The following is a 72,089-nucleotide window of genomic DNA, read 5'->3' on the forward strand; positions in this document are numbered from 1 at the left end:
ATCCCTCAAAGCCCACAGTTCCATGATGATACTTGAGCTAACACTGATGGATTTTGCAAAACCCACAACCCACTGTCCCGCGCTATCTCTAAGCAAACCGCTACACCTTGACAGCCCACTAGCGCTGACAACCGAGCCATCGATATTTAGTTTATGCCAACCTTCAGCTAGTTTCAACCATTGGAACTGCCTCAATTGCCTATTCTTCTCCACGTTAGGCTCCAAAACACAGTACATAAGCTCATATGTTTGCATTTCCACCACCTGAATCAGATTTGGGTTAAAGGGTTGCTTTTTGAAGGCCCTTCTATTTCGTTGTAGCCACAGGTTCCACAAACCAAGCAGGAAGAAATTGCACCAGTCATAATCCTTGCCAAGTGCCTTTAAGGATCCTAAGGCATTTTTTTTTTTATCCATGACACAAGGTCATCCGAGAAAGATTGCTTGAGACTATCAGGGCAGCTAGATAGCTCCCAAAAGTTTTTTGCAGTCGGGCAGTCCCTCAGAACATGATTAATACTCTCCTCCAATTCTATGCAATTGTCACAACCACCCAAACTGCCAATACCACGATGTGTCAAAATGGCTTTCATTGGTAAGCTCATGTGCAAGCATTTTCAAATAAACATTTTAATCTTGGGCAAAGTTTGGAGCTTCCAAATCCATTTGCCATGAAAATCTGGTGCCTCTAGGTTCTCATCAATTGCCAATAAGTACGCATTTCTTGGGTCAAACTCCCCATTTAAGCTGGAAATCCAGCTCCTTTGATCCTCCCTTAAAGCATATCTTCTAAGAGGGGTGGCTCTCACTGCCTTCAGAATGTAATTAGGGAAGACAAAGGAGAGGTTAGCTAAATCCCAGCCATTATTCATTGTCACATCCTTATTGCACAACTCACTCTCTCCTTGGTTCAAAGGACCTTCAATGAGGGCCTGATTGTGCCAATGTTCAACCACTTATCATTCCAGAAGCTTAGTGGGCTATTGCAACCCACTGTCCACTTAGAGCCCTTCCTACAAATGTTTCTTCCAGTCTAGTATGAGCCTTGGGCTTTCTAGTGGGCCCAGCCATGTACTTTTTCCTCAACACATCAGCCCAGCCTCCATTTTTAGAGTTCTCCATTCACCAACACAGTTTAGCAGCTAGAGTTAAATTTCTTCCTCTAGCTTCCTGAATGCCCAATCCCCCTCAGCACTTCGGTTTAGTATCTTTTTTCTAGCTAACCAAATGCAGTTTTTTATGCTCTTCTGTCGATCCCCACACAAAATTCCTGCTAACCTTATCCAGATTATTTAGAATTCGGGTAGGGAGCATGCACCACTGCATCACATAGGCAGGGATTACCAAGAGGACTGGTTGGGCAATCACTACCCTACCTACCATCAACAGTAAGTTTGTTTTCCAGCCTTGCGGCTTATTTTCACCCTTTCTGTTAGGATATATGTGATTCACTTGTTAGGAACATATGTCACTATTTTATGTAATTGGCTTATCCTTTGACAAAACGCACTTTACTTGTATTTGGATAGATCTAGGATGTGTTTAATACTTCAAGAAACTGTGTTTCAAGATCAAGTGTTGAAGACATGCAAGTCTGTCCAAGATTCAAGCTGAAGAAATGCTATTCATTAAAACTCGACAGCTAGTTATCAATCAAGTTTAAGAAGCTGATCCAACCCTGTGGCTCAACAACTGCTCGATAGCATCTCGACAGACAGGTATCTGTTGAGCTTTATGAAAAACAGAATCCCAGTTTTGTTTTGACTCCAATCTGGTTTTATGTGTTTGGGTTTTCTTTTTTCATAATCCTAGACATATAAAAGGATTATTTTAAGGGCCGTCAAAGTGTTCACAAGTTGCATAAGTGTTGAGCAAAGTTTGTTCAAGCAATTTGTAACCGGAGACAAAGTTTTACCATAATTCATCATTCTTGTGAAGAAGTTATTGTGTATGTGCACCATAGGATTTTGTGACCAAGCATCTTCTTGATCTTCATCGTGTGGATGAATTAAAGAACTTTGCAGCCAACAACCTTCTCTAGTTGGTGATTGAAGTCGCATACTGGGATCCGCGTAATTAGTTAGTCACGTACTTGGGAGCCGTTCATCAAAAGGGGAAATTGTCACTACAAAACAAGTCTAATTGGGTACTGGAGTAAGGGTTCAATTGTAGGTTGGTATAAGGAACTAGGATTCCTTTACTTGTAACCGCTTGCTGTGATAATAGTGGAATTTCGAGAGTGGTGACCTGAAAATCACCCGGTGGGGTTTTTGCCGTTAGGTTTTCCCCATTCGTAAACAAATCACCGTGTCAAATTTATTTTTTACTGCATACTTAGTTTATTGGTGATTTGTTTCTGCTACCACGCGTTTGCATGTTAATTAACTTAATTAATTCACTTGGCTAAATTAATTGGTTAATTTATCACAAGGGATCAATTTGTTTTTGGCCTATCAAGTGGTATCAGAGCAGGCACAATCTGATTAGGTTTTAATCTTTGTTGTGTTAATCCATTGACCCCTGTTTGTCATGGATAGAGGACAGTCTTTAATCATACATCCTTTATTTGATAGCACTAACTATGCATACTGGAAAATATGCATGAGAGCTTTCTTGAAGTCATTAGATGAAAAAGTGTGGCAAGCTGTGGAAATAGGCTGGACTAAGCCTACAAAAGCGCCGGCCGATTTTTTACAATACAACACAATAAAATAATATTTTGACACAATAAAATAATATATCCCAAAACCCAAATAAAAACCCAAAAACCCGGTGAGAGAGAGAAAGGATTGAGCTACAGTGCAATTCTACATTTAGAATTGCACTGTAACACTATTGCAAATTTTTTTGCAATAGTTAGTTTTTACAATTCCAGATGTGTGGGGGGTTTTGGACTTTTATGCTAAATATTCCCTAGTATATGTCATTCCCAATGTGAATGCTATAAGGCAATCGCCCTCAAATAGATATTCTCACTTTCACCTCCAACTTTATAACCCAATTTTTCTTCTTTTTTAATGGTAAAAAAACCCAAATATCCAATGGTAAGAATCTTTTAGTTAGATCATATTACCAATTTACCATAAAAAGTAATTCGAATAATGGAAAGTAAAGAACAAACTCTCTCTCTCTCTCTCTCTCTCTCTCTCTCTCCATGTTTTCTCCCAAGATAAAACCTCAACTCAACCATAGACCACTTCAAAACTTGATTTTATATCATATTAATCCGGAAATTCTCCACTTTACTGCAGTATTTGTGCCTCTCTCTCTCTCCATGTTTTCTCCCAAGATAAAACCTCAACTCAACCATAGACCACTTCAAAACTTGATTTTATATCATATTAATCCGGAAATTCTCCACTTTACTGCAGTATTTGTGCAAATATAAGTAAGCAATATTGGTGTCTATTTCAACTTTTTTATTTTTTCATAGCAATTTTGGATAATGAAAAAAGAAATTAGATGGTGAAAAAAGAAAATAATTTTTCTCTCTTCACATATGACAATATTGGTGTCTATTTCAACTTTTTTATTTTTTCATAGCAATTTTGGATAATGAAAAAAGAAATTAGATGGTGAAAAAAGAAAATAATTTTTCTCTATTCACATATGACAATCATGATTGTCATATGTGAAGAGAGAAAAACTATTTTAATAAATTAAAAATAATAATATTTTATTAAAATATAATTTGGAATAAATCTGAGCTTTTTTTTTTTTTTTTTTGAGAATTAACCCAATTGGGTTTATTTATTGAACTGGAATAAATAATTTGAGCTGAGTGTTTTTGAGAAGTAATTCAGTAAAATTATAAAATAAAAAATAATAATGAGTTGTTATGTAAGTAAATAGTAAATTATGCACGAGCTAACATGAATAACGTGCTTTTTAGGATAACTCATGCCTCAAATCAACTGTGTGATATTTTCCATATTTTTTCCCCTAAGGCTGTGTTTGGTTCGCGTAAAACCATTTCCGGAAAATATTCTATTTTTCGGAAAGGAAACGTTTTCATGTGTTTGGCTGTCACAAAATTCATTTTACGGAAAATTAATTTTAGTGTTTGGTTCATTTATCATTTTACTAGAAAATGCATCAAATCTGGCAAAACGCTCGTCCAACGAGCGGTGCGATCGACGAATCCGACAAAACGCTTGTCCGACGAGCGGCGCGATCGACGATCGCGATCGCGCGGCTCGTCGGACGATTGCGCCGCTCGTCGGCGCGGTGCGATCGTCTGAAGAGTGGCGCGATCGTCGATCGCGCCGCTCGTCGGCGCGGCGAGGCACGATCATCGATCGCGCCGCTCGTCGGCGCGGTGAGGCGCGATCGTCCCTCTCTCTCTCTCTCTCTCTCTCTCTCTCTCTTTCCGGAAGTAATTTGAAGTGAAAATGAGGGGAGTAAATGATTTCCGGGTCAAATGTGAAATTCGTGGTCAACTGGAAATCATTTTCCAGAAAATAGTGTTTTCCGTGACAGCCAAACACATGGATTTTCCGGAAAACGATTTCTGAAATTGGTTTTCACCCAATTCAAACGCAGCCTAAAACTCACTTTTTATATAATAAAAAAATTATTTGGTAAGAACACTATTTGTTGGGAAAAACTAAAATTAATACCAGTTTTTAATTTTTCTACAAAACATTGGGCATGATAAACGTTGGGCATGCCCACGTTTTCTACCAGCTTAAACTTTTAACCCTCCGCGTTTTTCACAGTCACCAAACACTTGAGTAACGTTCAAGCAATTCATGAATTTGTCACATGGTACAAGAGGACAGTTCTTGCTTCTTACTACCAAAAGTAAAGACAAATTCCTTATTCGAAAGCATACCTACGCAATAGGGGATAAGACCAACTTCAAAAATCTACTGTGTTCCAAATAGATGTTAATCACTGTGTGTTAATTTTTTGTTTTCCTCTATAGAAACACACGTGCTTCTGGTATTGTGCACCTCTCAATTCTCAGCTTCTGGTATTCTGATATCTGGTTTCTCTCAAGGCTTTGATTCCTCATCTGGGTTCTCTTTCTTGTTTCTAGATTTTGTGTTGAAACAATGAACAAAATGCAAGATACTGCGCATTCGGTCTTCGGAATCTTTGGTGGGTTATATTGAATTTCTCTGCGTTTCTTTCCTTCTTTCTTGGCTTTTTGGACTTATGGTTTCTCTGTTTTGTTATCTTTCGCTGCAGGAAATGTTACTGCTTTGTTTCTCTTCTTGTCTCCAGTGTACGTATCATTTAAGAACCCCTTTTGGCTCTTACAAATTTGCCAACTTTTGGTCCTTTTTAACTCTTTTCTCCAAAAGGGTGTTGTTCTTTTTGATTCTTGGACATGTTTTTACAATCTTTTCTACCCTCTTTTAGTCTTTATATTATATATATCTGATTAATCTGACATATTCTATTACTGAGAAGTTGTTAATCTGTGTAATTCATGTGAGGAATTGTGAATAATTTTGGTGCGTATTGTAGGATAACGTTCTGGAGGATTATAAAGACCAAGTCCACAGAACAGTTTTCCGGCATTCCATACGTGATGACCTTGCTCAACTGCCTTCTTTCTGCTTGGTATATAATATATGCTTCTTGTTTCATCAACCGGGTTCTTTTTAATTTTTATTGTTTCTTTTCTTCATTTGTTACCTTTTTTTTACCCCTATGCTTCTCTGTTTTTGTCATGGATTATGAGTGTCTTTAATTACTACTATTATGGTGATGATAATGATGGGGATTTTATAGTTAATTCATGTTAATTTCATGGCCATCCGGGCATTCAGGGGCCTGTGTGTTGGTTGGTTGGACTTGGGAGTCTAGGCTAGCAATTAAACAGGATGACAATTTTGGTTCCACATTTCTTGCTTTAGGAAAATGAAATTTAATGCTTGGTTGATTAATGTTAATTTCTTCTGTACTGTGCATGGTACTATTTAATATTTGTTTCTTTAGTAACTAAAATTTCAATTGGTGTCATTCATAAGAAATTTTAGACCTTTCCCAAAATTATCTCTTTTTTTTTTCAAAGAAACATTCTCTCGATCTGCTAGTTCCTTCAATTTTAAATTGTAAAGAAATAAAATAACAATAAAAAATATATAAAATCTTTTGAAACTCTCCTAATTTTTTTTTTTTTTTGAATTAATTGTGCTGCCAATAGTCCAAAATGATTTTCTTGTTTCATATTTTCAGAGTTGTCTAGTTCAATTGTCTTATAATTACTGATTTTATACATGAAATAAATGTTGAATAGGTATGGCCTACCCTTTGTGTCAAAAAACAATCTTTTAGTTTCAACCATCAATGGCACTGGTGCAGGAATAGAGGTCATATATGTGTTGATCTTCATCGTCTATGCCCCAAAGAAAGAAAAAACCAAGATTTTGGGGCTCTTCGCGTTTGTGCTCACCTTTTTCGCAGCCGTGGCCTTGATCTCCCTCCTAGCCTTGCATGGCAATACCAGAAAGCTCTTCTGTGGCTTTGCTACTGCCGTTTTCTCCATAATCATGTATGGCTCACCTCTATCAGTCATGGTGAGTTTCAACTCTAAAGCTATTTCTTGATTTTTTTTTTTTTTCTTGCTAAATATTTAATGAAGGAATTGACTGGACCCAAATTGATTTGGTTTCAAAGATTATGCCTCAGCCACTGGATCCAGGTTCAGTTATTTTCGGATTCTCAAAAAAAAAAAAAAAAGGTTCAGTTATTTTCAGTATGCAATTTACACTTCTTTTTGTGAATTATCAATTATGATAGATTGGTCACGGGGAAGTGTGACAGTTTTGGCCCATTTCTTTATGTTAGGCCATTTTCTGAGCAAGTTATCCAATACAGAAATTGGTTATCCCGCTCAGGAATCAGAATATAACGCTATAAGACAAAATTTTGGTACAGTGTCCTAATTCCTAAGTACTGTATCCTAGCCGCTTAGGTTGTCAAATTGATTTCAACAAAATGATTATGTTGACCAACTCGACAAAAATAGTTTTACATTTTTTAATAATGATTAAATTTAATCATATTCAAATCTTAAATACAGCACCTAAAAAATTGTATGTAAAATTTTACCAGTATATTAGTATATGTTTTAAAGTTAAACGTACAATTATGCTTCCTAAAAAGTTTGGTTAAACATACTTTTCGGTGCATGAACTTATATGGGTTTTATATGTATATGCAGAGGACTGTGATTAGAACAAAGAGTGTTGAATTCATGCCATTTTTCCTATCTCTGTTTTGTTTTTTGTGCGGCACTTCCTGGTTTATCTTTGGTCTGCTCGGCATGGACCCTTTTGTATATGTAAGCATCTTCTCTCAATTCCTTAATTATTATGTTATAAATGCTTCGTTGTATGGCTGAGAATTCTTGGGAAAAGGAAATATTGGAATGTTGTGGATATATTATCATACTCCCCAAAAGTTTTAGACCAGTTAAATTTTTTCAACAAACTAATCACATGTATTCGTTTCGGTTATTCTATTCTATTTAAAGTAGCTCCCTTTTTTCCTCAAAAAGTCACAGTTTTTTTTATTTCCATAATGAATATGTTAGTATCTCTTACAAATTTTAATGTTATTTTAGATCCTCTCAATGCCCATATATAAAACTCCTTAGCATTATCTGTTTGCATATCCCTAGTAAGAAAATTTGTGTTCCACAAAGAGCAGCAGGCATGGCCAATTTACGGCCTGAGTTCCCAAATTTTGAAGCTGCTATCTCAAAAATGAATAAAAATGAAATTGCATTGCTAAAGTTCCCTCAGTTTCAAAATAAGTACCACACACCAAAAAAAAAAATAAGTACCAATATGATGCCTTAAAAAAAATATATATCAATATAGAGTCCGTTTGGATAGAACTTATTTTGCTGAAACTAAAAACTGAAAACACTATAGCAAAATAATTTTTAAATGTGTGAATAGTACCATAGAACACATTTTTAGAGAAAAAATTGTTGAAAAGTGAATTTTGTGGGTTCCGTGAATAGTGTAAGGACTCACAAACTGATCAAAAAGTGACTAAAAAGTCAAAAATATACTGTTACTGTTCATAAACAGTAGTGATTTGTCCCTTGAAATGCACGCTGAAAAAAAAAAAAAAAAAAGCCAAACACAGTAAACGCAACACGGATCCAAACGGATACATAGTGTATTAATTTTTATAGAAAGGAAAAAACCTATTACACGCAAGCGAAATAACAATTGACTTAAAAGTTGTGTTTTTTAATTTGGAAACTGTGACCCCAAGTTACGATTTCAGTTGATTTTCGCATGGGTGTAAATATATTTATAGCCGAGTGTGTATAATAAACACTACTTGCACTTATGGTAATGTGTAATGTTGTTGCAGGTGAACAATGGGTTCGGTTCTTTTCTTGGGGCCCTGCAGCTGATTCTGTACTTTATCTACCGTAAAAACAAGGGCAAGGGCAAAAACGAGAACAAAAGCACCTGTGTAGTATCTGTGGAGCTGGGACTTCCTGATGAACCCAACGAAGATAAGGAGCTATCCAACGCAAACGGTGCTCAGAATGGCCACGTATAGACTTGCACGTAGCTTCTTCCCTTTTGGAGGCTTGGGACTGTACCCACAATCATTTTCTTCCTTCGTGCTCTGCCTTCAGTATCAAATATTCAGTTCGATTATGTGCTGAATATTTACTTTGTTCCTAATAATCTAGTAATGAGACAAACAAACAAATTGTAGAATGTTGACTGAATCTGGGGATATGTCTTTTGAATTGGTTTAGATTTCCTTTTTCTTTTTCTTTTTTTCTTTTTTTTTTTCTTTTCATTCTATAGTGGATTAAGATTTTACATATGATAATATGTTTGTTCTGCAAGAGGGTATTATCTTATCGTGTTCATCACATGATGAGATGTACTGTTTTCGTGAAGCTACCCTGTGCTAATGCCATGACTAGTTCATTGCGTACATTTGTATTTTGCTTTATTATAATGAAATGGATCTGCATTTTGATAGGCTCTATCCTCCTAAAGAAGAAGACGACGAAAGGGAAAGTGTTCAGATAAAGAAGGGAAGAGAAGAAAGAAAAAGACCGAAAAAAGAAAGAAGAAGAATGAGAAAAAGAAAGGAAAGTCTTCAAGAAAATGCAGTTGCCGTGTGTGTTAAAGATAGTGGGCTATGGGTAGGTGTGAAATATTTTTTTTTTTTTTTTTTTTAAAGTGAAATAATTTTTTTTTTTTAAAGTGAAAAAAATATTATTTAAATAAAAGAGGGTGTAAAAATGATGTAATAAAAGAGGGTGTAGAATAAATAAATTGATGTGAATATTTTGTAAAAATGAGTGTATAAAATAAAAAAAATATATATGTTTTTTTTTGTAAAATAGACAAAAATTTTACAATCCAGTGACACAGATGCTCTAACTATTCACTAACTAGGGGGAAAAAATATATATATATATATGTGTGTGTATGTATATCTGTTGGCGGTGGATGATTGCCGCTGCACCATGGAATTGTCAGGTTTCAATTAAAGGCACTAGAAAGAGACAATTAATTTAGGGCAAGAGTTAGGTATAGTACTTAGGTACTGTTCCTTAGGTTCCTTTCTTAAAATTTTTTTATATGGATTTTTCCTCATGGGATGGAAGTATATTTTTTAATTAAGTAGCCACATAGCTCAATCTTAAGTGGGGAACCTAAGGAATAGCACCTAAGGTATTGTATTTAAGTTTTGTCCATTAATTTAATATGCAGCATTGTACGTGGGATTTTATCTGCTAGCATATGTAACCTTTGAAGGGTTTGGTTAGGGGTTGGCTCAACATAAACACAACGACGATGCCATTAGTATTTTCTGGAATTGCTGATTTTTAGTGATGAGCAATCATTTACAAATCTTTAAAAACACAATCATAATAAATACCCATTAATAAATATCCTAATCCTAATAAATATCCTTGTAGGGACACGATTATTTAGCGACCCAAGAATGACATTGGGCTTGTAAGTAAAGAGCCCTAACAATATGATTTGTAGAGAGTGGGCTTGAAAGGCAGGACCTTAGTCACAGGTTAGCGGTTTAATCGGGGTTTCTATGGAAGCTTATCTATGGGTGGACTTGGCTTGACTAGCTAAGCCTTCCATTAGTGCGGGTTGTAGGATTTAAGTCCTCGGACAGCGTCCAAGTAGCATTGTATCCTTCATTTTCTCCCTTTTGCAGGATTTTTCCTCCTCCTGGGATCCCTTTCTCATTCGCTTTCTTTCCCTTTTATACTAGTGTTCATTTCCCCTTTTAGTGTCCACGTGTAAGTTTTAATTTCTGGGGTGCAGACCTGTCCTGTCAATCCATACCTAGAGTGGTTGGGGGTCGTTGGAAAAGTTAAATGGCATGGTTTGGAGCATGGGTTTGTCAGATGCAGGATTCTGTATTACGATGTTGGCAGCTTTCTCCCTTGTCCTGCCCCTGTACTGAGTTTGCCCTTTTCCTCAAGTGTTTTGTGAGGTGCTGAGCATAAGATCGTCCTCGGCCATATCCTCGTGCCTTCTTGGGCTTTCATTATGCGTCCTCGGCAATAGCTTTCCTCGGCTTAAGCCTTGGGCCCTAATGTAGAATGGGATTGGGCCACGAATTCTCTAACCCCACAATAGCCCCTCAAAATCCTGCTGCCCAACTCTTAGTTGGGGAGGAGGGTTTTGGTGATGTTAGGCCCACATCATGACTCACTCAAATTCTGTACTTTACTGATGTTTGTGTTTTTCCATTTGCGTGGGAGATGTGCTGAATTAAGAGGCATCCCTTTAGTTTTTACTCACGCGGTGTCCTTTGACGTTCCAGTGCTCGAGGCGCCCCTTCACGAGGATCTTCAAATCTTATGGTCGCGGATGGTGTTGAAAATCGAGTCAAAACCATCTGGTTCGTAGAATTTCTTGGAAACCTGCATAAATTAAATGCCACCACCTTACCCTTTATATAAATAGGATAGGAGGTTATTCCCCTTACATATAAACCTTTCGGGTCTCTTCAAAATTATAATCCTTCAGCCATAATCACAGTCTCCATACCCAATTCTATCCACCCTTAGTGCAAATATGTTTGAGGCACGGGTGGGGGTGAAGGATCTACACCCGCCACAGAGGCACCAGGTCCTTCCGAGACTCAAGGTGGTGCGGTCTAGACAGGGGAGACATAGATTCAAGATAATCCTCCGTTTTGACAAGGGGGGAAATGGTATTTCTGCCTCTTTCAGTCAAAATCCGAAGCAGGTACTAGTCGCACCAGATTCTTGGTGTGTCAGAAGTAAGGTTTTCCGCCATCAGCGCCGTCTGCTCTATCGCAGGCGTGGCTAACATGGAGGCTCATCAACTTCCGGCTCCCTGCACCTTTTCTTCCAAGGTGCTAGCCCCATGTTGCCGAGTTATGGGCATGTAAAAGTATTGAGGAATGGTTTCCGTAGACAACATGCTGGAACTGCTACATCTCTCCTTTCTGCGCCTCTTCCTCTGTTTTTTCCTCATTTCCTTGTATTTTTTCTTTTTGCTTATGTAGTTAGTTTCAGTATGAGATTATTTAAGCTCTTTCATTGTACGCTGTACTGTTTCTTTGTCTTAATAAAAAATGGATTTGTTTCCTTTTAAATACTTTTCTTTTCTGCAACAATTACTTTGTGAATGGGGTACTACATGTGTATTTTCCTTTAATGATACTTAGAGCAGGAAACCTTGAAACAGAATCCTGCTAATTTGAACTTATCGACATTATCAAGTATAATAATGATAATTCCCAGTAGATTAAGCTCATGAAACTAACCGAGATAACAGCTGAGTGCTCCGTAATGCATGTGAGGCGACCATCCGAGAATGATAAACTCTAAATAAACCATCTGAGAGGGTCGCCGAGCAGTGAGGGACTTTCGCCGTGTTTTTGATAACACCTGACCCTATAACAGTCGCATCAATTCCCTTGGTATTGAGGATCCAAGGGTAGACTGGGGATTCCATTCAGTCTAGGGATTAACCCAACTATCAATGGGTAACTCTTCTCCGGGGAAGATTCTAAGGGCCATATAACGTCCAGGTTGTGCCCAAACCCTGTATTTTTCCTCTTAAGTAGGTGATTTCCCCATAGGCTTGAGTCCGAGGACCATACAAGGCCTTGGTTCTGTCCAAAACTTGTAGTTTCTCTTCTAAGTAGTTGGTTTCCCCAGAGGCTTGAGTCCGAGGACCATACAAGGCCTTGGTTCTGTCCAAAACTTGTAGTTTCTCTTCTAAGTAGTTGGTTTCCCCAGAGGCTTGAGTCCGAGGACCATACAAGGCCTTGGTTCTGTCCAAAACTTGTAGTTTTTCTTCTAAGTAGTTGGTTTCCCCAAAGGCTTGAGTCCGAGGACCATACAAAGCCTTGGTTTTGTCCAAAACTTGTATTGTCTCTTCTAAGTAATTGGTTTCTCCAGAGGCTTGAGTCCGAGGACCATACAAGGCCTTGGTTCTGTCCAAAACTTGTAGTTTCTCTTCTAAGTAGTTGGTTTCCCCAGAGGCTTGAGTCCAAGGACCATACAAGGCCTTGGTTCTATCCAAAACTTGTTGTTTTTCTTCTAAGTAGTTGGTTTCCCCAGAGGCTTGAGTCCGAGGACCATACAAGGCCTTGGTTCTATCCAAAACTTGTAGTTTTTCTTCTAAGTAGTTGGTTTCCCCAGAGGCTTGAGTCCGAAGACCATACAAGGCCTTAGTTCTGTCCAAAACTTGTAGTTTTTCTTCTAAGTAGTTGGTTTCCCCAGAGGCTTGAGTCCGAGGACCATACAAGGCCTTTTTTCTTCTAAGTAGTTGGTTTCCCCAGAGGCTTGAGTCCGACGACCATACAAGGCCTTAGTTCTGTCCAAAACTTGTAGTTTTTCTTCTAAGTAGTTGGTTTCCCCAGAGGCTTGAGTCCGACGACCATACAAGGCCTTAGTTCTGTCCAAAACTTGTAGTTTTTCTTCTAAGTAGTTGGTTTCCCCAGAGGCTTGAGTCCGAGGACCATCCAAGGCCTTGGTTCTGTCCAAAACTTGTAGTTTCTCTTCTAAGTAGTTGGTTTCCCCAGAGGCTTGAGTCTGAGGACCATACAAGGCCTTGGTTCTGTCCAAAACTTGTATTGTCTCTTCTAAGTAATTGGTTTCCCCAGAGGCTTGAGTTCGAGGACCATACAAGGCCTTGGTTCTGTCCAAAACTTGTATTCGTTTATTTATTTATTTATTTTTCGAAGGTTAGCCCCTCGACCAAGGTGGGGGGAGTTAGCTTGATGTTAGAAGCCCCTAGAATTGCCCGTGCCATTGGCACTACGAGGCATAGCCCCTAGCGGAAATTTATGTCGGAGCAACAACAGCATGTCGCTGGAAATGGAGGAACCTTCGCAGACCTTTGCTTGACAAAGGCTCAACTCCACCGCCACCTGTGCCAACGCCCAAGCCTTCCCCATAGACGGCGCCAATTGTAGGGACACGATTATTTAGCGACCCAAGAATGACATTGGGCTCGTAAGTAAAGGGCCTTAACAATATGATTTGTAGAGAGTGGGCTTGAAAGGCAGGACCTTAGTCACAGGTTAGCAGTTTAATCGGGGTTTCTATGGAAGCTTATCTATGGGTGGACTTGGCTTGACTAGCTAAGCCTTCCATTAGTGCGGGTTGTAGGATTTAAGTCCTGGGACAGCGTCCGAGGAGCATTGTATCCTTCCTTTTCTCCCTTTTGCAGGATTTTTCCTCCTCCTGGGATCCCTTTCTCCTTCGCTTTCTTTCCCTTTTATACTAGTGTTCATTTCCACTTTTAGTGTCCACGTGTAAGTTTTACTTTCTGGGATGCTGACCTGTCCTATCAATCCATACCTAGAGTGGTTGGGGGTCGTTGGAAAAGTTAAATGGCATGGTTTGGAGCATGGGCTTGTCAAATGCAGGATTCTGTATTACGATGTTGGCAGCTTTCTCCATTGTCCTGCCCCTATACTGAGTTTGCCCTTTTCTTCAGGCGTTTTGTGAGGTGCTGAGCATAAGATCGTCCTCAACCATGTCCTCGTGCCCTTCTTGGGCTTTCATTATGCGTCCTCGGCAATAGCTCTCCTCGGCTTAGGCCTTGGGCCCTAATGTAGAATGGGATTAGGCCACGAATTCTCTAGCCCCACAATCCTAATCCTATTTAATATCCACAAGCACAATCAAAATAAATGTGTATTCACGAATGGAGACACTTCATACAGTAATAATTACTCTCCCGCGCATCTTCCTCCGACACCAACCCTACATATCTCTCCACCCGTAACTGTAAGTGACCAACCCAGTAACAATATTCCCAGCAACAAGACTCAACCGACCTAGAAGAGAGTTACAAAGGCACGGGTTCATCCATTGTACAAACACATAATTTGGGAAATCAGAAGAGAAGCTTGAATAATACAGAATTTCACCATGAATTACCAAACAAAAAGCAAGTGGTTTTCCATGGTGAAGATGAATTTACAACGATATTGGCAAAGGCTATTAAATAGTCTTGCCAAAAGCAATGAGTTTGTTAGTTTGGAACTGTCGTGGGCTTGGGAACCTGCGTACAGAAGATCAACTTGCAGAATTGGTGTGGGCAAAAGATCCCTCTATTGTGTTTTTAGCCGAAACATGGACAGATAAAGATAGGCTAGTTCAAGTTCAAAGACGGATAGATTTCAAGAATATGCTCGAAGTTCCACAAAGAAACAAGGTAGGAGGATTAGTAATTTTTTGGAAAGAAGATTTTGACCTGTCGAGTGAAACGTTTTCCCCAAACCATATTGATTCAACAATCAATAAGAATAAAGAGGATGAATGGCGATTTACTACATTCTACGGGAAACTAGACACGCGGTTTAGGCATGAATCATAGACAGAGCTCCGTAATTTGAAAAATCGTAGTAACCCTCCTTGGATTTGTGCAGGTGATTTTAATGAAATTACATTCCAATCTAAGAAAACAAGCGGATGAATCAGACCACATAATCAGATGTAACCCTTTAGCGATGTTCTCAATGAGTGTGGTTTTATGGATATGAGATTTGTAGGCTCACCTTTTACGTGGCACAAATATTATGCAGATTATACCAAATGGGAGAGACTTGACAAAGCCTTAACTAAAAATGACTAGTTTTCAATGTTCCTAGGTACAAAAATTCATCACTTGGATGTCACTACCTCGGATCATAAAGCTTTGTGGATCGTACCAAAGGGTATGGAGTTTAGTTTTCATAAACCCTTTCTATTTGAGCAAATGTGGATGACAGATAAAGGTTGTACTAATACAATAGAAACTATTTGGAAGAAAAATGTGGATGAGCCATGGGATACCAAAATTATTACCAAGATTGATCACTGTGGTAAAGCTCTTACACGATGGAGTAGGCAGGCTTTTGGTAATGTGAAGCGTGAGATTGAGAGGAAAAGAAAACAACTGACCAAGGCAGAGAATATAGCAATCGATGGAGGTGACTCAAGGCTTATGAAATTGTTGAAAGAAGAAATAAATTTTCTACTATATAAGGAAGCTACTATATGGCGGCAGAGATCCAAGATTATGTGGTTAAAAGATGGAGACAAAAATACAAAGTTTTTTCATAGTAAAGCTTCTCAAAGACGACGATGAAATTACATAACTAGACTCCATGATGCTAACGGGAATTGGTGTACTCACCAATAGCAAATAAATGACAGTATTGTGGATTACTATACTAACTTGTTCACTAGAAGCAAACTCGAGTACTTGGAAGAGGTAGTTGAAGTTATTCCCAAGGTGGTCACAGTCGAGATGAATGCCGATCTGACTGGAGATTTCACTGCCATGGAGGTGGAGGTAGCTTTGAAACAAATAGCCCCTTTAAAGGCTCTCGGACCTAATGGTATGCCTCCTTTATTCTATCAAAATTATTGGACTTTACTTGGTAATGATGTTACACAATCTATTTTGCACTATTTAAATTCTAGTTCTTTACTTGCTGCCCTTGGTCACTTTTTTGTTACTCTAATCCCTAAAGTAAAGAACCCAGAGTTTGTGTCGTACTTTAGACCAATCAGTTTGAGTAATTACTATATAGGATTTTTTTCTAAAATCTTGGCAAATAGGCTACAGAAAATAATGCCTCAGCTTATCTCAGAACACCAAAGTGCATTCCTTTCTGATCGTTTGATCTCGGATAGTATCATGATAGCATTTGAAACTTTACATCACATGAGAAATCATTGTGCAAGTAAGAAAGGGTACATGGCTCTAAAGCTTGACATGAGTAAGGCATACAATAGGGTTGAATGGGAATTTATGGAGAAAGTGATGAGGAAGATGGGTTTTGATAATCGGTGGGTGAATGTTATGATGGAGTGTAAAACTACTACCTCTTATTCCATTTTAATAAATGGAGAGGCTCATGGTGATATCAAGGCAAGCAAGGGCCTGAGACAAGGCAATCCACTCTCCCCATACCTATTTTTCATGTGTACAAAGGGACTTCTCAATCTCATAAAAAAGGCAACATATAATGGGGATATTAATGGGGTCTCTATATGTCGGAATGGACCCAAACTAACACATCTGCTTTTTGCAAATGATAGTTTAATTTTTTGTAGGGCTAAGGAAGACAAATGCTTAAGGTTGCTGGATATTTTGGCAACCTATGAGAGAGCCTCAAGGAAGCAAATTAATAGAGCCAAAACAACACTCTTTTTCAACAAATCAACCACATCCGATATGCAAGAAGTGATCAAAGGGGCTCTTGGGGTGCAGATGGTTCAACAATATGAGAAGTATCTAGGTTTGCCTTCCCTTGTGGGTAAAAATAAAAAAGAAAGTTTTGCTCATCTAAAGCAAAGGATTTGGAAGAAATTGCAGGGATGGGAAGTTAAGCTTTTATCATAGGTTGGACAATAAATTTTGATCAAAGCTGTAGTACAAGCACTCCCTACCTATATGACGTATTGTTTTAAGCTACCAATCACTCTTTGTCATGAGATTGAAGCATTGATCCGAAAAAAGTTTTAGGGACAACGTAGGGATGCTAGGAAGATACATTGGGTGAAGTGGCAAGATATGTGTATGCCAAAGTCACATGGTGGTATGGGTTTTAAGGACCTATCATGTTTCAATGATGCTCTTCTAGCAAAACACACTTGGAGACTCCATGATCATCAATCATTATTTTATTAGGTCTTCAAAGCAAAAAATTTCCCGAATTTTAGTGTTATGGAAGCAAAGGAACCAAGTAACGCTTCGTATGCATGGAAGAGTATTCTACAAGGTCGTGATGTAATTAAAAAATGGGCTGTTTAGAGGATTGGGAGTGGAAATTTAGTTCATATATGGGGCTATAAGTGGCTGCCAAGGAAGTTCAATAACAAAATCATCTCACCTCCTATTGCTAGGGAGAGCATAACAATGGTTAGTTCTATAATTGACCAAACAAACCAGGTGTGGAAGGATGAGCTCATTGATTCATATTTCTTTGAGTGGGAAGCTGAAATTATAAAAAAATATACCTCTCTGTCAATCTATACAGGATGATGTTCTAATCTGGCCTTTTAGACCGGATGGAGAATACATAGTTCAAACCGGGTATAAATTTCTACAGAATCTGTGCCAAGCTAGTGAACCTGGTTCCTCTGATGCCACCATCTTGCAACCTCTGTGGAAGAAGATTTGAAGCTTAAAAGTCCTTCGGAAATTAAAAATCTGATCTGGCGTGCTTGTAAGAACGCCCTACCCACCAAGACAAATTTGGTTAAACGCCAAGTGGTTACTAGCGATTTGTGTGAGATGTGTAAGCTGTACTTGGAAGACATAGCTCATACTTTATATCGTTGCCCAAAACTGGAAAATTTCTGGCAAAACATCCCTTTATGGAGTCATAGCACCATCAAACAAAGCACTAGTTTTTTGGATATAATGTTTGTTGTTTGTGCTGAAAACAAGGACCTGGAGTCTTTCTCATCGGTGGCTTGGACGTTGTGGAATCGACGAAACAATCTTAGACTAGGGAAACCTTCTATCCCTCTGGAGCAGTTGCTGGACAAAGCTCGTGAGCTCACACTGGGGTGTTTACCTAGTCCCATCTTGGCATCAGCAGTCCCGAAACAAGCAGCAGCAATGTGGACTCCCCCACCTTTACATGGATACAAGATCAATTGCAACAGAGCAATTTTTTTGAACAAGAAAATAAAGCTGGTTTGGGAGTTGTTATTCAAAACCATGATGGAATGGTGATGGCTTCACTATTTGAACTTATTCCGCTGCCATCCACAGTCATTATTGAAGTAGAAACTCTAGCAACACAGTGGGTGGTGGAGTTTGCTCTAGAATTGGGATTTGATAGCATCTTCCTCAAGGGTGATTTTGAAGTCCTAATCAAGCTCTTGAACAGTAATAGTAGGTCTTCGGCACCTTTTAGGCATATCAAAAACGATATTCTTTATTTTGCTTCACACATTTCATGTTTCACATGTTCAATGATAATGTAATAAGGTTGCTCATTCGCTTGCTAGAAGAGCAATCTTTTCATCCCCTTTGTCCGTCTGGATGGAAGATGTTCCACTAGACCTTTTAACTATAAGTCAAGCTGATTTCAATAGCCTCCCTTAATAATAAGTGTAGGGACACGATTTTTAACGACCCAAGGATGGCGTTGGGCTCGTATGTAAAGGGCCCGAACAATACGGTTTGTAGAGAGTGGGTTTGGAAAGGCCTGCCTTTGGGCGCTGGGCAGGGGTCTGGTACTGGTTTCATGAGAACTCATACAAAGATAGGTTTGGACTGTATAGCTGAGCCTTACATCGAAGTGATTGGAAAGGTTTGGCTCCTCGAAATTAGTCCGAGAAGCACTACATTCTCCCCATTCTTCCTCCCTTTTTTCTAGCCCCCTCCCCCCTCTTTGTCTCAGCTCTCTTTCCCTTTTATACTAATATTTTCTTTCCGTTCTTCACTTACGTGTCCGTTTTTCCTTGTTTGGGATGGTTACTCATCTTATCAATCCATACGTCAGAGTGGTTGGGAAAAGATGGATAGCATGGTGTGAGTATGGGTTTGTCAGGCGCTGGGCTCCGCATTAAAGTGTTGGCAGCTTTCTCCCTTGAGCTGCTTTTGTACTGAATTTGTCCTTTTCTTCAGGCGTTTTTATGAGATGTTGGACGTGAGGTCGTCCTCGGCCACGTTCTTGGGCCTTCAGGGAGTTGTATTGCGCGTCCTCGGCGGTTGGGCTTTATAGGACAAGGCTTTGGGCTCTTAATACAAAGTAGGCTGGGACCACAGATTTCAGGCCCCACAATAGCCCCTCAAAATCCTGCTGCCCGACTTTACTGTTGGGGAGCAGGGTTTTGGTAACATCAGGCCCAAATCATGACTTGCCCAGCTCCGCATTTCATCAACATCGAGGTTGCTGTACTGGCCTGGGGAACGCGCTAAGGCATGAGACATCCTTCTAGATTTTCCCAAGCGGTGTCTTGGACGTTCCAGTGTTCAAGGCCCGCCATTAATGCGCCTCCTTCACGAGGTTATTCAAATCTTTACAGTTGTATATGGTGTCGGAAATTGTGCCAAGACTATCTCGTCAGTAGCACTTATTGGAAACCTGAGTGGATTGAATGCCACCGGTCTGCTCCATATTTAAGCAGGGTAAGGGATTATTCCTTGTGCATATAAACATTTCTGCTTCCCACAGAATCTTAACCTTTTATCTATAACCAGTTCCCATATCCAGTGCCACTTTCCCGTAGTACAGTATGTTTGAGGCTTGGGTGGAGGTGGAGGAACTTCACCCGCCACAGAGGCACCGGACCCTTCCAAGACTTAAGGTGGTGTGGTCTGGGCAGGGGAGGCACAGATTTAAGGTATCCTCCCACTTGGATATGGTGGGGAAGGTATTCCCACCTCTTTCAGTCAAAATCCGAAGCAGGTTCTGGTCATACCAGATTTTTGGTATGTCAGAAGAAAGGTTTTCCGCCATCAGCGCCGTCTGCCTTGTCGTAGGCAAATTTTTGTGGAGGCTCCTCAACTTCCGGTTCCCGGCACCTTTTCTTCAACGGTCCGGGCCTCAAGTTGGGTTCCCTGCACCTTTTCTTCAGCTGCGCTAGCCCGAAGTCGAGGTCTCTACACCTTTTCTTCAACGGTACGGGCCCCACGTTGGGTTCTTTGGCTGCCTGAGTTATAGGCATGTAAAAGTATTGAGAAATGGCTTCCTTAGACGAAATTTTGAAGCGGCAGCGTGGCTCTTCTCTGCATCTCTTCTTCGGCTTTTCCTTCATTCCTTTGTATCTTTACTTTTCGCTTGTGTAGTTAGTTTTAACATGAGCTTATTTAAGCTCCTTCATTGTACACTGTACTGTTCTTTTGTCTTAATAAGAAATGAATTTGCTTAATCTCAAATACTTCTCTTTTCTACAACAACTACTTTGTGCATGAATATTAAATATACACTTTCCTTTGATGATACTTAGAGCGGGAAAAAACCTTAAAACAAATTCCTACTAGTTTAAACTTACTGACGTTATCAAGTATAACAATGGTAATTCTCAATAAATTAAACTCTTGGAACTAACCGAGATAACGGCCGGGCGCTGTGCGATGCATGCAAGACAAATGTCCGAGAACGATAAACTCTAAATAATTCATCCGAGAGGGTAGCCGAGCAGTGAAGGACTTCGATTGTGTTTTGGTAACATATTGCTCTATATTGCATCAATCCCTTTGGTACTGAGGATCCGAGAGTAGACTGGGGAATCCATACAGTTTTAGGGATTAACCCAACTGTTAATCCGAGGACCATGCAAGGCCTTGGTTCTGTCCAAAACTTGTAGTTTTTTCTTTTGAGTACTTGGTTTCCCCATAGGCTTGAGTCCGAGGACCATGCAAGGCCTTGATTCTGTCCAAAACTTGTAGTTTTTTCTTTTAAGTACTTGGTTTTCCCATAGGCTTGAGTCCGAGGACCATGCAAGGCCTTGGTTCTGTCCAAAACTTGTAGTTTTTTTTTTCTTTTAAGTACTTGGTTTCCCCATAGGCTTGAGTCCGAGGACCATGCAAGGCCTTGGTTCTGTCCAAAACTTGTAGTTTTTTTTTTCTTTTAAGTACTTGGTTTCCCCATAGGCTTAAGTCCGAGGACCATGCAAGGCCTTGGTTCTGTCCAAAACTTGTAGTTTTTTTCTTTTAAGTACTTGGTTTCCCCATAGGCTTGAGTCCGAGGACCATGCAAGGCCTTGGTTCTGTCCAAAACTTGTAGTTTTTTCTTTTAAGTACTTGCTTTTCCCATAGGCTTGAGTTCGAGGACCATGCAAGGCCTTGGTTCTGTCCAAAACTTGTAGTTTTTTCTTTTAAGTACTTGGTTTCCCCATAGGCTTGAGTCCGAGGACCATGCAAGGCCTTGGTTCTGTCCAAAACTTGTAGTTTTTTCTTTTAAGTACTTGGTTTCCCCATAGGCTTGAGTTCGAGGACCATGCAAGGCCTTGGTTCTGTCCAAAACTTGTATTTTTTCTTTTGAGTACTTGGTTTCCCCATAGGCTTGAGTCCGAGGACCATGCAAGGCCTTGGTTCTGTCCAAAACTTGTAGTTTTTAGTAGTTTTTCCTCTGTATTTATTTATTTTTCGAAGGTTAGCCCCTAGACCCGGGCGGGGAGAATTACCTTGAGGCCGGAAGCCCCTAGGGCTGCCCGTGCCATTGGCACTGCAAGGCGTAGCCCCTAGCTGAAGTTTATGTCGGAGCAACAACTGCATGTCGCTGGAGATGGAGGAAACCTCGCGAACTTCTGCCCAATAGAGGCTCGACTCCACCGCCATCTGCGCCAACGCGCAAGCCTTCCCACAGACGGCGCCAATTGTAGGGACACGATTTTTAACGACCCAAGGGTGGCGTTAGGCTCGTATGTAAAGGGTGTGAGAGTGCTTTTTTTTCTTTAGCACACAGGCCCAAGGATCCTGGGCCAAATAGTTGTATTTTGATGGACTGGGCTTGGTTCACCGCAGCTAAATGAGGGCTGATTACGAACCAAGTTGTGCGCAAGTCACATAAATCTCCTCAAGGCAAAAATGCGATTCCTCCTGGTACCCCGGGCGTACTGTCGTGGGATCCCAGGACGTACTGTCGTGGGATCCCGGGGCGTATTAGGCCTGTAAGAACCCAGAATCTCTGGTTCTCTGCACTATACAATCTTTCTCTATGCTTGTTATGATTCAGCCACGAGGATCCTGGCCCCAATTCTCACAGACTTAGTGCTTTTGCATAAGACTTGTGGGATTTGGAACTCAAGTCTAAGTGGCTTTGCTTGGGCAAGGACTCAGCTTTACAAGCAAAGAATATATGTATTGAGCAGCAAGAAGCAGTAAAGGAAGATAATATAATAAAGAAATATGTAAAGTAATTGTTAGAAATTCTCAAATCAATATGAGATATTTCATTATTTTTCTTGATTGTGGATTACAAATGTGCTCACTAAGACGTGATACAAGGTTCAAATAAGCTCAAAAATTACAGACTTTGATGGCTATTCAAGCCTCTAAGACTTGCAAAGTTTGAATATTTTTGAATCCAAGTATGTGCTATAGTGGCTGTTTCTGGGATACCGGGAGACATTCCTCTGTTTTTCTTAAATTTTACAGAGTTCTAATGACTCTGTTATGATATTCTTCCTACTGAAAATCCCCCCGCCTTTTATAATGGAGTTTTTGGTCCTCCCGGGGAACCGTTGGTTCCCCTGTTTTACCCTTTTGCAAACAGAGCACGTCCTGTATCCATCATCTCGGTAAGTCCCATTTCCGTTTTTTCTCATTCTTTCCTTCTTTCAGCTTTGATTCTTTTGAAAGTTCCTGGTTGGCCATCTTCTTTGGGATGTGCTGAGGTATGCCCTTCTCGGCATCCCCGTTTCTGGCGTTTTCCACTTTTCCCTTTTCTTTCCCATCCGGGCGGAATCCTGCTCTGCCATTTTGAAAGCCACTTGTTATCATTCTTTCTTCTATGCTTCTCCGTTTTGGTTCCTCGAGGCTTTTTCTGTCTGTGCCATGAGAGGTCGCTGGGTTCTACTAGCGTTTGTGTTCTTTTTCTGCTTTTGTTTCTTGTTTCCTTCTTCTGTCTTTTTCTATCGAGCTGTCCTAGTGTTCCTTTGTCTTTGTGCCTAAAGGGGTCTGCGCCTCTTGAAGGTTCCTGAGGATCCTTGCTTCTTATCCCTTGCCGTGATCCTCTTTTTTGGATGCTTCTTTGTCTGGGCTTCAGGATCCCCTGGGCTTTTTATTCCTTCATGGGTTTCCTGCATCTGTTACTTTGGGCTTAGCTTGATTTTTCCTTTTGGGCTTGACTTATCATTTTGGGCTTGACTTATCCTTTTGGGCTTGACTTGTTCTTTTGGGCTTCCTTCACTATGATCCTTTTTAGACCTCAACAAAGGGCCCGAACAATACGGTTTGTAGAGAGTGGGTTTGGAAAGGCCTGCCTTTGGGCGCTGGGCAGGGGTCTGGTACTGGTTTCATGAGAACTCATACAAAGATAGGTTTGGACTGTATAGATAAGCCTTACATCGAAGTGCTTGGAAAGGTTTGGCTCCTCGGAATTAGTCCGAGGAGTACTACATTCTCCCCATTCTTCCTCCCTTTTTTCTAGCCCCCTCCCCCCTCTTTGTCTCAGCTCTCTTTCCCTTTTATACTAGTATTTTCTTCCCGTTCTTCACTTACGTGTCCGTTTTTCCTTGTTTGGGATGGTTACTCGTCTTATCAATCCATACATCAGAGTGGTTGGGAAAAGATGGATAGCATGGTGTGAGTATGGGTTTGTCAGGCGCTGGGCTCCGCATTAAGGTGTTGGCAGCTTTCTCCCTTGAGCTGCTTTTGTACTGAATTTGTCCTTTTCTTCAGGCGTTTTTATGAGATGTTGGACGTGAGGTCGTCCTCGGCCACGTTCTTGGGCCTTCAGGGAGTTGCATTGCGCATCCTCGGCGGTTGGGCTTTATAGGACAAGGCTTTGGGCTCTTAATACAAAGTGGGCTGGGACCACAGATTTCGGGCCCCACAATAAGTAATGAATTTGTTCTCAATAAATAAATAAACGTGTATTAATAACTATCATAAAATTTCAATTTTCATATTTCTATACAAAATAATAGAGAAAACATCATTTTTTGATAAATAAAATAAAATCATATTTTATTAAATCTAGTGTAACTTTCAATTATATTACACCACCTAATTACTTTTTATTTAATTAATATTTCAAAAATACCATTATTAGATTACATGTTCTTTATATTCTAAATATTTATACCACTGCGCATCCTTCGCGTAATGGTCACTCTACAAGTACAAAGTTCTTATGGGGTGGGGACAAGATGCAAGGGGCCAGGGTTCACACACATATACACTTAGATGGGTTTGGCTTACCTTTTCTAACTAGACATCTCGTTTCGTTTTAAATATACAATGGCAAGTGGTAGTGTATTTTAATTTCCATCTTTTATTTAGTTAGTGGGTAATTTGACAGTTTCTCATTAAAATAAAAAGATATTTCAGTTAAAAAAATACTTGAAGTAAGCCAAACTTCACTTAGATTAAGTTAAAGTAGAATTTCTATCTTGTTTTAAAAAAATATCTATTAATAAGTACCATAATCATATATTCTTCTATTTAAAAACACAATCATAATAAATACCCATTAATAAATATCCTAATCCTAATAAATATCCTAATCCAGTTTAATATTTCATACACAAGCCCAATCAAAATAGATGTGTATTAACAACTATCATAAATTTTCAATTTTCATAATTCTGCACAAAATAATAGAGAAAACATCTTTTTTTGATAAATAAAATAAAATCATATTTTATTAAACCTAGTGTAACTTTCAATTATGTTACACCACCTAATTACTTTTTATTTAATTAATATTTCAAAAATATCACCATTAGATTACATGTTCTCTATATTCTAAATATCTATACCACTACACACCCTTAACATGATGGTCACTCTACAAGTACAAAGTTTTTATGGGGTGAGAATAGGGTGCAAGTAGCCAAGGTTTACAGACATATACGCTTAGATTAAGTTAGAATAGAATTTCTATCTTGTATATATTAAAAAAAAAAAATGTAATGCTACAGATACAAACTATTTTACAACATTTTAACAAACTGTTAAAGTGACTTTAGTAATTTTCAAATAATTATTGGTAAACATAAATGTGATGTTAGTAGTTGACCCATATTATAACTAATAAGAATTCACCACATCAATAGTTTGTAAAAATGTTGTAAAATAGTTTGTGACTGTAGCATTACTAAAAAAAAAATCTATTAATAAGTACCGTAATCATATATTTAATAGTTCTATTTAAAAACACAATCATAATAAACACCCATTAATAAATATCCTAATCCTAATAAATATCTTAATCCTGTTTAATATTTCATATACAAGCACAACCAAAATAAATGTGTATTAATAACTTTCATAAATTTTCAGTTTTCATATCTCTATACAAAATAATAGAGAAATCATCATTTTTTTATTTAAAAAAAAAATCATATTTGGTTAAACTTTTTCATGCATTACATAATTTTCTAACTAGTATATAAAAAAGTATTAACATCAAAAAGTAATAGCCTAAGCTTCCATCATGTGACATATTTGTTAAGACTCTTCATTTAGGCTTCAATATTAACAAATTTTGAATTAATAGAATTCCTTAAATGTGTCAATGGTGTAAATGCATTAATTATTTATAGTTATATTTTCTATTAAAAAAATAATTTATTTATAGGTTTGCATTAATTATTCTTTTATATAAAGAATTTTTATTTTTATTTAAATTTAATATAAGAAACTAATCTTAGTTTGAATACTTATTATCCAAATAATAATAATTGTAAGAACGCAGTTGATCCACAGCCCAAGATATTTAGACAGTGGCCCAATAAGCCTAAAACAATAAATTTGTTAGACAATGGGTCTGTTAATGAATGTTCAATGACTTAAAATATAGATCATAGTAGGCTAGTTGGTATAAGAATGATTAAGACAAAAAAATTGAAAAGAAAAATACTCCTTGGTCAAGTCTGAGGGTGATATGTTCTTCTATATTTCTCTCAAACTTATATATATTCAAGTTCTTGGTTACACATTCATTTCTTTTCTGGTTTTCTCATGCCCCTTCTTGTAATGGAATCCTCCTCATTTTATACCCCCTTTCCTTCTTTTATCTTAGCCATTCACGTGTAGATCAGATTGCTAATCTCCTTGATACTTGTCCCATTAACACCTTCCTAAAGTCTTTATGGGCAGCTGTGAGGCTAGAAGTCACTGTTCAGGTCTCACCTCCATATTAATGCAACCAATTAGTTAGGTGTAGAGCATTCAATGTGATGGTAGCAGCTTTCTTCCCAGATATTTCTCAATTCTCTGTTAACTCACTTCTCTCTGAAGTTTATCCTCTCTAGCACAGTTGCCTATTACCTAGTACTTGATTGGTGGTCGGATTTTAGGATACCACCCTATTAGTTGAGGAAGGGTGGCTCCTCGGACAACGTCACCTGTTTATTACGACCAAACTTCTTCCTCGGCCCAATAACTTACTTACCTTTACTAAAACTTATCTGTCATCGGGCTCCTAGATGTCCTCGGGTGCGGCCCACGGCCCAATATCCTTATCTGGGCCTTTCATCCTTACAATAGCCCCTCAAAATTCTACTCTTTCTCCCTTTGGGGAAAAGTAGAATTTCGATTTTACATTACTGTACCTCCCATGCTTATGACATTGCCTTATGTGTAGGCGTCTTTTCACCTGCAATGAGCACACTCCTACCGCTTCAGCATCTGGGATGCCTCTGCATTTACTCCGCACGGCGCCCTGTCCCCCACGATCTACGGTATGATGAAAATCCTATGGTAGGGATTTTCCATAGGGATTCGAGTGGGAACTCTCCCGCTTACTTTTCCCTCCTATATAAATTGCTCGAAGAATCTAGATGCCCTACTTTTTGAATCTTCAACTCTCAAGAACCAGTCCGAGATGCTCTTTCCCATATTTTTGTAAGTAACCTTTAGCCCACCTACTTATTTTTAGGAAATTTTCTTCTTCGACCTCTTAATTTTCACCTTATTCTCTTAACAATCCTTTCTTATTTCTTAGATGGGTAGGTTTGCTAGTTTAGTGAATACTCTCAAATGCATAGAAAATTTCAAGGCTTGATACAATATACCACCTAGGGTTTCCATACGGCATTGCCTTCAGGGAGAATGGCATGCTTTAAGGTCAGAAGGGAAAGTGGTGATCCCTATGATCACTTTTATAGAGGGAGGGATAAGGATTCCCCTGGGAAGAGTGACTAGGGATTTTTTAATTGCTCATAGACTTTGCCCGACCCAGTGTTCCCTAAACCTATTTAGGATACTAGGTAGTGTGGACGCCATTAATGACAAGATAGGAGTAAATCTTACCCATCACAGTGTCAATTGGATGTATAATTGCCAACACCTAAAAAGTATGGGATATTACCTGTAAACTAGGGTTCTCAAGGTCAGGTTCACCTCATGTCTTCCCGAATCTAATAAGAGCATGGACCAAGATTTTTTGATTATCTCGGGTGAGTGGCATGATGGTCTTCATTGTCCAACATGAAAGGGGAAGTCAGGTGGGGTATTCTAGGCTTAGGCTCCCTAATTTAACACTGAACATTCTAATTTCATAGTTTCTTGTTTGTTTGTTTTTTTTAGTTCAAAATTTTATTTTTCTTTTTTATTGAACCTTTTCTCTAATTACACTTTTGTTTTTATGATTTTTGCAGACAACGTTAGGTTCTAAGGAATTAGGAACTAATGTATTAGAACTTCATTTTGTAATGTTGGCAAACCATGATAAAAACGTTTTAGTCTTGTTTAGACTTGCTCAAAGTATGTGTTTTTATGTAAAGTTGGAATCGAGTTACTGCAGGATTTATTATGTAAATCTGCCTGGCTTGATCGATCAAGAATTAGACTCGATTGATCGAAAGTCGTGCAGATTATTTTTTTCTGCAAAATTTCCAACTCAACCCAGGCCCGTTTGATGTGTAGGGTTTTATGTTTTGCCCTAAGTATAAAAGGGAAAACCATAACCATGTTTTAGAGTTGCTCTTTGTGCTGTGTGTGTGAATCTTTTGTGAAATCTAGAGGCGGTTGCCTTCACATACACTTAGGGATATCAAGAATCAAGATTATGTCAAGAACTTGATGATCAATTCAGTTGCTGCTTCAAGAACTTAAAGATATACAAACGAGAGTGCTTGTGATTGCTGGGAATCCAAGAAAGAAGTAGTCTGTGGACTCAGAGCTGTCACATGGTCGTGGTAGTAAATTTCCTACTCGAGGTAGTAATAGGATGTTAGTGGTCTAAGTCGCTATTATGTAAACTTCAATTCTTTCATAGTGGATTTGTTTTACCTTGAGGATAGTTAGGTTAAATCCTCCCCAAGTTTTTACCGGTTTGGTTTTCCTGGGTTATCATATCGTTGTGCTCTTTATTTTTCGCATTTTACAATGATATGATATATTTGTGTTAACCTAGATTTGAATAATTTGACTAAGTAATCACTTGGCTAATTAACTAGATTAATTTGGTTGTGTTTTGAGGGGTCTACAAACGTTCAAATGGTATCAGAGTAGATAGCTCTTTTGTTGTAGATCTTTTGATCTAAGAGCTAGTCTTTAACCCCTGTTGTCATAGAACACGGTCACTTTCTTGTGATCCTACATCACTTTGATGGGAACAACTATGCTTACTGGAAAGTAAGGATTAAAGCATTCCTGAAATCCATTGATGAGAGAGTCTGGAACTCCGTTAAATACGAATAGGAGAAGCCCACTACTCCAATTAGTGAGTGGCAAACTTCTCAGAAAGAAGCAGCTGCTTTTAATAGCAAGGCTATGAATGCTATTTTTAATGTTATTTCTATGGAGAAATTCAAAAGAATCTTTAATGTTGAGGTTGCTCATACTGCTTGGAATATTCTCCGAACTGTGCATGAAGGCACAAAGGCAGTTAAAATCAATAAGTTACAGCAATTAACAACTAGATTTGAAAGCATTAGGATGTCTGATGATGAATCTTTTGCTGAATTCTATGCTAAGCTTAATGATATTGTTAATTCTGCTTATAATCTGGGTGAAATCTATGATCAACCTAAAATTGTTAGGAAGATTCTTAGATCCTTGACTGAGGATTTTAGACCCAAAGTGACTGGCATCACTGAAAGCAAGGATTTGGACTCCATCCTTGTTGATGAACCTGTAGGATCTCTTCAGTCCTATGAGTTGGACCTACCTGAGACAAGCAAATCCAAATCAATGGCTCTTAAGTCAGTTGATGATGTTGATGTGAGCGGATTTGATGATGAGCTCTCTGCTATAGAAATTGTCTATCTTGCCAAGAACTTTAGAAACTTTCTTAGGAACAATAACAGAAAGGCAAAAGGTAAAAACAACGCTGAACCTAGAAATTTTAGGAGGAATGATCCCACAAAGGTTAATAACACTGAAAAACCTAAAGAGAAAGTAGGTCAACCTTCTAATAATTCTATGGGTCAACAATGTTATGGTTGTCAAGGGTATGATCATGTGAAATTAGAATGTCCTACATTCTTGAGGTCTAAAGGTAAGGCTATGATTGTAACCCTTAGTGATGATGAAATTTCTAATAATGAGTCTGGTAGTGATGAGGATGGAAACTTCAATGCTTTCACATCTACTGCTGTAGTTGATGAAAGTACTTCTGTTGAAGAGAACCCTTCTGATGGGGAACTCTCTGAGGATGCAGATTTGCAAGAAGCTTACAATAAACTTTGCAAAGTTGCTGCAAATGATGCTATGAGTATTGATTTAGGCTTAAAAAAAATTGCATCTCTTGAACTTGATAAAAAAAATTTGCTTGTGAAACTGTTTGATGCTAATGAATTGTTGAATAATGTGAAGACTGAGAATATGCTTTTGCTTGATAAAGTTAAGAATTTGGAATTATCTGTTGTTAAAGAACAAACAAATAGGTCTACTGTTTCCAAACTTGATCACATGCTGAGTGTTCAAAAGTCTCCTTCAGACAAAATTGGTCTAGGTTTTGTAGAAAGCATCTCTGTGCCTAAACCACATTCCACAAACTTTGTTCCTTCTTCTGAACCCCCTGTGAGTGAGGTTGTCAAACCCGTAGAAGTTACACCTCTTAGGAAAATTAGGGTTGATCTTCAAGAATCTAAACCTAAGACTCCTAATCCTCCAAAGGGCAAGTTGTATGATAGACCTGCATGGGTTTGTCATTTTTGTGAAAAGTTTGGGCATATTCGTCCAAACTGTTTCAAGTTGCAAGCTGCTAAGCGAGCAAACAAGCCAAAAGTACATGTGCCTCAAGCACAAGATCCTATGGTACTTATTGGTGAATTGGTAAAGGCTCTAAACCTTTATTCCAATCCTGGAGTTGGTAATTATTCTAGTATGAATAAGAACTCTAATGCTCGATGTGCATCTAAAAAATTTTGAATGCAAAAGGCTCAATCCAATTGAGTCTTTCTGACATGGTCCTTGTGCTTCATTGCTCTACTCTTTGTGACCATTCTTATTTGTTATTTTTGTTTTCTTTGTTTTTTATTCTAGGATTTGCATTGCATAACATTCATGCATTTCATTCTAGGTTGTTTTTGTTGGTTCTTTTATAATAAAAAAAATTTAAAAAAAAAAAAAAAGGAAAAGGGAAGCAAAATGTGTTTTGCATTATTTGTCTTGGATTTGAAATCAAGATTGGCCAATTTATCTTTACATAACTTGTCTTTGTACCTTGTTTAGCTTTGTAGTGCATATTGTGTGGGAAGATGTTTATAGTTTTCGATTACATGATCTTAATCATGAAGTCACATGTCTTTGATTGACAAAATTGAACTTAATGAGAAAGGCATAAATAACCATCTCACCACTATTTACTAGCCAATCATGAACACCTTAGTGCATATTGTAAAATTTTGTACTCGAGAAAATGTAACACATGCACAAAAAGAACATAAGGTGTAGCCTCAATTTAAATGCTAAAATTGGTGTGTACATTATTGGGCTATAATTAATTCAATCAACTAAAATTAGTGTGTACATTATCCTAGATATTTCAATAAGTTTCTAATCAAAATGAAATTAGTGTGTACAATATGAGACAAATCAAGAAATTTACATGATTGCAAGGTTTTATTCTAGGAGATGTGGGAGTTATATAATGTAACTCTTTAGGTGATAGTCTCTTTCAAATTCTATGTGATGAATTTTGTAGAAAGTGTGCTTAATTACTATTCACATATCACCTCACATGTATCTCAAACTTTTGCTAGTTACACACACTATACAAGTTACTCTTTGCTAAACTTTGTACATGTTATTGTGTGTGATTTTGGTTTGGTCAACCAAGGTTGAAGAATTCCTTGATATTTATGCAAAACATCTTTGATATTTGAGAATCTAAGGAGAATTTATTGAAAATCTTATTTTTGGGAAAACTGGGTTAACAACGAGTGTTTTTGAAAAGCATTACATCTCATACTCATGCATTTTATTCATAAAATTCAATGCTTTGAGGAGTTTTTGCAGAAAATTGCTTTGTTTTTTCAAAAAATTTATTTTTTCAGAATTTCGATCGATTGAAACTGTTTCTCGACCGATCAAAATTGTGATTAAAAATTTGGTGAGCTTATGTCTGTTTCGATTGGTGCTCGATCACTGTTGGATCAATCGAAGGCATTTTCGATCAATCGAAAATCGCATAGAGAGTTTTTTAAAAACTTTGAGTTTCACGTGTTTTGTCACTTTCAAACTTTTTCAAAAACACTTTACTCTCTCTCTTTGATCGGTCAAAGCTTCCAATCAAATTTTTGTCATTTTCCTCCGATTCCTTTGCAAAGTTTTTCTCATCTAAGGCCGGTAAGACCTTTATACCCCTCCTTTTTCATTTATTTTCATGTTTTCATGCATTTTTGCCATGCATTAAAGGGAAATTTCGAACCTAAGGGAAATTGAGATTTTTGTTGATTTAAGCCTTTTCTTTGGAAATTGGTTAATGGGTTTTTGTTGTGGGATGATATACAACTGTTCTATGTGAATTAATTTGATCAATTTGTTGATTTGTGAAAATTTGGAATTTCTAGGGCTTGAAACTACCCGAATTGGGGATTTTGTTCAATTGGGTTTAATTTGATGAAATTGGCTTGTTAGATTGATTAATTTGATCATTATATTATGTTATCTAACTTGTGTAATGATCAATTGGTCAATTTTTTGGAATTTGTACAAGTGGTTTTTCAAAACTTTGGTGTTTTTGTTATAAACTCTATGCTCAAGCCAATTTTGTGATCTTAAAGAGAAATTGAACTTATTCTAACTGCATTAGAGCATGCATAATTTGTTTATATTGTTCATGCATCATATAGACTGTTATTTCTATTTTGTTTTGTGCTAACTTGCAGTCTGCCCTTGGTTTCTTTTCCTTTTGTTTCTTTTTGGTTCTTTTATGTTTGTCTTGTCCTATCCTTAGCACCATGTCTAGGAAGACTAGGGCTAATAGGAAAGCCTCCTCTTCTTCTGCCCCCACCTTTGATAGCGAGAGGTTCCTAAGTGAGAAAAACCAGGAAGTATATGAGCAGTTGAACCTTGTTAGGAATATTTGGGCTGAGAGAAAGGTTGTCTTAGATGAACTTAACTCTGAGATTAGGAGAAGCTTTGAGCGTCAGGGTTGCTTACCATTGATGGATATTTCTCATCCACCTCCGGCTACCTTGATCAGAGAGTTTTACTCGAACCTCTCTGTCCACTTCTATGATTCCAACACTCTGGTAAGAAGTTAGATACGAGGTGATAAGTACACCATTACTCCTTCGGTAGTGGCTGATGCTCTTGAGGTGCATGTGGTCCAGCATTCGGTTTATCCTTATGATGAGTCTCCTCCCTTAGAAGATATCATGTCATACATCACTGGTACTTCTATCCAATGGGGTTCTGATCCTCGGATCACGTCTGCTAAGTTAACTGAGATTCATTATCTTTTCTTTCGTATTGCTTGTCATTCTTTGTGGCCTATCTCTCATTTGCGCACCATTCCTATAGAGCGTTGTGAGTTTTTGTATGCTCTTGTCACAGATGCTCCTATTAGTTTTCCTCATCTTTTTCTTTGTTCTTTGATTAAGGTTCATCGGAGTAGTTCTACTGCTCATGCTCTTTTCTTTCCGGTTTTTATTCATCGGATTCTTTTGCATTTGGGTTTAGAGGAGTTTCCCGCATCTGAGCCTATTCATATAGTTGCTCCTATAGGTGCCACCTTTCTTAGGCAGAGGACTGCTCAGATGAGAGCAAGCTCTAAACACCCTAGAGTTGAGTCTTCTGGTGTCGCACCTCCTCCTCCCTCTTCTATAGGTGATACTACTACTGAGGAGTCCGTTGATCCTGCTGTTGTTGTTGTTCCTCCACCTTCTACCTCAGATGATTCATACATTCGACGTATGTTCGAGACTGTCATGACCGTTCAAGCAACTCATGGTTCGATTTTGGTGAACATGTTTGATGAGTTTCATGCTTTGCGAGCAGATTTGGAGAGACTTAGACGATCACCTCTGCCACCTCCTTTTGAAGATGACTAATTGCCCTTTGGCAATTCGTCACAAAAAGGGGGAGTACATATGTAAAGGAGATTTTGTGTTAGGGGGAGATTTTTTTTGTTTTTTTTTTTTTGTTTTGGAGCTGTGGAGATTTAGATTGTATTTAGGTGCTTCATTGTGTATCTACTTTTTTGGCTCATGATGTATTTTTGTTTTTGATTAGGTTGTCCATGATAGGGGGAGATACATTGATGATATATGTTTCTTGTTTCACATTGTTTATTGATTTATATTTATAAGTTATTCATGATATATGTCTTTATTTTTATGTTATATGTGAAATCAAGAAGTTACTTTGTTTTACTTGTATTTTTCACACATGTGTTTATGCGTTTGTTGAGTGTTTCAGGAATATACAGGTTGATTCAGTCGTACTGTTGTCTACACTTGCAACTGATAGATGGTAGTTAGGTTGAATTTGTTATAATGGGCAATATTTTTGTAATGGGTTGTTTTTATGTAACTTTGAGCATTTTGTTTAGTTTATGTTTTGTCACGGATTGCCAAAAGGGGAGTTTGTTAAGTTCTAAGGAATTTGGAACTATTGTATTAGAACTTCATTTTGTAATGTTGACAAACCATAATCAAAACATTTTAGTCATATTTAGACTTGCTCAAAGTATGTGTTTTTATGTAAAGTTGGAATCAAGTTACAGCAGGATTTGCTGTGTAAATCTACCTGGCTTGATCGATCGAGAATTAGACTCAACTGATCAAAAGTCATGCAGATTGTTTTCTCTGCAGAATTTCTAACTTAGCCCAAGTCCGTTTGACCTGTAGGGTTTTATGTTTTGCCCTAAGTATAAAAGGGAAAACCCTAGCCACGTTTTAGAGTTGCTCTTTATGCTGTGTGTGTGAATCTTCTGTGAGATCTAGAGGTGGTTGCCTTCACATACACTTAGGGTTATCAAGAATCAAGATTATGTCAAGAACTTGATGATCAATTCAGTTGCTGCTTCAAGAGCTTAAAGATATACAAGCGGGAGTGCTTGTGATTACTGGGACTCCAAGAAAGAAGTAGTCCGTGGACTTGAAACTATCACGTGGTTGTGGTAGTAAGTTTCCTACTCGAAGTAGCAATCAGACGTTAGTGGTCTAAGTCACTATTGTATAAACTTCAATTCTTTCATAGTGGATTTGTTTTACCTTGAGGATAGCTAGGTTAAATCCTCCCCAGATTTTTACCGGTTTGGTTTTCCTAGGTTATCATATCGTTATGTTCTTTATTTTCTGCACTTTACAATGATATGATATATTTGTGTTAACCTAGATTTGAATAATTTGACTAAGTAATCACTTGGCTAATAAAGTAGGTTAATTTGGTTGTATTTTAAAGGGTCTAAAAAAGTTCAAACAAAAATTTCACAGCCCCTAATTTTAGCTTCGTCAACAAGCCCGACCTTACCATAATACTCCAGTCCAAGATTTTCCTCCACTTGGACGGACAGTTGCAAGCTGCCCACGTCATCCTTGGATACAAGCCAATATCAACAAGCTTTCAGTCCCCGAAGTACGTGATTAAGGCGAAAGACCCTAATTGCAACAGATTAACATTGCAGTGCCCAGGCTCCTCGTTAATCCTCCACCTGAAGGTACTCAAAAAATTGAGTTGCCCATTCAGCGTGTAACTGGGGAAGAAGCAACTTCTTCACATCCTGCTCTAGAAGAAGCGACATTCAGAGTGATTGAGGTCACACATTCTGAAGAAGACTTTGAGGTTCTCGATCAGTCGCCCCCTGCCAAGTCTCCACACGCTTCCTTTTCCCACCTAACCCCTGCTCAAGTAAGCAGTAACCAAGAGCCATCTGACGTTCCCAAAGCCATGATGCTTCAAAGGAAGAAGAGCACTAGCCTCCTCAAATTATTGGAGTCACACGCTAGATGGTCTGCTCCCAAGGTGTCTATCCAAACCCATCCCACCACCCCCCCTCCCCACTCATGCCTCCCCTTCCCAACTAATAGACAAGAAGAGGAAGAGGGTTAAACAATGGAAGGATGTGTCCAAGGAAGGTGAGGTTGCTCCTTCCAAAGACCTCTACTGAGGGTACAGGCATAGAGAGAATGCCTAAGTGTCGCCCCAGGGTTCCGACTTGGAACCCACCACTTGTACTAGACGGAGCCCCATTCCCATTGGGCTCCTCCATTAGGGACTTCCAAAAGTGCAAGGCTAGCTATGTGGCCAACGCACTGGAACAGCCCCTACTTCTACATTAGGATATGGCTAACCTAAGAACTCTCACAAAGCACGAGATGTTCCTAGCCTTAAAGAGAGACTTAGCCATGGTATGCCCTTCGTTTCACCTTTTATACTAAATATATATATATATATATATGCAACTTTCTTTCACTATCATCATTACATAAATAGATACTTTGTTTTATTTAAAGGATTCACTGTGTTGCTTTCTTCCAGGCTATCCAAGCAATGAACATTACCAAGGAATGGGTGGATGAAGCCCACACTCAGCTAAAGGATGAGGAGGCAAGGCGTGTTGTTGTTATCCAAACTTTAGGTATAGTGGAGAAAAGAATAAAAGACCTCGTCACCAAGTTGGCCGAGGCAGATAGGGAAAAGAAAAGCATTAAAGCTGGTACTGAGAAGTAGGCTGAGGACCAACGCCTGCAATTGCATAAAGCTGAGGAGCAGCTTGCAGTTGCTAATGAGCAAATAGAAGCTCAAAAAAAAGAAATGGAAAACGTAGAGGAAGCTGTAGCTCGGGCCGAACAAAATGGTTATGACATTGGGGTAAAAGAGACTGAAGACATCCTGAGGGCCCAGGTCACAAGAGTTTGCCGAGGTTACTACCTTCAGGTATGGACCAAGGCATTGAACTTGGCCGGGGTGGGTGCTTCTTCAGAGTTAAGGAGAACAAAGAATATCTTCTATCCCCCAGCTTTGCGCGTAGCAGTTCAACCTAGCTCCCAGGTGGTCACTGCTCCTAAAGTGCCTGAACCTGCCCAGCCTGCTTATGCTAGTACCCTTCCAACCACTTTGAAGACCTCTAAGGAGTCCAAAAGGGTAAGCTCAAAGGGTAAGGAGAAAGGGGTAGCTAAAGATACAGTGCCTGAAAAAACTACCAATGCCCAAAGAGGCTTCTCAGGAGAAAGAGGTAGCCCCGGGCAAAGCGCTCGAGCAATCTAAACCTCCATCAAAAACTTAAGAGGCTTCCGAGGAGAATGAGGTAGCTCAGAGCAAAGCGCCTGAATCCTCCTCCCAGTTAGGGGCTAAAGGAAACACCCCCCCCCCTTATCCACTGTTAACTAGGGTGTTACTATTCTGTCCTAGACTTGTTTAGTTGCTTCTTTTTCTTTTTCTTTTTCTTTTTGAACATGATGTTTCCAGAAGGGAAGTAATACCAAGTGTATTGTACACTCCTTGTTTTTTCCTAAGGGAAGATTCTGTGATCCAATGAAAAGTCTCATCTTTTACTTAATGAACAATTTTAATTACTTCAAGGCATATGCTACTGTTCTAATCCCTTTTTTTTTTAAGTATAATACATATTGTTATCAACCTTATATCAGTCATGACTATATTTGAATGTATAATAAAACTTGTAAGTCTCCAAAGATTATCAGTTCGGCCCCAAATTATTCTAGTGTATTCATCAATACCCAAGCAACAAAGCAAAAGACATATTTAAGAGAGTACTTACGTACCTTAAATTGGATCAAGCAAGTGATGTCAATGCATTCGGAGTATGTAATCCGAGGAGAAATGCATAATGAAATTATGCTTATCACCAAAGAATATTTCATGGATATACTTCAAATGCTTTAAGTGATGCTCTTGGAGATTTCTTCAATTAGGGTGCTGCATTTAGAGTCTTTATCATCCATTATTAGTAAAAAGCATTAATTTACCCAAAAGTATGTGGTCCAAGGAACCAGGCATGACCGAGGTTCTATTTAACACTTAGAAAAGTAAAAGGCATTAATTTACCCAAGGCATGTGGTCCGAGGAACCAGGCATGCGCCTTGGGTCCGAGGAACCAGGCATGACCGAGGTTCTGTTTAACACTTAGGAAAGTAAAAAGCATTAATTTATCCAAGGTATGTGGTCCGAGGAACCAGGCATGAATGTGGTTCTATTTAACACTTAGGAAAGTAAAAAAGCATTAATTTACCCAAGGTATGTGGTCCGAGGAACCAGGCATGACCAAGGTTCTGTTTAACACTTAGATGAATAAGATTAAAACACATAATAGTTAAAACCAAAGATGGTGAGATTGTCTTTCATTAATAATAATACCTTCGAAGATTGTTTACATTCCACGGATATGGTACAACATTTTCATCTAAATCTTCTAGAAAATAAGCTCCTATACCAGCCACAGAGGTAATGTGATATGACCCATCCCAATTGGGCCCTAGTTTTCCCCAAGATGGGTTCTTTGCAGTCCCTACTACTTTTCTTAACACCAAGTCACCTGGTGCCAGTGGTCTAGCTCTCACACCTGTATCATATCCCTGCTTAAGCTTTTGCTGGTAATGTGCTAGTTGTACCATGGCTACTTCTCTTCATTCATCGACCAAATCCAAACTCCTTTCTAGTAATTGATCATTATTGTTTAGGGTGAATAAGCTTGTCCTTAGCGTCGGAAACCCAGTCTCTAGAGGGATCACAGCCTCAGACACATATGTCATTGAAAAAGGTATTCCCCCAATTGATCGATGAGGATTTATCCGATATGTCCAAAAAACATGTGGCAGTTCTTTAACCCATCTACCCTTTGCTTCATCTAACCTCTTCTTAAGCCCATTAATTATGACCTTATTGACTACTTCAGCCTATCCATTCCCTTACAGATAGGCCAAGGTTGAATATATGTTCCTAATGCCCAGCTCACAACAATATCGCCTAAAGGCTTTACTATCAAACTGAAGCCCGTTATCCGAGATAAGGGTACGAGGAATTACAAATCTGGTTACAATATTCTTCCAAACAAACTTCTTCGCATCAATATCTCTAATGTTGGACAGGCTTAGCTTCGACCCACTTTATGAAGTAATCAGTTCCAACCAGAAGCCATCTCCGGTTCCCCACAGCCCTGAGGAATGGTCCCACAATATCCAAGCCCCATTGAGTGAATGGCCATGGGCTTGATAGAGGATTAAGTACTCCCCTAGGCTGGTGAATGTTCGGAGCAAATCTCTAGCATTGATCACACTTTGTTACATACTCTTGTGCCTCTTTTTGCATACTCGACCACCAATACCCTTGAATAAGAGCTCTATGTGATAACGATCTGCCCCCAGTATGACTTCTACATATCCCCTCGTGCAACTCTTCCAAAAGTGGCTCCACTACCTCGGGATGAATACAAAGCAAGTATGGCCTAGAGAAGAAGCGTTTGTACAACTTTTGCTCCTTGGACAACCAAAAACAAGGAGCTTTCCTCCATATCTTTTCTGCCTCCCCCTTCTCATAAGGCAAAACACCTTCTTTGAGAAACAGAACAAAGGGATCCATCCAACTAGGTCTGACCTTAATTTGGTGAACTTGGACTTTCTCATTTTTCTCCTCAGCAGGCCTATGCAAATCCTTGACAAGTATGACCCAAGGTAGATCTTGTCCAAAAGAGGTTGCCAGAGTTGCTAAAGAATTAGCATGTGTATTCCTACTTCTCGAGACTTGTTATATGGTGAAAAACTCAAAATTTGACTGCAACGCCAAACTTGACTCAAGTACCCCTGCATTCTCAAATCCCCAGCTTCCAACTCTCCCTTTACTTGTCCTACAATTAACCTTGAGTCTGAAAAAACTTCAACAATATTTCCTCCCATCTTCTGAACCATAGAAATCCCTATTAGTAGAGCCTCATACTCAGCTCCGTTGTTCATGGTCGAGAAGCCCAACCTTAAAGATTTCTTAATGGTAATCCTATCCGGGGACACTATTACCAGCCCCACCTCGAATCCCTTTTGATTTGCCGCACCATCAACATATAACTTCCAGGGTAGGGGCCCCTGTAGAGAAATTACCTGAACTTACTTTACCTTTGATCTGTGTTCCTAGACCTCCACCTCTATTGGAGACTCGATAAACTCTGCAACCAAATCCACAAGCACTTGCCCTTTAATGGAGGTACGAGGCATGTACCTTATGTCAAATGCTCCCAAGATTGTCCCCCATTTGGCAATTCTCCCTGTATAATTAGCTTTTTGTAGTAACAACTGTAGAGGGTGTTGAGTTAAAACCACAATTGTATGTGCTTGGAAGTAATGGGGGAGTTTTCATGTAGCATGTACCACAGCCAAAATGGCTTTCTCCAAAGGTAAGTAACGAACTTCAACTTCATGTAGCGACTTACTCACATAATAGACTAGCCATTATACTCCATCTTCTACCCTTACCAATACCAGACTAACTGCATGAGAGGCCACGGCAATGTAGGCAAAAAGGACTTCTTCCTCCTCGGGTCTGGACATAATGGGCAGCCAAGAAAGGTAATCCTTCAACTGCTGAAAAGTGAAGGCACATTCTTCATTCCATTCAAATCCTTTCCACTAGTGCAAGAGTTGGAAAAATGACCTACATCTATCAGTGGATCAAGAGATAAATCTGTTCAGGGCTGTAGTCATTCCTATCAACTTTTGGATTTCTTTAGGATTTTGAGGAGATTATAAATCATTGATTGCTTTAATATGATTAAGGTTAACTTTAATCCCACAATGGGTGACCATATAACCTAAAAACTTGCCTGAGGCCTACGCCAAAGGAACATTTAGAAGCATTAAGGCGTAATTTATGCTTTCTCAACACCTCAAAGACACTTCTGAGGTCACCCACATGCTCGGCCTTTGCCTTGCTTTTCACCACCATGTCATCAATGTAGACCTCAATATTCTTACCAAGCTGGGGTTCAAACATTCTAGTTATCATCCTCTAGTAAGTAAACCCTACATTCTTCAATCCAAAAGGTATTACCTTATAATGATAATTCCCAGTGGGCGTTATAAAAGCAGCCTTCTCCTGGTCGGCCAGAGCTAATGGTATCCGATGGTACCCCTGAAAGACATCCAAAAAACTCATCCAAGGATGACCAACCGTTGCGTCCACTAACTGGTCTATTCGGGGTATTAGGAAGGGGTCCTTAGGGCAAGCTTTGTTTAAATCTATGAAATCTACACACACTCGTCACTTCTCATTCTTCTTTTTCACCACTACAGTGTTGGCCAACCATTCTAGATAAAAGACCTTTTTTATTGCCCCTGCACGCTTAAGCTTTACCACCTCTTCTTTAACAATCTCAAAATGTTCTTTAGAAGAGCGCCGAGGTGATTGTTTCTATGGGGTAACTGATGGATTGACATTAAGATGTTGACAGATAAAATTCAAATCCACCCTGGGAGCTTCATAAGCACTCCAAGCAAACACATCAACATTCTTTCTTAGGAAAGCCACTAGCTCTTCCTTCTCCCAAGGAGGTAGCTGAACTCCCACTTGAAAATACTTGTCAACATCAGTATTGATAGTAATCTTCTCCAACTTCTTGCATCTCGCCCCTTTAGCTACAGCGTCCAAGGATGTCCCTGTTTCCTTTGATTGCTACAAAGCCCTTTCTGTGGTGGCCGATGATTCACCCTCAAATTGGTGTCTAATAGCCGCAACTAGGCATTGCCTGGCCATAACTTAACTTCTAATCAGCTCTTCAACCTCATCCCTTGAAGGATACTTCACTTTCAAGTGCAGAGTTGAAAAGACAGCCCCTATGGCATAGAGCCAGGGCTTGCCATGATAGCAATATAGGGAGAGTACATGTTTACCACAATGAAATCTACTTCAACGACCTCTGACCCTGCTTGAACAGGCAGCCTGATCTGGTCCATTGGGATGACTGTCTTCCCATCAAACCCCCACCAGAGGGGAATCGTAGCTGACCAAATCCTTGGGTTTCAACTTAAGTCCCTTGTACAGGCCAGGGTACGTGATCTCTGCCCCACTGCCTTGATCCACCAAGACTTTTCTCACATCATACCCCCCCTTATTCGGAGAGTGACCACTAAGGCATCATCATGTGGTTGATAAGTTCCAATTTTATTCTCATCAAAGAAGCTCAAAGCTGGTCGGACTTCCATTCTTCCTTGATTAGACTCATGGATCGAATCCTCAGCGTGTGGTTTTGCTATGGACATAACCCCTGATGGATATGCACCAGTCCGACTTGGGGCGGCGAGAATAACACTTCTTGTTCCCAAGGGCAGTCTTGAGGAAGCGTCCCTCCTGTATGCCAACACGACCTGACTCCCCTACCAAGAGGGTTGGTACAGGAACTGCTTCAGCTTCCCAATTTTGACTAACTGCTCCAGATAGTCACATAAAGTTCTACAATCTTCTATAGTGTGTCCTCAATCCTGATGATATTGGCAATGAAGACTTTGATTACACTTCATGGGGTCTCCTCCCATCTTATTCGGCCATTTGAAATATGGCTCATTCTTTAGTTTCTCAAGGATTTGGTGTACAGGCTCCCTAAACACTGTGTTAACTACCTGGACAGTAGTGTGCCCAGTATGTCAAACAAAATCTCTCTTGGGCCAATTACCATTATATCTTTCTGACCTAAAATCTATTTGGTCATGGGGGATTTCCTTCGGCTTCCCCTTCCCTTTTGCTGATCATTCTCGATCCGTTTATGTTTATCAATCCGATCCATGAGCTAACATAGACATGGCAAAACGGGCGAGTCAGGTCGGGTTTGGATCGAGTCAATCGGGTTGGCGGGTCAAACGAGTCACGGGTCGAAACAGGTCTTTTTTAAACAGGCCAATCGGGTTGCAGGTTGGGTCAGGTTGACCCGTATTTTTCAATTTTTTTTTTCTTTTTCAATTACAAAAACAAATCAATGACAACTTATTTAGAGAGAATGAATAAAATCAGTTGAGCAAATGAATTGCACTTAATGTCACTTGTTAATATCCTTCCAATTCTAATAGTTTCGACTTTTGAGCATGACAAAAATTATTTATAGTCGTAAATTCATGATGAAAAAAGTATTCAATGTTAATAGTTCACTGTTAAAATGCATATAATTACAAGTTTACAACTTCAAAAAGAGATAGATCCTAAAACAAACAAAACAAGTAAGCCAACAAAGTAGCAAGTTATTGGTCTTCTTAAATGCACATGTTCCTGTTGCATTTAAAATAATAGTAAAGTTAGATTACTTAGAAAGATAAACTAAAAAAAAAATTATTTAAAAATAAACATAACATATTAAGTGAAGAAGAATAGTAAATATTTTATAAGAATTACACCTCAATCTCAATCTACTTAACGTTGGTAGCAGATTCAGCACTACAAATATTCATACTTACAAATTGTAGCTCAAGTTGGCCAATTTTGTCAACATCTTCATCTACAATACAATATTTTAATATAACTTAATGTATCATAAAAGCAAATCAATAAAGAATTAAAATTGTATAATTATGATTATAAAAAAATTAAATTACCTTCAAATCCATATAGCCAACTTTTAGTACATAACGTAGCTTCCACATTCTCAGGTAAAAGACGTGATCGATACGAAGTAAGAATTTTTTTCCCAGTACTAGAACTTGATTCAGAAACAACAGTGGTTATCGGAATGCTCATAAGATCTTGTGCCATTAAAGAAAGGCAGAGGCTGACTGCTGAGGGGGCTTTACCGCTTTGGCCCTTGACCCTTGTGGATTGTGGTCCGTGGATGTGGTTGTTGTGTTGTGTTGTCACGTTTTTGCTTCACTCTTTCAAGTTTCATGTGACTCACAATTTTGGCTTTGGACTCTAGTCAACTGAATTAGATTTTTTTCTTTTTTTTAATGGTTGTGTTGTCTAAGTCTTCTCATGTCAATTGTCATGTCTCTATGGTCTGTGGAGCAAAGCTGAAGCTTTTAGCTTTATTGGTTTTGCCATTTCATTTGTGATTCGTGAAGCCCCAAGATCAAATTGGCAAGTTGCACTTGCATGTAAAAAGTTATTGTTTTGTCTTCTTGTAAGTTGTAATTTAATAATTTAATGACTATTGACTACTGACTATGGACTATTGCCTATTGGTTTGGCTTTGCCATCCTGGTGCTTTGTGCTTTATGCACTTATTATCAAGACATAGTTTAAAAATAAAAAATTTTGCGAATTTTTTTAACCAGTCGGGTCACGGGTTATCTGGGTCAGGTTGTGTTGACCCGTAAAAAAATCGGGTTCGGATCAGGTATTTTTCGGGTCGGGTCGGGTCAAAAAATTCTGACCTGTTTTGCCATGTCTAAGCTAACGCATTCTTTGCGTTGGTTTCTTCGTCAAGAACTTCCTTAATTTGTGCTCAGCAGGACTGCCGACCTTAAAGGTCCTTATAGCCACATCCTCAAAGTCTCCATCCATCTCATTAAACATTTCCCAATATCTATCAGAGTAAGTCTTTAAAGTCTTCCCTTCTCTCATTGTCATGGACAACAAGGAATCCAAAGGACGAGGGACTCTGCTGCATGTAATAAATCGAGCACCAAAGGCCCTACTAAGCTCTTGAAAGGAGTTTATGGAGCCTTCCTCCAGTCCATCAAACCATCTCATTGCCACAGGCCCCAAACTAGATGGGAATACTTTGCATATCAAGGCCTCATTCCTCGACTGAACAATCATTCTCTGGTTAAAATGACTGACATACTCCACCGGATCCGTCCTACCATTATACATGGTAAACATTGGCTGCGTGAACCACCGAGGAAGCTTTGCCTTCTCTATCCTCCGTGTAAACAATGATTTTGAGATTTGACGCAAAGCCTTACTCATGGCATCATTCCCTAAGCCCCTATAGGCTGGGCTTACACTCCTTCACCTTTGATGGCGCTCTTCATTATAAGAGAAAGACTTGCTGGGAGGGGTTCTTGATCTGGGTCTATAATTGTCATCATCATCAAATTGAGACTCTAAGCTCGATGGAGTCTCCCTCCTTTGCTTACGGCGTAACTTCCTACGTAAATGATCTATCTCCAGTTGCAAGTTTCTGGTATCCTCCCCATGAGACACATGACTCCCACTTCTAGAATGACTCCTACTAGTATAAGTTATGTGCACACTAACCTCACGATCTCTCCTTCATTCAAGATTAAGAAGATGAACTTGACGTTGCGATCCCACAGATTCTTCTAAGTTTGGCCTTGAATCCACAATGATTGAACAAGCTCAAGAATGTCAAATTTCCCACAAACGGCGCCAATTGTAAGGACGCGGTTGATCCACTGCCTAAGAGATTTGGACAGTGACCCAATAAGTCCAAAACAATAAATTTGTTAGAGAGTAGGCTTGTTGGTATAAGAATGAATAAGACAAACATTTTGAAGGGAAAAATACTCCTCGGTCAAGTCCGAAAATGGTATGTTCTTTTATATTTCTCTCAGACTTATACAAATATATTCAAGTCCTTGGTTACACAGTCATTTCTTTGCTAATTTTCTCATTCCCCTTCTTGTAATGGAATCCTCCTCCTTTTATACACCCTTTCCTTCTTTCATCTTAGCCATGTATAGATCAGATTGCTAATCCCCATGATACTTGTCCCATCAGCACCTTCTTGAAATCTTTGTAGGTAACTATGAGACTAGAAGTCACTGTACAGGTATCACCTCCACATTAATGCGGCCAGTTGGTTAGGTGCAGAGCATTCAATGCGGTGGTAGTAACTTTCTTCCCAGATATTTCTCAATTCTTTGTTGACTCATTTCTCTCTGAAGCTTATCCTCCCAAGCACGGTTACCCATTGCCCAGTACTTGATGGGTGGTTGGATTTCAGGCTGCCACTCTATTGGCCGAGGAAGGGTGGCTCCTCAGACAACATCACCTGTTTATTATGACCAAACCTCTTCCTCGGCCCAATAACTTACTTACCTTTACTAAAACTTATCTGTCCTCGAGCTCCTTGACATCCTCAGGTGCAGCCCATGGCCCAATATCCTTATCTGGGCCTTTCATCCCTACAATAATAATAATAATAATAATAATAATAATAATAATAATAATAATAATAATAGTAATAGTAATACAAAATTTATATATAATTATAAGTAGTTTATATAGTTCTCTCTCTCTCTCTCTCTCTCTCTCTCTCTCTCTCTCTCTCTCTCTCTCTATATATATATATATATATATATATATATATGACCAACTAGTGTAATATATATATGACCAACTGGTGTAACTTTTTGTTAATGTTTATACCACTTAATAACCCTTTTTTTTATGCAAGATAGAATTTTTACTCTAGTCTAATTTAAGTGTATACCACTCAATAACTATTAATTGGTTTAATATTTAAAATTATGGTTTTGGATTATTTACGTACTTATTATCCTTAATACGCATGTAAAAAAAAATACACGTGTCAAATTTCATGTTAAACAGATGTTATTTACTATTAATACAAAAGGTTACACCACTTAATAATTTTAACTGGTTTAATATATTTAAAATCATGGTGTTGGATGACACATATTCTCATTATCCTTAACACATGTAAAAAAAATACACATGTCAAATCTCATATCAAACCAATTTTATTTACTATTTAATACAAAACATTACAATACTCATTAACTTTTAATGAGTTTAATGTATTTAAAATCATGGTATTGGATTATGTACATTCTTAATACGCACATGAACAAAAAAAAAATGCATGTCAAACCAATGTTATTTACTTTTTTTTTCCTTTTTCCTTTTTCCATTTTTTTTTTTTTTTTTTTTTTGATAATTTGATAGTTACAACGAGGAAGAGAGATTCATGTTATTACTATTTGATTTGTACACTAACTTTTTTAAAAAAATTTAAAAACTTAGAAATAAAAAGGCAATGTGATCTTCTATCAATAACTTACATATTTCAACTCATTTCAATAACATACATACATACATATATATAAATAAATATATATATATATATATATATATATATAAATCAACAATCAAAGTTGTGTATCAAAAAAAAAAAAAATCAAAGTTGTAATAGCCTAAATTTGTGCTATGTCATTAAAAACGGTTTAATGGATTAGTACATTTATTTTACTTTTTAATTATATCTAAATATTTATATAAAACAAATTTCATAGTTATGTTTCTAAAATTTATATGAGAAACAATTGATTAAAATATGGTATTTTTGCTTGAGTTTCGTTACTTCGACAACAATTGATATAGATTCAAGCAAAAAAAAAAAAAAACCATATTTAAGAAGACATTCAATCAACAATATAAAAAAATTATTGTGTACTTCACATAGTGGAAATAAATTAAATATTTTTCAATTCACTTAAGAAATAAGTTCATATTCCTAATTATAATAACAATAAAAATTTACATTTATCTTCTTTGCAAGGCATGTTGTATAATTTGAATTAATTTCCTAAATATTACAACATAAAACGAGTATTATACCTAAGTAGTAAAATATTTTTTTATTAAAATCTTTAAAATGAATTTATAGTACATACATGCATCACGCGAGACATCGGCTTGTTAGTTGAATGGAATAGATTGTGTTCTAATTAAGAAAGCTTGTTCTGTGCGTGCAAGTTATTAAAACTTAAAAAGCGTATGCTAAGAAATTGTCTTTTCTTTCTGGATTATAATTGCAAACAAACAATGTTTTAGTATGTTTCTCAAAAAAAAACAATGTTTTAGTATACACTTCAAGGGTTATATTAGTTCTAGCAAACACTTCAAGGGTTATATTAATGGCTAACAAAATCTAATATAACGTTTGAAGTGTTTGTTAGCCATTAAAATCTTTTGACACCCCCATCAGGAATATGTTAGGTATTTTTAACATTATATATAGTTGTAGTCTAAAAATTGCCTAGCTAATAAAGAAAACAAAGATGAGTTCAGAAACATTCTTTCTTTCTTTTTTTTGGAAAAAAAGTTCTGAAACATTCTTGATAGTATTAGTTTGTATATCAATTCTAGAAGGCAAAAACTCTCTATATTGGATTGGAGTTCATGCGTAGATAATACTGACAAAGTTTCCTCTGTCATGGATAACATTAAACTTGAGCATGGATATAAAGTCTGTAGATGAAAGTTTAGCCAAACAAAGTAATTAGCATGACAAACTTTTTTTTTTCTGGTCCAGTTCAAAACCGGTTTTGATTATTCAATCTCAAGTTAATTAAAACCCTTGTCATGTGGTCTAAATATTGTCATGGAGCTCAAATGTACAAGAAAAAAAAATTGGGGTGCTGAATAAACTTTTAAAAAAGGAATATGCTATAGTAACAAAAGCCCATATTGTGATTTTTATAGCTTGTGAGTTGTGATCACAGCAAATTTTCTAGAACTGGGATGGTCGACATGGAATGGAAAAGGTAATTAGCTTTTGAGGTACCAATACCATGGGCCCGTGTGGCTTTGGCCAATTGTCAATTGCCTTTGTCCTTCCTATTTTTTTTGTAGGCTAGACATCTTAGCTACGATATTGTTGATAGGGATCGATGCTATAAAGTGCTTTACAATCAAATGATTTGATTGAGTAATGTTACATGCATAATAAATTTTACAACTTCTTTTATATATTATACTTAATGACTACCTCTATTATTACTTTATGGCACACCAATTACAAACTGTCATATCATCATTGGTGAAATTTGTTATTAAATTCTTTGTATGGTTATACTTTTCGCATATGGTTACTTTTTCAAATTCATTGCATTCTACATGTCCTTCAAGTCCGAAAGGCGGTGGTATGACCCAATAAAAGTAATAAAAAAAATGGCAATAAAAGTAATAAAAAAAATGGGACCTTTTGCATGGTATTTATTAAAAAATTAATAAAAATGAATAACTTTTAAGTTAAATGTATGACAAAAACTAAAATCAAACTTATTTTTAAAAAAATTAAATGAAATAAAACTTTAGATTAAAAAAAAAAATGCAAAAAGCAAAAAGCAAAAAGCCTTGTATCTTTACCACAATTGGTACCTTGGATTGGTACCACTTGAACTAAAGAGATCGAGTGGGACATAAATGATAGTAGTATTTTTATGATTATCTAATTTTGTATAACAACTATACATGATCGGTGTTTGGTTCCAAGTATAACCGGGCGGTCTTATTTTTAAAATCATGCATATATGTGGCAGTTTTCAAATTTAGTAGTAGTACATAAAATAATCAAAACAACCCTAGAAGTTACAGGCAAAAACAAGAATCACACCAAATCCTAGAAGTTACAACTTACAAGCAACAACAAGAATCACACCAAGCGTCATTCAAGTCTAAAGAGAGAGACACGCGTGATGAAATAATTGCTGGTAACCATTAAGGATCTCAAGTATAAATAGAGGAATTTAAAAGAAATGGACACCACTCTCTACTGATAAACTTACTTATGCAAAAATCATTCCCTTTCAATTGTAGTTCATTAGTAAATTCTCTTACTTTGTAGGGCTTTAGAAAATGACCGTGCCAATAAGTTACTTCCTCATAATATGTTACTTTAATTAATCTTTCTTATACAAGTTTCATTTAGTTCTTAGTAAATAATCATTTTGTTTTATTTTATTTTATTTTATCATTAATGCATTATCATTGGGCTCATTTGATGTTAAGTATGTTTACTTAGCCATCAATCTAATTATTGCCTAAATTGTTTAGGCATTAATTTGTTTTATTAACAAAAATCTTAGCATAATTATCAATTACTTAATTTCCTGGAACTAAGTAGCATTGGATTTCACTTGGACTTTAGTCATTTAGGTTTGGTACGTGTTAACTGTGAATTTTAATTCTCTTGCTTTTGCATAGGTCACAATGTGTTAGGCTTAAGTCCAGTGTCTAGTAGTACTAGACTCGTTAAGATAATAACATGTGTCCACTTTTGGACACGTGTCACTATCTGACCGGGTCCAGTGCACTAAATGCACTGGATCTAAACTAAGTCCAGACACAATTACTAGCATCTTCTCCATTAATATTAAAATTCCTTTTAATTAAGGCAGTGATCACACCATAAATATAAGTGCTTGTTGAATGTAAGGTGTGGGGTGTAGGGTGTAGGATGTGAGATTTAAGTTTTCAGGAATGAGTTTCACACACATATACACTTAAATTACGCTAAAGTAGAATTTCTATCTTATAATTAAAAAAAAATATATATATATATATATATATATATAAATAAAAAGAAAATAAAGAAAGAAAAAAAGAAAGTCAAATAGCTGATCCAAAGCCATAACCCACCAAATCAAAACTTGCAAAAGTCATCAATGAACCTGTAATCACATCAAGCAGGTAAAAATTAAAATCATATCAAACAAGTGCAATTGTTTGATTCAACTTGATTGTTCTTTGGAATTGGGTTGGCTGAGCTAGGTAATGCCAGGTGGACTTGTGGTTGGGCCGAGTAAGTATTAGAAGCTGGACTAGTGCCAACTATATCCATGTCAATATCCAACCTCAAAGCCCATATCAAGACTGCACACTCTTGGCTAGTCTAGGCTTCACTAGTTTCAAAGAACCTTCTTGCGCCGAAACAGAAAAAGAACCTTGCGAATGTATTACAAAGCAAGTCTGGAAATCTTGGACTGTTATTATTATTATTATTATTTTTAGAGATAGTTTCAACCAATTATGTCCATTCTTGATAATTACTTCTTATCATCATACTAAAACGTCAATTAGTTTTTCTGAATTTTGGGCAGTTATTTGTTTCAACAGATTCAGGATTTTTTGCAAGCAAAAAAAGAAAAATTAAGAATTAGATGCAGGTAGGCTAGGGGATTTCTCAAGTCCTTGCTAGGGAGATAAATAACATTATATGCGGACTCTAAATTTAGGCTTCGCCAACAGCCCATTAAAAAACACTGGCTCAGCCCATTTAGAGCTTGATTTGGGCCAATGTCGGCCTACATGAAAATTGAAAAAAATTTCCTATTATAAACAACCATAGTTAGCACTAAGGCTATAAATGAACCATCTTAAATAGTTTGGACTTGGTTTGATAAAAAGCTTGTTCATGTTGTTTATTTATAAATAAGCCATATTTAAACTTTAGTTTTAGGTTTGTTTAATAAATGAGCCAAGCTTGAGTAAAAAATATTGTTCATGAACAAGCTTGTAAAGTTGTGATTTACAAATTTGTATTATGTTGGCTTTTATTCCGTGCCAAATCTAATTGTAATTTTATTCAATCTTTTGTACCTTGTATTTGTTGTGGGAATTTATTGTAAGGGTTGTGTGATAGTGAAAGAGAGTGTGAAGACTCAAGCTATTGAACGCTAAAAAGTTTTCGCGGGTATATCGCGACTAAGCATCCCGCGAAAGGAAGCATGTGCCTTGCACATGACTGGAATGCGAAGAGTCAGGCCAAATGGAGACAGCTGTGTCTCATGAGTATCTCGTGGGTAAGGCCTTCCCGCGAAACACCCGCAAAACATTCTGTTCTGCAAGCCTGTCCAATCTGATACACACTTTCTGTGCCTACACTATTTATATCCACATTACCCACAAATGTAATAGAGAGCTTCTGAGAGAAAATCCTAGCAAAAACACTTGAGAGTTAGAAATTGTTAATCCAACAATTCTCTACACATTTGTTTGTGGAATTTCTTCATCTCCTACCTCTCCATTTCCATACCATTGAGAGGTCAATAGCCCAAACACTTACCACACCTTTAAGAGTGTCCAGTGAGGTTTTGGTACTACTGGGAAACATTGGAAGAAGCCAAGGGTGGCAGATGCAACATAGAGCTTGTTGCGGGATCCGGAGAGCTAGATAAGACACAGTTCCGAGAAGTCTTGTTGAAATAGGAGCTCGGAGGGCTTAGGTACAGAGAGTAGATTAGACTTGGAGGGTCTCTTGCTTACCTATGTATCCCAATTGATTGTCTAGTGGATCGATTACCACTTGGAGGGCGGCGGAGAGGTTTTTCGCTGAATTCTTCGATTTCCTCTTCAATAACACGCCTCGGTGTTATTTGTATTTGCATCTCTCTTCTCTACTCTTGTTCATTTTATTTTACTGCTATGTTGCTTTAAATATGAATTAGAGTAGCTCTTGTGCTTATATGCTTGTGTTTACACTATTCCACACTTAGTAATAAGTTAATGTAAAATCAACCAAGCCATAATTTGAATTGGGGGTCTAAATAAGCTCTTGTATTTTCACACATTTCGAGCTTTCAAAGCTCATGAACGCCAAGACTCGATACAAAATTAACAAAGCAAGTTGAGCCTAGGCTTATTTATGAGTTTGGTAATAAAATTGATATGAGCTTGACAAGTAAACTCATATCCTTCTAAGACTTTAATTAATTATAAGTTGAGACCACTCATCTAAACCAAATAGGCTAGATAATAAATTTGATATAGGCTTGATGATATACTTGTGTTGGATCTCAACCTCAAAAACATGATATTGAGCTCATAGTTGTCAAAACGTGAATCGTATCGTGAATTAATTTTTTATTTTTCCATATTGTGTACGTATCGTATCGTGTATCGTAAAATACACAAACACTTAATAAAATTTATAAAAAATTATAGATATACATATATAAAGGGTATATTCATTATAAATTTTGAATATATTTAGCTAATGACTAATTTATTCATCACTTATATAATAATATTTAACAAGCTAACTATATAAATCAAACTAGCACGTGTTTATAAAATACACATTAAAATTGCTTAAATTCAAAAATGATAATATATAACAAATGACCCAAAAATTAATTTATTTTCATCATATTGGCAAATCAACCTCATCTAAGTCAATACTATCATCATGTTTATCATTTTGCAAATTTATTTTTTCATTAAAATTTTCTTCATTGTCATTAACATTTACTATCTCTTTTTGTTCTTTTTATTTTAATAATTAAAAAAAAAAAAAAATCTTCTTGGCATTCTAGTTTCTTGGACTTATAACAATAGTGAAAAAAAAATTAAAAAATTATATTTTCAATTAATATCTTGTTCATGATATAGAAAATAAATTTGTAAATATTAAAATGAAGTGTAAGTGTGTACTATGTAGTCCAAATTTTGTAGAAGAAAGAGATGGGAAAAAAACTTATGAATATGTTATTTTATTAAGTTAAATTAAGTAACCTAATAATTTTGTGTTTAAAACAAGTCTAACAACTTGTAAGATTCAAATAAAAGTACAAATTTTAACAAAAAAATCTCATTTTAAAGTATTTGTCTATGAATTGTACGATATGTACGATTTTACGATACAATATGATTCATAAGATACTCGTACGATTCATGAGCACTTATGATACGTCGATATGATACAGAAATTTTTACACACGATACGATACGTATCGCGTATCATACGATACTGACAACTATGATTGAGCTTGAGTTTGGGCTTGATATTGAGTTCGAGCTTGACTTGACTAATGAATCAAGCCAAGCCAAGCTCAAGCTTTTATACTTTATATCGAGCTCGAGCTTGAATATTATTTGTAGGCTCGTATCAAGCCAAGTCAAGCTTAAATATTCTACTTTTACTGTCGAGCCAAACTTGAACATTCACTACTCGACAAAGCTCAACTCATTTACAACCCTAGTTAGCACAATTCTTTATTATCCATTATGTTGGCTTTCTAGGTTTTAAGAGTTACACATCAACGCATTAAGGGTTTGTTTGAGAATAATTTATTTAGCTGAAACTTAAAACTTTTTCCTAAAAAACTTTATTATCCATTATGTTGGATAAGAGTTATGCATCAACGCAATAAGGGTTCATTTGAGAATAACTTATTTAATTAAAACTAAAAACTTTTTCCTAAAAATACTGTAGATAAAGGTAAAAATTAACTGAAATAGTACAGTGGAACCTATGAATAGTATCAAAAAATGCAGTGAGAACCATGATAATAGCAAAAATTAGTTAAATAGTAAAAAAACAGGCTTTTTAATATGGTGTCAAATGCACACTAAGTGTCCTTTGGGAACAGCTTATTTAGTTGAAACTAAAAACTTTTTTGCCAAAACTACTATAGATAAAGGTAAAAGTTAGTTGAATAGTGTAGTGAAACACATGAATAGTACCAAAAATGCAATGATACCCATGAATAGTAGCAAAAATAAACTAAAAGTGGAGATAAGCTGAGAAATTCAGTTCATCCCATGAATAATACCAAAAAATATATATATATTTAAAAAAAAAATCAACTTATTTTGTTTAAATTTTTACTTTTATCTACAATACTTTTAACAAAAATGTAGATAAATTGTTCTCAAACATATACTTAACTTTTGTCACACATTTAACATGAAAATTACCAAAAATTATATTTTTTAATAAATACTATGCAAATAAGTTTGAATATTATGAGATACTCAAACAAACACTAAATGTGTCACTGACTTTTTCACAAATATGATGTATTTTTTAGCTATGGTGGATCCCAATAAAATAAATTTGTGAGAAAAAAAAAAGGGTAAATTTTTCTATGAAAAAATTAGTATATGTATGTAGCATAAGTGCATAACACATTTTTATATCAGAAATTATTTTTGGGGTAATTATTGTTACACACGTACTCTTACACATAATTATACACGTAAAATTTATATGTACAAAATTTGTATTGAAATCGTGACTTCACTATTTCAGTTCAAATTTCGCATATGCAAATAATTGTGTGCATTAATACGTGTGTATCAAATATCAACCTCTTTTTTTTTTTTTTTTCTTTTAAGATGAATTTCTATATCAGGAGCAAAAGGTCACATACTTAAACATTTCTTTGTGCTGAAATAACATGTTTATTTAATGCAGAAAAAAACTAGGACACACCAACGCCTATGACGCATTTCAAAGGGTCTTCACTACGACCCCCATTACATCAGAACTATTCATACTTCACATGCATGCACTATCAAAGTGCCATACACAGCTGCATGAAAACATTGAAATTAAAGACAATTAAGCACACAGAGAAACTGATGAAATGGCCGTGACACCCTAAGGTCAAGTCATCGGCTTCTTCCCAGCATATTCAGCTGCAGCCTCAGCAGGTTTGGTACTAGTCTCCGGTTTGTCATCTTCCAGAGTCATCATCTATTACCAAAGAACAGTTTACTTAAGCATCATCATCTATAAAACAAAACGTTATCTACGTACCCAAGAGTTGCATGGTGCTTATAATTAGCAATAAATTTCTTAACATGATCTATGTAAGTTTCACAACAGTAGCAAGAAAGAGAGATGCAGAAACATAACGAGGATATATAGTGTGATGTTCTCAAATTTTGCAGTGAAACAAGAAAAATTATATGGGGTTATTTTATTTTTATTTTTTCACATTATTGTTGAGTTTTTGCTTCGGGGTGTGATTTTATGCGTGATATATCAAAAGCAAACAATTAATGTTTGATTTTTGCAAATTGCAATGCTTGAGTCAGTCAACTGAGCCTGCGTGCAAACGATTATCATAACATTTTGTTTGTATTCAATGCCAAAATATCATGTCACGAGAAGCATCACTCCAGCCCTAGAGTGACATTCCATGAGAATGAGAAAGGTTGCAGAATTGTTTCAGACTAATTAGAAATAAACACTATAAAATATCAACCACCAAGCCTCTTTTCTCTCAACCTCAAAGAAACATATAAAAAAGACAGTTTATATATATATATATATATATATATATATAAGGAATGTTGTCCTTCTGTCTTTCGGTAATTTGCTTTTTACTATGGTCGATTCTTTAAGTCTTTATAGAGCGAATGAATCTAAAACACGTATCGGATCGAAGTATCAAAGTATCAATATCCAATCTCCTTGCAAAGGAATACGGATCACTTTTTATCCTAACAATAACTTTGATTCTTGTTGTGCACTAGGCCTGGAGTGATGCTTCTATATCCTCCTTACCATTCCACATGATAATGTATCAAAATAATTGCTACATGCTTTGGTTCTAATGAATAGTAGTTGTCACTAGACTTTGTTGTCTCAGATTTTTTGTATCAGATTCTATGTAGTTATGGAGGTGAAACCTTATGAAAATGGAGGTGGAAGAGCAATGGAGGAGAGAGAAATGTGTAGTGGATGAGAAAGAGAGAGCAGAGAGAAAAATATACCTATTTTTGGGATTAGAGATAGGTATGGAATGTTATAAATAAGGATAATAAATGAGATCCTTATCAGAATATCAACATTAATGAGTGCATTTTTTTTACCGTTGGATCTATATAAATCCAATAGTTTAGAAAATGTGTAAGGTGTAACTTAAACTCATCTATATATATATAGTGAGCTAGGTTCAAGTTATTTCTGATATAACTCTAAGTAATATTACACCACCCAATAACTTGTTATTGAATTAATCTTTTGAAAATTTAACCATTGAATTACATGTTCTATATGTTCTTAACGTGCATGCCAATTTTCATATCAATCAGATGTTATTTATCATTTGATCCATAAACTCATCTTTTATGCATTATTTTAAACTACAAAAACTTGAATTTTAACAATTGATTGATGACATAGCTATTAATATTTTATCACCTTGAAATTTTGTAAGCATGGAGAATATATGAAGATAGTGTAATCTAATGGTGGATTTGTCAATATTTGCATTCAATTAAAAAATATTGAATAGTATAACATCACTTAAAGTTACACCAGGTGTAACTTGAACCCAACTCATATATATATATATATATATTATCATTATAGTACTACAAATTTTTCCATACTTTTTTCACAATTAGCCTCTAAACCCCCTAGACTGTTTTGCATGTATTTGAGTGGCAAATCTCTTTTGTTGGTAAGCTATGGAAAATTATTATATATAACATTTTTTTAATTTATTAAAAAATTAAATGACAACCATGGTTCACCTCTCTCTAAACTCAAAAACCTTACATTTTTCTCTTTTTCAATTTTATAACTATCTGAAATTCAAAACCATCGAGTTGATAAAAACTTGTCAACTTAAATTTGTGAAATTTATTACAGTTAACATTGCTCCGAAGTATAATATTACTATTATTATATAACAAAAAATCCTAGGACCACAACTTACTTAGGTGGCAAATCTACCACTCACGACTTGCCACGTGAGTAAATTGTGGCAAAAATTGTAGTCCTAGCAAAAAAAAAAAAGGGTTTTCTTTTGAAGCACTCAAGATCAGGGTACAACTGTCAGCTTATAAGCACTTAAGTTTGAAACATTGTTCTGATTTTTTTTTGTTAAATTAATAAATTATTGTTTTAATAATATTTTAATTCTTAAATTCTTAATACACACCTATACAACATCATTTTGACTAACCTAAGAGAGCACTCTTAACGGCAATGAACGAAAGGACGGATTGACTGAGTTAGCAAAGTTACCAAAATAAAATGACCAACTCTAAACTTTAAGAAATAAAATGATTTTTGAGCAAAGTTATAGGATTAAAAGAAGGGGGGTTTTAAAATGACTAACTTCAAAGTTAAATGACTAAAATTATTTTTGGGCAAAGTTACCAATTTAAAAGGACCAATTTCATATTTAAAAGACTAAAATAAATTTTAGCAAAGTTAACAAATATATATTGCATTTTTGTCTAGTTAATAATTGAACACACCGAAAAGAAAACTGATAATAAAAAAAATCTCCCTCACCATATTGTCATTGTTTCGCACTTCCATGTCACTTAAATATATGATAGAAATTAATAATCATATATCAATCAATGAAATAGTGATTCAGCAAAAAAAAAAAAAAAAATCAATGAAATTGTGTGGGGAGACATTTACATATTAGGTAACCTAAGAATAAGACAAATATCGTTTAATTCATTATTCACTTTTAAGGGAGAAAAAAAAGTAAGCAAGAGAGAGAGAGAGAGAGAGAGTTTCTTTTATTGCTTGAGATAGAGCGTGTGTGTAGATTGTACGTGTGTGGTGGGCCTCTTTATTTTATTTTATTTTTATATTTAAATATAATTAAATAATTGTGGGGGGTAAAAGACCCGGAGGCCCATGCGAATGTCTACATTTGGACCAAGGGCCCAGCCTAAGGAAAGACCCCTCCTCGGCCATGAGGAGAATCCTCCTCGATATGGATATAGCCGAGGATAAAGGAGACAACCTGTCACTAGTAGTGACACTCTATATCGTACCATGGAGCAGGAAAAATACTATAGCAGAAAAGGATAACGGAGAAAAGGGAGGTGTTTAGGGAAAAGGCTGTCATTATTACGTTCATGACCTTGTGCCTGACATGGTCATACTTCCCTGTCCTTACAACCACTCCCAACAATTGGAGGGAATGGCGGATGGAACAAGCACCTACCCTAGGGACCCCATTCAGGAGGAAGAAATCTACTATAAAAAGGGAGTAAAGAGAGACAGAGGGGCGGGGAGACCCCCCCCCCCTCAACACACAAGAGGGACCAGAAAGGGCTCCCAGAACCGTGCCGAGGACCAATTCTCCCAGATGAACTCAGTCCATATATCTCATCCTGATCGAGTAAAACACCATGATGACTTTTGTTCATACTCCAACGCCTAGCTCTTTGGTCCACTCTCTACAAATTCATTGTACCGGGCTCACTGGTCTAAAGTCTCATCTTGGGCCGGACCAGAAAAAACAGACCCTACAATAATATTTATTTAATTAAGAGTATTTTCATTATTTCATTATTATCTTCTAAATCTTTTTAATGTGTTTCTTATTCATTTGTTATATTTTCACTCAAATTTTTTATTGTGTCTTATTTAATATTAATTACAATTTTATCTATAGATGCCTTTTAGATTCAATTTGTCTTTCTAGTTTTTTCTTCTTCTTTTTTTATTTTTTTTTATCTAAATAGATATTTTCTCATAGTCATTTATAATTAACAAAATATTTATAAATAAATGACACATGATTTATAATTAAACTAAAATAAAATTAAAAGTGTAGAACAATAGATCTAATTTATCAAAAGCAAGATTGCAACTTTACTAAATAATATGGTCATTTTAAACTCTAAACTTGTACAAATAAAAATTTATTTCATATAAAAGATTAAATTAGTTCTAATAAAAAAAGTAAATTATTTTTAAAGGATAACTAATGAAAATATACTTAAACAATACAAATTAAATAAATTACTAGAAGTATTAATATATATTATTAGAAATTGGAAAAATCAAACTTAAATAAAATATAATAAAAAATTTTAAATAAAGTAACAATCACATCGGAGCCACGTGATGATGGCTAGATAGTATAAACACTTTAAACTTTATCTTCTTCTTCTTCTTCTTCTTCTTTTTTTTTTTTTTTTTTTAATAAAAACATACTAGTTTATAGTGGGGCTTTTTTAATATACAATGCATTCTATTAGCCATTAAAAGGGGCTTTAAAATTTTTTTCTTAATTTGGGTAAAAAGGTAAATAAGTCTTAATTAAAATATAACATAAATATATTATATTAGTTAAAAGATGGGGCATTCTTTTATTTGAATGCCTTAAGCATCTGCCTTTGTCATCTATATGTTAAAACTAACACTGGGCCTTGTCCTCGCATAAGTGACTTGAATCTAAATTTTACTTACACAAAAAATCAATTGATTTACTGTCTTAATTATAATTGATAAAAAGTAAATTTCATGAAGTGGACACCATAAGTTTAAGTCTATTGTTTCTAAAATAAAATTTTTTTTTAAATAAAAGAAATCACTAAAAGCAATTTTACCACCCTTCATCATTTTAACCCCTCAAAAAAAAAAAAAAAAAAAAAAAAAAAAAAAAAAAAAAAAACTTCATCATTTTACTTTAGTAAAAATATATGTTTTGTCCCTGAATTTAGGTCAAATTCTAAATTAAACTTGAAAGTTGAAAGGTTCTATTTTAGTTCTAAAAATATATATAAACATATTAAGTTAATCTTTTTGTTGAATTATCTTTATAATTGTTGCTTATGAAAAATTTGACAAAATCACGTTGTGCTCCATTGCAATAGAAGGTTACAAAAGACCTAACTTGGAATGTTCACAATTTTTTTTAGGACATATCTTTTATACAATACTAATATATAATTCATGTATATGCATAGTACAATTAAAAAAATAATCATAATTACACATATATATGGGATTAAATTATACCTGATGTAAGAGTTATATCTTTTTTAAGCCATGGATGAGTTCTCTCTCTCTCATTGTTTTATTTTAGTTTTTTTAACATATGCACATGAGTTTTGTAGGGATAAAAGCCCAAGATCATATATTGGGTCTTGGGCTTTGTCCGAGGATATTGATAGGTCCGAGGAGGAATAAACAGCTATTGGGATTTCCCAGTTAAAGTCTCATAAGTAAGGAACGAGTGGAGGATGATTCGAGAATGAACTCCTCCTCAAATGTGATGAATACAGCTCAGATATGTATTCCGACAATTAAAGTGACCCTCCAAAAAGCTCCCATGATAGGAATGTGCCTTACGAGCATACTAGAAAGAAGGAAACCCAAAAATATCTAAGAGAAAGCTGCTACCACCGCATTAAATGCACTACAGTTACTTTTCTGGCCGCATTTATGTGGAGAAAACCTCCGAACAGTACTACCTTGGCCACCACAACTTACAGAAAGTCAAAAAGGGTATCTGATAGGACGGGTACTCAAGTAAGAGCTTAGATGATCAACAAGTGTAAGACTAAAATGACCCAAAGGGAACTATATAATGTGAGAGACCTTCCATGAGAGAGGGAGATCGAAAAAATAGAGATAAAACACTGTAGCAATCTAAATTATCTTTGTATCCATTTGTGATTAATTTATACAAAGGGGGACCTCCTCGGACTGAAAGTATATTAAGATCAAAATCTCTTATTTGTGTTTGACTGTCATTCAAATCAAACCTACCCGTTGTTCAATTCATTAGGGTCTAGTTCTTCGACCCACTCTCTACAAATTTATTGTATTGAGCTCATTGGGCCAATATCCCATACGTTTTGGGGTTGGACTGTAAATCAAGACCCTACAATTGGCGCCGTCTGTGGGAAGAACTTGCGTGATAGTGAAAACAACGGTCAACTATGGTAGGTTCAGGTCCACACCAGGCAAAATCCATAGCATCTCAACTTGAAAACCCGTTTGCCAACCTTGAGCGTAAGAGAGATCAAGAGGGCAACATGCACGTTACGCATACAAGCAAAAGCCACTCTCGAGTTGGGAGTCACGTCTCTCAAGAGCAGCATAATAAAGCCATGCAAAGGGAAATCAACTATCTAAAGAAGAAATTACGCCATGCACAACGAAAACGAACTTCCACCCCATCTGATTCTTCTTCCGACGAAGAAGGATAGTAGATATTGACGCAGATCAAGGACTCCTCCTAGTGAATCCTTCTCATATAAAGAGGAACACCACAGTGAACGCAGATGCAAGAGCCCAACTCCCAGAGGGCTGAGAAATGATGCGATGAGCAAAGCCTTAGACCAGATTTCCAGGTCGCCCTTCACGCATAGGATTGAAAGGGCAACTCTTCCTCGACGTTTCCATCAGCCAATATTCACCATCTACAATAGACGAATGGACCCGGTGGAGCATGTGAGCCATTTCAGTCAGAGAATGGCTGTCTATTCTAAGGACGAAACCTTGATGTGCAAGGTGTTCCCATCCAATTTGGGACCCGTGGCGATGAGATGGTTCGACGGCCTAAGGACAAATTCTATAGCTTCCTTTAAGAAGCTCACTCGGGCATTTAGCTCTCGTTTTATCACATGTAACAAGGTCTCTCGACCCTTAAACTCTCTACTGTCTTTGTCCATGTGAGAAGAGGAGACCCTGAAAATATACTCGGACAGGTACTGGGAGATGTACAATGAGATTGATGGTAACTTTAATGACGTCGCCATCAGCACTTTCAAGAGCGGCCTCCCAACCGAGCATGGTTTAAGGAAGTCTATAACAGGAAAATCTGTCACCAGCCTGCACCAACTCATGGACCAGATTGACAAGTATAAAAGGGTTGAGGAAGACCAGCAACTAGGTAAAGGAAAGGCTAAGGTTATCCCTTAAGAGAGGAGAGATTTCAAGTCGAACCGATTCAATAACAACCGACCTCGAAGAGATTTTGCTGGACAATCAAGGTCTACCAACACCCAGACCTTTAATGCAGTATTCCGAGAACCGGTGCATCAGGTTCTAGAGAAGATTAAGAACAAGTCATTCTTCAAATGGCCGAACAAGATGGCTGGAAACCCCATGAGACGCAACTAGTGCCTTTATTGCCAATATCATTAGGACCAAGGGTACACTACGGAAGACTGCAGGAATTTGTGGAACCATTTGGACCAGTTGGTCCAAGAAGGAAAGTTGAAGCAGCTGCTGCACCATTCTAGTGGCTAAGTGGGGCAGACAAGTTCGGATCCCCGGAGAGATGCTTTTTCGAGACCTCCTCTGGGAACGATCAATGTCATCTTCGCCGCCCCCAGTAAGACCGATTCTTGTCCCTCTAGAGTGATGTCTGTGGTTCGGTTATCCACCGAAGACGGTAATTCAAAGCCAAAAAAAGCCAAAATAAAGGCCCCATTGGTTCTGGGCTTCTCGACCGACAATAAGATCAGAATTATCCAACCCCATGACGATGCTTTGGTGGTCACACTCAGGATAGGGGGTATGATGTGAAGAGAGTGTTGGTAGATCAGGGAAATGTTGTCGAGATAATGTTCCCCAACATGTACAAGGGGCTGAATTTGAAACCCGAGGACCTAACGACATGTGATTCCCCTCTAATGAGTTTTGAGGGGAAAACTGTTACTCCAAAAAGTCAGATTAGATTGCCCATACAGACTGGTTCAGACGTGGTGGAAGTGGACTTTATTGTGGTGGACACTTATTCACCTTACACGGCTATTGTGGCTAGACCTTGGCTTCATGCCTTAGAAGCCGTCTCTTCTACCCTGCACCAGAAGGTGAAGTATCCATTCGATGGCCAGGTTAAAGAGATTGTGGGGAATCAGTCCATGGCTAGGCAGTGCATAGTGGCTACCATCTTACATAGGCCCAACACTGAGTCATCGGCCTCTGCTAAAAGGGACTTATGGCAATCAAGAACTCCGGTATTGCCCGACAATGGATCAACCAAGGAAGCAAAGTGCGAAGATCTGGAAAAGGTTGCTGTTGGCGATGATCTGAAGAAGTTCTTTCAGGTCGGCTCTAAGCTACCTCCCCAAGAAAGAGAAAAGCTAATCGAATTCCTAAGAAAAAACGTGGACGTATTCGCGTGGAGTGCTTATGAAACTCCGAGGGTAGACCCAAATTTCATTTGCCACCATTTGAATATCAATCCATCTATTACCCCCAAAAAAACAACCTCCTCGGCGCTCATCTAGAGATCATTTTGATGCTGTGAAAGATGAGGTGACAAAGCTTAAGCAGGCAGGGGCTATCAAGAAAGTTTTCTACCCTGAATGGCTGGCCAATACTTTGGTAGTGAAGAAAAAGAATGGGAAATGGTGAGTATGTGTGGACTTCATGAATTTAAACAAGGCTTGCCCAAAAGATCCCTTCCCTATGCCTTGAATAAACCAGTTGGTGGATGCCACTGTTGGCCATCCTCGGATGAGTTTCTTAGATGCCTTTCAAGGGGTACCATCAAATACCACTAGCCTTGGATGATCAGGAGAAGACAACCTTTGTCACTCCCACTAGAAACTTCCATTACAAAGTAATGCCCTTTGACTTGAAAAATGCGGGATCTACCTATCAAAGGATGATGACTAAGATGTTTGAGCAGCAGTTGAGCAAGAGTATTGAAGTCTATATAGACGATATGGTGGTGAAGAACAAGGTGGTGTCTAAGCTCGCGGGAGACCTCGGAAACATTTTTGAAATTCTAAGGAAACACAAGCAACGTCTTAACGCTTCCAAGTGCTCTTTTGGTGTGGGATCAGGCAAGTTTCTAGGCTATATGGTGACTCATTGGGGGATCGAGGTTAATCCCGACCAAATTAAGGCAATAAACAATTTACAACCACCTCGGAATCCAAAGGAAATTCAAAAACTAACCGGAATGACTGCTGCGTTGAACCGGTTTATCTCCCAGTCCGCGGATAGATGCAGACTCTTCTTCCTATTGATGAATAAATGGAAGGGATTTGAGTAGACCGAGGAGTGCACTTTAGCTTTCCAACAACTTAAAAAATATCTCTCTCATCCACCTATCATGTCCAGCCCTAAAGTTGATGAAATTCTATTTGCTTACATTGCTGTAGCCCCTCATGCCATGAGTTTAGTGTTGATACGAGTTTATAGTGGCATGCAACGGCCAATTTAGTACGTGAGCAAGTCACTACATGAGGCCGAGGTTCGTTACCTACCATTGGAGAAAGCCATCCTGGCAATAATGCATGGTACGCAAAAACTTCCCCATTACTTCCAAGCACATACAGTTGTCATCCTAACTCAGCTTTCACTCGAGGCCATACTTAAAAGTGCTGATTACACATGGAGGATTGCTAAATGGGGCACAGTTTTGGGGGCTTTTGACATCAAATACATGCCTCGTACTTTTGTCAAGGGCCCGGTCTTTGCAAACCTGGTGGCCGAGTTCACTAAACCCCCCTCAGAAGAAGTAGCAGTGACACAGAACATGGATAGAAAATCAGTTGGCACAATCTCCCTGCAAGAACCTTTATTCTAGAAGGTATACGTTGATGGTGCTGCAAATCAAAGGGGCTCTGGAGTGGGACTAGTTCTGGTCTCACCTGAAAAACTCATCATCAAGAAATCATTAAGATTGGGATTTTCAGCAACAAATAATGAGGCTGAATATGAGTCTTTGCTGGAGGGAATATCTATGGTTCAAAGAATGGAAGGAAAGGCAGTAAAGATGTTCTCGGACTCGAGGCTAATCGTCAGCCAGGTGAAGGGCAAACTAAAAGCAAGAGATGAGAGAATGCAAGGGTATTTAAGTCAGGTTAGGCATTTGCAATCAGGATTTGAATCCTTCAGCCTATTGCACGTCCCTAGGAGTGGAAACACACACATTGATTCCCTAGCCATGCTTTCAACCTCCTCGACACAGAGCCTACCTTGGGTTATCCTTATAAAAGACTCGTGCAAACCCACGGAGGTAAAGGAAAAAGTAGTTCATGTTCACCAAATCAGAGTAGGGCCCAATTAAATGGATCCTATAGTACTATATCTGAGAGAGGACATCTTGCCGAAAGACAAATCAAAAGCTGATAAGATAAGGAGAAAGATGCCTCGTTTCTAGCTGTCCGAGGACCAAAAATTGTACAAACCCTCTTTTTCTGGGCCATATCTACTCTGCATTCACCCTGAAGCATCAAAACTACTCCTTGAGGAGCTGCATGAAAAGATTTATGGAAGCCACACAAAAGGCAGGTCTTTGTCTCACAGAGCCATCACTTAGGGCTACTAGTGGCCAAATATGCAGAAAGAAGCACAAGAGTATGTGAAGAAGTGTGATCAATGACAGAGATTTGCACCAAACATTCACCAATCCGGAGGAATTCTTAACCCCCTATCCAGCCCCTGGCCATTTGCTCAATGTGGTTTAGATATAGTTGGCCCTTTCCCCCAAAGCAGTAGGGAACAAGAGGTATCTGCTGGTCGGCACTGACTATTTCACTAAATGGATTGAAGTTGAACCTTTAGCAAACATCAGAGATGTGGACACTAAGAAGTTTTTCTGGAAAAACATTGTCACTCGGTTCGAGGTCCCTCATTCCTTCATCTCGGACAATGGTCTTCAGTTTGATAGTAAGTCTTTCAGGAGATACTGCTGTGAATTGGGAATTACGAACAGATATTCTACCCCAGCCTATCCCCAAGGGAATGGACAAGCCGAGGTTGTTAACAAGGTCATAGTGAACGGACTCAAGAAGAGGTTGGATGATGCGAAGGGAAGATGGGTGGAAGAACTGCCATATGTCTTGTGGATGTATCGAACCACACCTTGCAAATCAACAGGAGAGACCCCCTTTTCAATGACTTATGGAGCCAAGGTTATTATTCCTTTAAAAACGGGCTTTCCAACACTAAAGACTAACTCATTCAGTTCGAGTAGTAACAATGAGTTGCTAGAAAGGAGCTTAGATCTTATTGAAGAAAGAAGAGAAAGTGCAATGGTCCAATTGGCATACTACAAACACAAACTCAAGCAAGGTTATGATGCCAAGGTAAAGCTGAGGCCACTAGTACCTAGCAACTTGGTATTGAGGAAAGTTCTAGGCACTGCAAAAAACCCAGCATGGGGAAAGTTAGGACCCAATTGGGAAGGACCATATCGCATCACCTCTGTGGCTAGTATAGGGGCATATTTCCTAGAAGACTTAGATGAGCATGTAATACCATGCCCTTGGAATGTAAACAACCTGAAAATGTATTATTATTAATGAAAATTTCCTTTATCAATAAGTTCTTTTGTTGTGTAAAGTCATCATGCTTCTTGTTACTCAATCTGTTCAAGTATTAAACAGAACTTAAGTCCTACATGGCTCCTCGAACCACAGGCTTAGGGAAAATTAATTACTTTTGACATCTGTTCAAGTATTAAACAGAACCTAAGTCCTGCATGGCTCCTCGGACCACAGGCTTAGGGGAAATTAATTACTTTTGACATCTGTTCAAGTATTAAACAGAACCGAAGTCCTGCATGGCTCCTCAGACCAATGGCTTAGGGGAAATTAATACTTAATGGTATCTTTATGAGTGTTAAACAGATCCTAAGTTATGCATGGTCTCTTGGACCGCATACTTTGGTGAAATTAACACTCAAGGGCATCCTTATAAATGTAAAACAAAACTCAAGTTACAAGATATGTTTCTTATTTCCTTCAAATTCAATATTCATTGTATAAGGGTTAATTCATAATACAAGTGGATAATAACTCTCCCTTGCTGACACTTAGTTAAATTTCTTGAAATGTCAATAATGATTTACTGTTAGAACACATTGGAAATGGAGCAACAATAGTTCAAACTTGTTTGCAATAATAATAAGTATGAAAAGCATAAAAAGTAAAGATCTAGGGAATAGAAGGAAAATTTCATTCATTAATTCAAAAGAAGATATATTACAAGCAATAGCATAAGCCACAAGAAAAGAAAACAAAAGAAGGTATAAAAAAATAAATAAATAAAAAATCCTACAACTACTTTTTTGTTGGCTAAGGATCCTCCTTAGTATCAGTGGTCTTGGACTTAGCATCCCCAGCCTTGGGCTTCTCAACTACCTTAGCCTGGGAGACTACATCCCTAATCGTGAGGGTGTCCTCAGACTGAGTATCATTGGCTGGAGAAAGGCCCTCCTTACCCCTACCTACCCTTGTAGAAGCCTCAGCATCAAGAGTAAGATCTTGAATGCTGGAAACCTACTCAAGAGGGGGCAGGGGCAGGGCAGTGGAGGAGGGGTCAGCTGGAACTTCTCTTATATGTTCGGGGAAGAACACGCTTTCAACCCTCCTCAGCTCGGAGTCCATAGAGACCCCTGCACTATTAAGAGCCTCCATCCAAGTTACAGTGCAGTAGTCCCTGCACACTTCAACTACCTCCTCGGCCAGCCTCTGCTCCGTCTCAAGCACCCCCCACTCATAAGTTGCTTCCTCCTCGACTTTAGCAGCTTCCCTGACCGTCTGGGCTTCAACTTTCGCTTTTTGCAATTCAGCCTTCAGACTTAGAACCATTGCTTTCTCGGTGGCCAGGTTCAGCTCGGTTGTGTAGAGTAGCTTGTGCTGGTCTTCGGCCTGGGCCTCAGCAGTTTTAAGCCCCGTCAAAGTGCTCAGACGCTCATGCTCAGAGGTTTTCAGCTTCTCGACCAATTGTATCTTCTCCTCCTTCACGGTCCCAAGCGCTTTCTCAACCTCGCGCAGAGAGTGGGACTTAGTTTCAAATTTATTATGGGCATTTCAAACCCACTCCTCAGCCATATAGACTTATTGAGTGACCTGCATAAAAGTAGCAAAGGGGTTACATAAATAAATATATATATATATATATATATATATATGAATGAAAAAGGGCAATGAATTGAGGTATTGCTAGAAGCTCACTTACCATAGCAAGGTCTCTTTTTAAAGATATAAATAGGTCAGGTTGCCTTGTCCGCCTGAGGGCTTCCATGTCCTTAGGGAGGAGGAAAGGCTGCTCCAAAGCTTGGGCTAAATGGGTGGCATGCCCTCTGCTGGATTCCCTTATGGTAGAATCATAGGGAATGGGGCCTTCATCCATCTCTATCACGAGAGCCCATGTGCACCTCAGTGTCATCCCTACTATCTATGGATTTAGCCCTCTTATCTCTAGGATCTTTGGTTTTTTGCTGTTTAGTGCCCCTCTGAGGGAGCACCTCCCTCTCTTCCAGCTCCTGCATTGGTCTCTTCTTTTTCAAATCAGAATTGATGCGCAGACCGAGATCAATAGGAGGAAGAGGAGGAAAAGGAAGATTGGTAGAAACTTGGACCCTGGGGACTTCTGTCGAAGTTGCCCCCTTGTTCCTATTGGCGATTAAACCCCTCAAGCTCGGCCTCTTCTTCTGGTCCATATTCTCTCCTTCTTCGGAGCTTGTATCAACTAAAGCAACCGTCTGTTCTGGCGATGAGCCGTGGAAAGCCTGTCGGACTCAGTCTTAGAATCCAAAAGCTCCACGGGCTTCTCTAGGGTTCTCTCTTCCTCTGCAAAGTGAAATCTGTCTATCTCCTCTTTAAGTAACAAACGTAAGGAAGAGGCTATCTCTTCTGTTGCTGCTGCCACTTCAAACGAAACCTGCCGAAGTGGTATTGCGAATGGTGGAGGGTTCCGTTGAACGAGCAATACCATAGGTGGGAGATCCCGCCTCGCTAGGAACCCCGGTTTGGAGACGTCTATCCGAGCGAGCCTAAGGTTACCTGCTCTTAGTGCTTGGCCTGCGTCCTGGTATATGCATGACAAGGGCTTGTAACCTAAGATGAGGTGAGCAGCCCGCAACTGATTATCTTCACTCACGAATATTTCTAACCTCAGCAAAAAGTTGAGCCTGGGAACGTTGACCAAACTAAGCTTCGAAGAGACGTGATCTTTATCTGCAAAAACATCCAAGAAGGTAATTGTGGTTAATTCAATAATAACACTATTCGAGAAGACAAATTTCTAAAAGTAAGTAAAGGGAGAGCTCAAAAAACTAAGGTCCCGGCCGAGAGACCCGATCTTAGGGTACCCCACTTGGTATTCCTGTCCTAACTGGGCAGTGAAAACCGTCGTGCCATTCCCCAGAGACGACCAGATAATCGTCCTTCAAGCCTTTGTTGGACTTAGTAAGGCAAGATATTAATCTCACCTCGTCTGATCGAGATTTGAGGTAATATCCCCCGGTAAGGGAATGGCACTCGTACAAATGAGCAACGTTGTGCCATGTAAGACCAAGGTTCATCTGGTCATTGAAAGCGTCTACACACCCTAAGACTCTAAACATATTGGCGGCGCACTAATGTGGGCATAACCTATGGTTGAGTAGATAATCTCTAGTTATCCTACCAATGGGAAGCGTCATTCCTCCCTCTATAAAGGTGATCATTGGAATGACAACTTTGCCCACCTCTCATAAGTAAGGGACGAGTGGAGGATGATCCGAGGAGGAACTCCTTCTCGGATGTGATGAATACAACTCAGATATGTATTCCGACAATTAAAGCGACCCTCCAAGAAACTCCCATGATAAGAACGTGCCTTACGAGCATACTAGAAAGAAAGAAACCCAAAAATATCTAAGGGAAAGTTACTACCACCACATTAAATGTATTGCAGCTACTTTTTTGGCCACATTTATGTGGATAAGACCTCCGAACAGTACTGCCTTGGCCACCACAACTCACAGAAAGCTGGAGAGGGTGTCTAATGGGACGGATACTCAAGTAGGGGCTCAGATGATCAACAAGTGTAAGACCAAGATGACCCAAAGGGAGCTATATAATGTGAAAGACCCTCTATGAGAGAGGGAGGTCGGAAAAATAGAGATAAAACACTGTAGCAATCTAAATTATCTTTGTATCCATCTGTGATTAATTTATACAAATGGGGACCTCCTCGGACTGAAAGTATATTAAGATCAAAATCTCTTATTTGTGTTTGACTGTCATTCAAATCAAATCTACCCGTTTTTCAATTCATTAGGGCCAAGTTCTTCAACCCACTCTCTACAAATTTATTGTATTAGGCTCATTGGGCCAATATCCCATAAGTTTTGGGCTTGGATTGTAAATCGAGACCTTACAAGTTTATTCTTTCCTCTTTTTTTGTTTATTAAGTTTTTGATTATTTAATTATATTAGATTCTTCATCTTTTGCATAACATTAACTCACCTAGAACAAAATTTTTAAAAATAAAAAAATAAAAAAAAATAAAAACTTAAATAGGACATGTGATGCAAAATTAGGCAATAATTGGAATCCAATTTAGAATCTAATTGAATTTTTTTTTCTCAACTTTGGCTTTAATTATGTTTATATATATATATATATATATATATATATATGAACTTCCCAGTTACTATTTTACTTCATACATGGCAATTTAATATGAGAAATACTAGCGACATAATAATTTCACAACAAAACTTATGTGACAAATTATTAGTGGTACGTAGATTAAAAAAAAAATAATAAAATAGTGATGTCTGTGGTGACCCAAATAAAAACTAATAATAAATTGACACCTAAAATTTATTATGAAAATGTTAGGGATGTAAGACTCCTCGTTTAATATTTAATATCACACAATCTAAAAAAAAAAAAAATACTACATCTACAACATTTTTACAATAAATTTTAGGTAGCAAGTTGTTACTTTCTGTAGCTAGTAAGCAAAAATGTACCCGCTTTTTCTTCTTTTTTAGTGGTAGCACAACCCAAATATCTAGTGGTAAGAATCTTTTAGTTGTTGGATCATATTACCAATTTACCACAAAGAGTAATTCGAATAGTGGAAAGTAAAGGACAAATACACTCTCTCTCTCTCTCTCTCTCTCTCTCTCTCTCTCTCTCTCTCTCTCTCTCTCTCTCTCTCTCTCTCTCTCTCTCTCTCTCTCTCTCTCTCTCCATGTTTTCTCCCAAGATAAAACCTCAACTCAACCATGTCATGGTAATCCGGTAATTCTCCGCTTTTACTGCAGTATTTGTGCAAATATGCGTAAGCACTATTGTTGTATATTTCAACTTTTTTATTTTTTCTTAGCATTTTTGGATAATGAAGAAAGAAATTAGATAGTGGTTGTGATACCTGAAGAGAAAAAAATTATTTTAATAAATTAAAAAATTAATAATTTATTAAAATATAATTTAGAATAAATAATTAGAGGTGAATATTTTTGAGAAGTAATTAAGTAAAATTATAAAAAAAATAATAATAATAAGTTGTTATGTGAGTAAATGGTAAAGTATGCACTAGCCGACATGCATAACGTGCTTTTTAAGATATAACTCATGCCTCAAATCAACTGTGTGATATTTTCCACATTTTTCCACCTAACTCTCACTTTTTTTATATAAAAAATAAATAAATAAATAAATTATTTGGTAAGAACACTATTTGTTGGAATAAACCTATGATGCCCACGTTTTTTACTAGATTTAACTTTTAACCCTTCGACTTTTCACAGTTTCACCAAATACTTACATCTGTTTAGATACAGTTTATTTTGCTAAAATTAAAAATATATTGTCAAAAATACTGTAAATAAAAATAAAAATTAGCAAAAATAATACAGTGAGCCAGTGGCGGAGCCAGAATTTTAGCTCAGAGGAGGCAAAATTAAAAGATATTATTTAAAGTGAAATTGATCTAAAAAATATTAATCGATAATAATAACAAAATAAATAAACAATTGTAAGAAAATAAATACATTTTATATTATTAAAATAAATTTTAAAAAATAATTAATTCATACTACAAGATTTACAACAAAATGTTTACAGACTGATGTGGTAAAAATGTTATTGGTATTACTTAAACAATATATAATGAATAAATGTTTGAAATTATTTTTTGTAGTTAGTGACATATCAATTCGTAAGATATAAGTAGTAAAATTTGTAATATCTCTAGCATCAATCGACAATAAAATACTGTAAAGAGTATAATTAATAGTGAAAATGGTGAAAAAAATAATCGAAAGGAAAAAAATTGTAATACAGGTGTCAAACTTGGGACAAGACAAAAGCTACCTACAAGAATAGTAAAATAGGTGACAAGGTAGTAGATTTGATGTTTGAGAAAACCTTTTTTTGTGTCAAATCTACTTTGTTTCAACCAACTGGGAATTCTTTTTTTTTTGTTTTTTTCTCTATGCGTGGAACTCCTTGAGAATTAAGGTTACATATACATGAAAATTTTAGGAGTCAAGGGAGGCAGGTGCCCCCCTCACCATCTCTGCCTCCGTTTCTGCAGTAAGTTCATGAATAGTATTAAAAGATACAGTGAAACCTATAAATAACAAAAATAAGTTGAATAATGAGATTTTTTTTTTTTTTTTTAAAGAAGAGGACAGTTCTTGTTT

At 37.4% G+C, this 72,089-nt stretch overlaps 3 protein-coding genes across 4 annotated transcripts in view; 2 read left to right on the top strand and 1 right to left on the bottom strand.

Annotated features, from left to right (window-relative positions):
* The first annotated feature begins 4,752 nt into the window (after positions 1–4,752).
* Positions 4,753–8,933, top strand: LOC115959122 (bidirectional sugar transporter SWEET1-like). 2 transcript variants are annotated; one of them, XM_031077425.1, is made up of 7 exons: positions 4,753–4,944; positions 5,042–5,103; positions 5,194–5,230; positions 5,476–5,571; positions 6,251–6,530; positions 7,178–7,297; positions 8,347–8,933. In XM_031077425.1, exons 2-7 carry the CDS (start codon positions 5,058–5,060, stop codon positions 8,539–8,541), a joined length of 774 nt encoding a protein of 257 aa, XP_030933285.1. In that variant the 5' UTR covers positions 4,753–4,944; positions 5,042–5,057; the 3' UTR covers positions 8,542–8,933. The 2 variants fall into 2 exon arrangements, with proteins under 2 accessions (XP_030933285.1, XP_030933284.1); XM_031077424.1 differs by having other exon boundaries at positions 4,753–5,103.
* A 34,932-nt stretch (positions 8,934–43,865) lies between these two features.
* LOC115961533 lies at positions 43,866–44,384 on the bottom strand. The gene has a single exon (XM_031080506.1). It carries the CDS (start codon positions 44,382–44,384, stop codon positions 43,866–43,868), a length of 519 nt encoding a protein of 172 aa, XP_030936366.1.
* A 27,565-nt stretch (positions 44,385–71,949) lies between these two features.
* LOC115959138 (bidirectional sugar transporter SWEET1-like) overlaps positions 71,950–72,089 on the top strand; it is a 4,068-nt gene continuing 3,928 nt past the window's right edge. The window contains exon 1 of the mRNA XM_031077442.1: positions 71,950–71,979. The gene's annotated coding sequence lies outside the window, so the exon portion shown is untranslated. The remainder of the gene's footprint in view (positions 71,980–72,089) is intronic.

This window comes from Quercus lobata, chromosome 9 (assembly GCF_001633185.2).
Source record: "Quercus lobata isolate SW786 chromosome 9, ValleyOak3.0 Primary Assembly, whole genome shotgun sequence".
In the NCBI taxonomy this organism is placed as follows: Eukaryota; Viridiplantae; Streptophyta; class Magnoliopsida; order Fagales; family Fagaceae; genus Quercus; species Quercus lobata.

Bases quoted from the DNA above. Each gene is read 5' to 3' on its own strand.
- LOC115959122 (XM_031077424.1), top strand. From the start codon at position 5,058: ATGAACAAAATGCAAGATACTGCGCATTCGGTCTTCGGAATCTTTG. The intron at 6,531-7,177 runs GTGAGTTTCAAC...ATGTATATGCAG, and splicing joins GCTCACCTCTATCAGTCATG to AGGACTGTGATTAGAACAAA. The intron at 7,298-8,346 runs GTAAGCATCTTC...ATGTTGTTGCAG, and splicing joins GCATGGACCCTTTTGTATAT to GTGAACAATGGGTTCGGTTC.
- LOC115961533 (XM_031080506.1), bottom strand. From the start codon at position 44,384: ATGAGTAAGGCTTTGCGTCAAATCTCAAAATCATTGTTTACACGGAGG.